Source organism: Spinacia oleracea, chromosome 3 (genome assembly GCF_020520425.1).
Source record: "Spinacia oleracea cultivar Varoflay chromosome 3, BTI_SOV_V1, whole genome shotgun sequence".
NCBI classification, from domain to species: Eukaryota; Viridiplantae; Streptophyta; class Magnoliopsida; order Caryophyllales; family Amaranthaceae; genus Spinacia; species Spinacia oleracea.
The window spans coordinates 29035237-29107325 of record NC_079489.1 but is presented as its reverse complement, the minus strand read 5'-3'; the positions used below and the strand labels follow the sequence as shown (position 1 = coordinate 29107325).

The 72089-nt window shown below is 35.4% G+C and overlaps 1 protein-coding gene across 1 annotated transcript; it reads right to left on the bottom strand.

The window, feature by feature from the left end:
- Nucleotides 1-50157: 50157 nt before the first annotated feature.
- LOC110796468 (ATP sulfurylase 1, chloroplastic) lies at nt 50158-57140 on the bottom strand. The gene is made up of 5 exons (XM_022001529.2): nt 56443-57140; nt 51287-51692; nt 50918-51178; nt 50749-50835; nt 50158-50625 (listed from the first exon to the last, which is right to left on the bottom strand). The coding sequence occupies exons 1-5, from the start codon at nt 56952-56954 to the stop codon at nt 50464-50466; spliced, it is 1428 nt and encodes a 475-aa protein (XP_021857221.1). The 5' UTR covers nt 56955-57140; the 3' UTR covers nt 50158-50463.
- Nucleotides 57141-72089: the final 14949 nt, after the last annotated feature.

Sequence of the window (72089 nt, the reverse complement as noted above, 5' to 3'; positions counted from 1 at the left end):
GAAAATTAAATTCATTTCGTAATTAATTAAAATAATAAATATTCTTAATTAATAAAATACATTTAAATAACGAATTAAATGCGATTTAAATTATAAAAATAATAAAAATGCTTTATAAATATAACAAAATATATTTATAATTACTTAAAAATACGAGGTATTACATGGCATGCTTGCGTTGGCGTTGGGCCTTGTTGCCTTGGCGCTACGCTTTGCTGCCTTGGTCCATTGAGCGATGGGCCATCGTTTTTCGACTCCGGAATTTATTTTCGATCCGAACAATATTTATGTTTCCAATAATATTTTCGATTCCGACAATATTTTCGATTTCGACAATATTTTCGATTCCGGTAATATTTTCGTTTCCGGCAATATTTTCGATTCCGATAATATTTTTATTTCCGATAATATTTTCGACACGAATCATATTTCCGTTCAGGAAATATATTCGACTTTGAAATATTTATATTTCCGTTATGAACCATATTTCCGTTTCCGGTAATATCTTCATTTCTGGAAAATATTCTTTCTTTGCCTTTTGACAGTTTACCAACATCCGACATTTCCGAATATCCATAATTAGAGTATTTACTGAATATAATATTCACCTAAATACTTGATCCGTTCACGTACTATTTATGCAACCCTACGGGTTCAGTCAAGAGTAAGTTATGGCATTAGTGACATTAATTCCACTTGAACTGAAGTGGTCTCTAGCTAGGCATTCAGATCACTTGATCTCACTGAATAATTAACTTTCTTAATTAATACTGAACCGCATTTATTAGACTTAGCATTAAATGCAAACTTGTACCTAGGGCATTATTTTCTTCAGTCTCAGTAATCAAAGTGTTGAAGAAGAGCTTTGATGTCAGTGAAGATATTAAGCAACTTCCACGGTATAGCCCAGAATCCTTTTGTTTCGTTGATGATAAGCAGATTATCCCCTTCAATGAGAAGACTTCTGATATTATGATTTCTAGTTTCTTGAAGTCCTTCATGAATTGTGCAAGCTTCTGCCATGTAAGCTTGAGAGTGACCCATATTCTAGGTGCAAGAAGAGATGGAGTTTCCTTCACAATCTCTAGTTGTTGTTGAGGAAGCTTTACAGGAGTTGTCCAAGTTGAGTTTGAAGGTAGCCATGGGTGGAGGGTACCAACGAACCTGGGTAGGTGATGGAGAAGGTGGTGGAGTGGGGGTGTGTGAAGTGAGAGGAGTACCCTTACGTTGGTAAGAGGCGATAAGCAATCTATATTTCCCTTCATGGAATGTTGCGAAAGCCTTATGGAAAATTCTGAAAGGATTGAAAGAAGCATTATTGAAAGTACAATCATTTTGCTCCTTCCATAAGGACCAAATTGCGAAAATAAATTTAATTAGAGTCGTGGGGTAATTTTTTTTAAGCAAGTTGTAGACACCTACTTTTGTCCCCATTCCAGCAAGGGAAAGGTTCGATGATGAAAGCATAAAAACTCCACTTGACAACGCATCTCCTATAAAATAAACGAATCTCGATTCCCCATTTCATTTTACCCGAAACCTGCTATTTATGGAAACCTGCTAAAAATAGTAATTGCCGTAAAAGGTAGCTTCTAAAAGTGGCAAATCATAAAAGATAGAAACCTGTCAGAATTAGGTGTTGCACTCCAACATAAATCCTAAATGAGATAGAAAACCGCGAGAATCCTATTCCTAATAGGATTCGGAAATGAGAGTTACGTATTAATTAAAATCCTAACGAACCTAGAGTTCGTAACGGGCCCAGACGCATTCCGTCACAAAATTGATACGCGCTAAAAGACTCGAATTAATCTCAAAATCTACGGATTTTAGGAATCCGAATCTGACTAAACAAAACTGCCCAGACCCTGTTTTCAACGCCTGGCTCTGGGCGCCGAAATCTTCGGCGCCCAGGCCTGGGCGCTGAAAATACCTGGGTACGTCTCTTTTCCTAATTCTTTGCGGATTAGAACTCTGCAATTCTATTTTTCCACGAACTCTTCCCTATAAATAGGCCCCTAGTTTCGACGTGAAACAACACACAACAACACATAATATATTCTGAGTATTGACTCTAAACCCCTTAGCCTAAGCCTCTCGCTGCGAAACTGTTCACGCGTTCTGTCGCAATCGATCCATAAATCGAACAGAACGTATCCTGTCCCATAATCGAGATTCGTTAAATAAAAAGGAGAAATAGCAAAGTCAAAGTGGTTAGTTTTCTGAGAACCGTGACGCACCTCTCAAGGGTGCGTCGTAATATGTCCCTTTTCGATGATTTAACTGCTTTCCTCGCCCTTTTTATGAACTGTTAAACTAACCTAATTTGATTGTTCTATCACGCCTAACAAATATAATATTTTTGGGAAATCGGATTATCATGCTAGGTCCCTTAATGCTATTTAAATCAGATAATCACGATCGAATTAGTATTATATATTGCATATTGCTAAAATCAACTCAGATTAGTTTAATAGTTAACGCATGTCCCTTCAATTATTTATGCTGAGCTAGTAAGGATATCCTGCCTCTGGAGTTATCGACGAGCGAATTAATCCTCTCGGTAGTTACAGTCCCCCGAACCCTCAATCTCAACCTTGCGGGTGTATATTGAGAGATCCCCACACCAGGGATCACAAGGGAACCTACGGCCGTCGTGGTCAAACATAATTGCACTCCCTTTATGTCACGATAACCGGGTTTTGTCAGTTTTTCTCATTGTTGTTAAAACCTGAATGGAGACTCCTATATTACTAGTCAATTGGGTGTATACTCACAGGAAATCCAATTACACTTGATTGAATAAAAAGAATCGTCACACCCACGAGGGACAAGGTCACGCATTAGCCTCGCGCTTTTTCGACCCCCTCACAGTGGCGACTCCACTGGGGATAGTGAAGGAAATACTCGTGCTTGTAGGTAATCAAAATAGCCGAAGGGTGAAACGATCCTACCCCGCGTTTATTTCCCCATCAAGTTGGGACGACCTGAAAATCAGCATATTAATGTGAACGGGCAGAACATCATAACGAATCTCGGCTCCCTCGGGAGTTGGGACTAAGGATACCTTTTTTTGCCAACAGGGGGGTGCATACGCCGCGCATGTTTCCCACTCGGTACTTGTGCAGGTAGTACACCTATCCCAAACCCAATCGCTTGCCCATTAGGTCCCTCTCGCCTGCATGCCCCCTTGCCTTGCACTTGCGGGTTAACCTCTTGGGCGAAATTCGTCTGTTGAAGACACTACCTCGACCGGGGCATGTGTTGGATCTACGATAGAAGCGGTACCAAGCCAGGCGTAAATAAACTACCCATAGAAGCCTATCATAAACTACGTGGCATATTTAATTTTCAAATCCATGTTTGTAATGTAGTTATGTGTAGCGAAATATGTGATTGTGTGTGACAAACTATCATAGAAAACCAATGACCTTAAAAATTTCCCAAACATTCATTGACTAATTTGCCAAAGAGTTATACCAAAACACGTGTTCCGCAAACCCGAATGATCGCCACAAAATAAGCGACGCTCGGGATGGCCTGTAACGAATCCCACAAACGCTGTTACGCGTAAAGGACGTTATTAGGCAAGCACGCAAATCGAAGTCGCATAAACAGAAAACAGAAAACGAGAACCAGCCAGGGACGCATTTTCAACGCCCCTGGCTGGGCGCCAAAATTTCTCACGCCCACTGCTGGGCGCTGAAGTTGCTGCTTGGCTTTCTGGTCAGGCGCAGCAGCCTCGGTGCCCAAGCAAAAAAAGAAAATACGTAGCAAAAAATATCCATAAAAAAGGAATTGCTACGAGGGCGTAAGAAAAGCAATCGATTTCAAAAGCGACTCGCGAAAAATTAATAACTCCTTGCGTCGTTGTTAGGCCTCCTACGACGGCAATGCTCGACACTAAAAGTCGACCATGCAAATAATCATGAATGTCACACGGGCAGAGATTTTCAAAAACATAAAGAGTTCAAAGTGCACACATAACAGTCCAAATATACTAGTCCGACTTAAGGGTAGTCATAGAATGCCTAAAAGAAACCGACTCACGAAACAAACTAATGTGTCTCCTACTCCGCAACAATAATGCAGGGCCCCTGAGTGCTTGCCCGTGATAGCCATCAAGAAACGCGATGGAAGAACCATATCCCGAACATCTGTACCTAGAGGTCGCACAAACCCAAGAGATGCATGCTCTGGGACACGACCCTTTACGTTCTCAAAGGCCACTCGCCCCAAAGAACCATGCTATGCAAAAAAACGCTCCCCAACTCACATGCTTTCGGGCTATTGTTTGGGTTAGAAAAGAAAAGAGCGAAGAAAGAAACAGAAATTATGGCACTAGCTCTCCAAGATGAAGTGTTCGATCCTACTAAATTGATAGCTCCGTCACCCTCAAAAGATTACCAAATCCAACGAGGGTGGCGCAAGACTGTTGTTCCTAAGTTTTGGTTGATGACACACACATATTGCAAACTTCCTGATTATGGTTGCTAAATGACTTTGAACAGGTAAATGCCCAAGTTTCTATTAGGATAGGAACTTGAATCAGATGGTGAAGTTCCTGGTGTACACTTGGAAGAGTCACTGGAGTTCCAGAGCTGGAAGTTGTATTTGTTCCAGTTTGAAGTTACAAGAGGAGCAACACAGTTACATAACAAGAGTTCCGAATATTCACAAGAACTATTACAGACTCATGGCAACGAGTTCCTATTTAAACATAAGAGGAACTCATTAATGTTCCTGAGCTGGAACAAGTGAAGCTTCAGAATTGAATGCCTCACCAAAGGAAAGACATATATGTCTAGGTAGTTTATCTTGCTTAGATTATATGTAATATGTTAATATGTTAAGTAGTATATAAGGAACTAGAGGAACTTGGATTACTCGTGTGTTTTTGTCAAAATATCAAGCAACACAGTTTTAAGGAAAATACTTTAAATAAAATATCTTTTCCTGTTTAATAAAAATAAGATTTTCATCACATTCTGTTACTTAAATAAAAACAGTTTTTATCTTCCTAAAACTTCTCCTAAATATTTTGACAAAATAAATAAACATTTTTCAGTGATTGACATAGTCTTAAACACGTCCAGCAGTTGAGGAAGTTGTGTGGGAAGTGGTCTCCCCTTGTTCCTCAAGTCTAGGGACGTGAAAATCAAAGTGTCAGTTGTTGGCAGTTGAGTTTTTGAAGGTAACAAACCCTAAGGACAAAACTCTATATAAGGCCAAGAAGTTTTCTGAAAAAAATACACAAACTTTCTAAGAGTTCTTGCTTTCCTAAAAACGCATTGTCAAAGATTTTTCTAAAAACAGTTTGTGTCCTAGTTAATCCTAAGTTCCTAAGTGACATATATACACCAAAGCATCATTAATATCTAGAGTTATCCAAACACGAATTGTATTTGGTATTAGTAAGGATAGAGTTATCTTGTTGAGACTTAGAGTTTAAGTCTGAGAGAGAGAAGTGAAAGAGCTGTAATCAGAGTAGATTACTGTGAGGAACACAAGTTTGAGAGGAACTTGTGTTGGAGAGATTATTGTAATCGAGGCATTTCTATAATAAAAGAATTCTCTTCTTGATTAGTGTCAAGAAGTTTTCACAATTGTTGTTATTGTCTTCTCTATTCTCAGTTCCTTGATTGTTTCTTAAGTTCCGCAAGAAACTTTATCAAAGTTCTAATTACAATTCACCCCCCCCTCTTGTGCGTGTTCCTATTGGAATAACAGTTGGTATCAGAGCCAGTACTCACTAAAACACAGGAAACCCTGTTTGAGTCAAGTTCCTGAAAGTATGAACTCACAAGAGAAACTGGAAGAAGGTTACTCGACACAAAGGCCACCTATGTTCAATGGCAAGTTCTACTCATACTGGAAGAATAGAATGGAGATATTCATCAAAGCTGAAAATTACCAAGTTTGGCGTGTAATTGAAGTTGGAGACTTCGAGGTAACAAAGACCAATGCTGAACACGAGGTAGTTCCTAAACCAATGTCTGAATTTTCTAAAGAAGACTTTGATAAATATGAGATGAATGCCATGGCTGTCAAAATCTTGCATTGTGGGCTTGGACCTCATGAACACAACAGAGTCATGGGGTGCAAGAACGCAAAACAGATTTGGGAACTACTTCAAGTAACCCACGAAGGAACTAATGAAGTTAAGCGTTCCAAAATTGACCTTTTGATGTCTAAATATGAAAGATTTGAAATGCTTCCAAAAGAAACTATTCAAGAAATGTTCACTAGATTTACTAACATAACCAATGAATTAGTTTCTCTTGGTAGAATCATTCCCACAGATGAACAGGTAAGAAAAATACTAAGAAGCATGCCACAAGATGATCGTTGGAGAACAAAGGTCACTGCACTGTTTGAGACCAAGGACTTTACCAAGTTCAACATTGAACAACTTGCTGGTTCCTTGATGACACACGAATTGCATCTTGGAGCTGCTGTTCCTGAGAGCTCAAGAAGTCGAGGACTTGCTCTAAAGGCTGAGGAACTCGATGAATCTGAACCAGATGAAGAAGAGGCTGCCATGCTGGTCAGAAGAATGAGAAAGCTCTATAGGAACTTCAAACCAGGAAACCAGAAAGGAAGGAACTTTGCCAAGAAAATCACTAGTTCCAAAACTGAGCAAGGTTGCTTCAAATGTGGAGAAACTGATCATCAAATTCGTGAATGCCCTCTGTGGGAGAACGACAAGACCAGAGGAAAAGGGAAGGAACAGGTCAAAGATCGCTTTAACAAGTCTACCTTCAACAGACCAAACTTCAAGAAGGCCATGATAGCTGCATGGGGCGAAGCAACAGACTCAGAAGACGATGAGGAACAACCAAATGAAGAAACTGCAAATCTCTGCCTTATGGCTAGAACAGAAGGAACTGATCAAGTTCCATCAGAAGAAGTAAGTTCCTCCACTCTTCAGTGTCTCTCAAAGTCAAAACTAATTGAACTGTTGCTAGAAACTCTAGATGATTACAAAAAGCTAAGTATATTAAAAGCACAAAGTGATAGAGCCTTGGAACTCAGTAAAGACCACATAAATTATCTGAACAATATTAGATCTGATGTCCAAGGCAGGTTCTTTGAATTACTAGATAGAAATACCTCTATTAATGAGTCATTCGAAAAAATTAGAAATGAAAACATCCTTCTACAAGTTCAACTCAGTCAATATAAGATGTTTAATCTAAGTTTAGATCCTACAAAATCCTTGGAGATCAACATGGGAGTTTTTAACATCGACTTAGAAAATTTAAACAAAGATCTGATCACCACAAAGGAACAAAAAGAGAAACTGGAAAGGGAACTATCCATGGCCAGGGCACAGAGACAACCACCTAAAGTTCCTCCCAAATGGATTGAGAATGCTCAATCTAAGAAAACAGAAGGATTGGGCTTTAACCATAAAACTAGTCATAAGAAAAAGTATGTGGATCTTCCTAGTGTAAAAGTCTGTTTCTCATGTGGAAGTGGAAGTCATATAAGTACTGAGTGTTCCAAGATGAAGGAACAGGATCAAAGAAACATAAATTATGTAAAGCAAAAATGGGTCAAGAAGTCTGAAGTTATAGTTGAAAAGGAACTCGAGGAAACCCGAGTTCCTGTAACTAACCTTTGATCTCTTTACAGATTCTAGTGAAGGGGAACAGCTCGTGGTATCTCGACAGCGGGTGTTCCAAACACATGACAGGAGACAAATCTAAATTCCTCTCACTAGAAGCCTACAATGGAGGAACTGTGACCTTTGGAGACAACATGAAAGGAGAAATTGTTGGAATTGGAAAAGTTGGAAGGTCAAGTTCCTACGCCATTGAAAATGTATTTTTAGTCGAGGGTTTGATGCACAGTCTACTAAGCATCTCTCAATTCTGTGACAAAGGAAACTCTGTAAGTTTTACTTCTGAAAACTGTCAAATCATAAACAATAACACTGGGAAGGTTATTTTGGAAGGAACTCGTAAAGGGAACACATATTCTGTGGATCTCAATACAGTTCCCAGGAACAATCTAACCTGCCTCAGTGCCCTTGAAGAAAATTCCCTACTATGGCACAGGAGGTTTGGACATGCTAGTTTCTCTCTGCTTGACAAACTAAGATCAAAGGAACTGGTTCGAGGACTCCCCTCAATCAAGTTCCTAACTGATAAAGTGTGTGATGCATGTGCAAAAGGCAAGCATGTCCGAAGTTCCTTTAAATCTAAGAAATTGGTAAGCACCACAAAACCATTGGAACTCATCCATATGGACTTATGTGGACCAATGAGAATTCAAAGCAGAAGTGGGAAAAAATATGTATTAGTTATTGTTGATGATTACTCTCGCTTTACTTGGGTCATATTTCTAACAAGCAAGGATGAAACGTTTGATGAGTTTGTTACATTTTCAAAGAAAATTCAGAAAACCACAGGTCATCAACTGATCCATATAAGATCAGATCATGGAACAGAATTTGAAAATTACAAATTCAATGAATACTGCAAGGAACAAGGTATGGACCACAATTTCTCAGCTCCCAGAACTCCACAACAAAATGGAGTTGTTGAGAGGAAAAATAGAACCTTAGAGGACATGGCAAGAACCATGTTAATAGCCAGTTCCCTGCCTAGGAACTTCTGGGCTGAAGCAGTCAATACTGCTTGTTATATTATAAATAGAGTTATGATTCGAGCAATCCTAAACAAAACCCCCTATGAGCTACTAAAAGGTATAAAACCCAACATCTCTTACTTTAGAGCCTTTGGTAGCAAATGTTTTGTCCACAACAATGGAAAAAGGAACTTGGGGAAGTTTGATGAAAGAAGCGATGAGGCAGTGTTCCTAGGATATGCCTTGAATAGCAAGGCTTATAGAGTTTATAACAAAAGATCTATGTGTGTTGAGGAAAGTGTACATATAATATTTGATGAATCTAACAAAACTGATATAGTACAGGAACAAGAATTTTTCGAGATTGGTTTATCTCGTGCTGCAGAAAATGATGAGGAGTTCCAACCAAGCAAACACACAGCCAGAGGAACTGCTCAACAAAATCAAGAAGTTCCCGTACTAGAGGAACAAGCAGAAAACCAAGAAGATCCAGAAACAACACCAGAGGAACCCCACAATGACCAACAGGAAACTCAGGTCATAGAAAGAACTGACGAAAATGCCACAACACCAGTAGCTCAATTTCAACCTAAACCTTGGAAGCATCAAAAGTCCCACCCAATGGAACTCATTGTGAGTGACATCAGAAAAGGAACTCAGACAAGGGCACAACTAAGGAACTTTTGCGCATTCCACGCGTTCCTCTCCATATTTGAGCCAAGAAATCACACTGAGGCTCTGGAGGATGCTGACTGGATCATAGCCATGCAAGAAGAATTAAATGAATTCAAAAGAAACAAGGTATGGCACTTGGAACCCAAACCAAAGCACCAGAAGGTGATAGGGCTGAAATGGGTGTTCCGGAACAAGAAAGATGAACATGCAACAATCATAAGGAACAAAGCAAGGTTAGTGGTCAAAGGTTATAACCAACAGGAAGGTATTGACTTTGAAGAAACATTTGCACCTGTTGCTAGATTAGAAGCCATTAGAATCTTAATTGCTTTTGCTGCTTTCATGGGCTTTAAACTTTATCAAATGGATGTTAAATGTGCTTTCTTAAACGGTTTCTTAGAGGAAGATGTTTATGTGGAACAGCCCCCTGGATTTGAAAATCCCGAATTTCCAAATCATATTTACAAATTAGATAAGGCTCTCTATGGACTAAAACAAGCCCCTAGATCTTGGTACGAGAGATTATCAAAGTTCCTCCTTCAAAATGATTTTAAAAGAGGTAGAATAGACAAAACCTTATTCTTAAAATCTAGAGGAACTGACTTGTTAGTAGTTCAAATTTATGTTGATGATATATTATTTGGAGCAACTAACGAAAATTTGTGCAAGGATTTTGCAAGCTTGATGAGCAGTGAATTTGAAATGAGTATGATGGGGGAACTCAATTTCTTCCTTGGTTTACAAATCAAGCAAACCGAGGAAGGAATCATGATACACCAACAAAAGTATGTGAAGGAACTCCTAAAGAAATTGAGCTAGAATCAGCCAAAGTAAATCACACTCCCATGGGAACTGCTACCAGATTAGACACTGATCCAAATGGGAAAAGTGTGAATCAAACGAAATACAGAGGTATGATTGGATCACTATTGTATTTAACAGCCAGTAGACCTGACATTTCTTTTAGTGTAGGACTATGTGCAAGATTTCAATCAAATCCAAAGGAGTCCCATCTAACTGCGGTGAAAAGAATACTAAGATATCTCAAAGGAACTGATGACCTATGCCTATACTATCCAAGAAGTGGATCTTTCGAGCTAAGAGGATATGCGGATGCTGATTATGCAGGTGACTTAGTGAATAGAAAAAGCACATCAGGTATGGTACAGTTCCTAGGTCCATGCATGGTTTCTTGGGGTTCCAAGAAACAGAACACTGTTGCTCTATCCACAGCTGAAGCTGAGTATGTAGCTGCTGCAGCTTGTTGCTCACAAATTCTATGGATAAAACAACAGCTAAGAGATTTTGGTATTATCTATGATTGTGTTCCTATCTATTGTGATAACACTAGTGCTATTTGTATTTCAAAAGATCCGGTTCATCATTCCCGGGTCAAACACATCCACATTAGACACCATTTCCTTAAAGATAATGTTGAGAAAGGTTTGATCAAATTAGATTTTTGCCAAGCTGATCACCAAATTGCTGATATTTTAACTAAGCCTTTGAACAGAGAGAAACATGAGAAAATGATAATGGAACTCGGAATGATCAAGCTAAGGTAATTGCTAAATTGAAGTTCCTCTAAGGCAAAAGCAAAAATCATGGTACATATAGACTATTACAAACACAAAATCTTGTGTGCAAACACAGTTGAAGCTTACCATCGTGGCAAATTCACTCACACTCCAAATGAGCAAGGTAAGCAGTTCCTTTCAAACTAGTTAAGTCAGAGATACGAAATTAAGCAAGTCAAAGTCAAACACAATTTTTTTTCTACATTTTCCTTTTATTTTTATTTACTATTTTTTAAAATTCAAAACCGAATACCCATATTCAAAGAATGTTTGGAACGGTTCCATTGGCAATAAATAGGAGAAACTCTTCCCTTTCCACATTCAATCATTGCAACCCCCTTTCTCTCTCTCCCACACGCCTTCTCCACTGACATCACCTCTCCTTTCACCTATAAAAACCTTCACCATGGTTCTCACAAGCAACAACACTGATCTCACTTCCCTCAAACGAAAGAGAAACCCTTCATCTCCAGTTCCCATGGATACCTCACCCATTCAATCGCCAATTCCTCTTCGATCCCACAATCCAATGCTCGCAATCACTCAGGGGGAACAAACCGACACTGACATCGAAATGAAATCCCCAATCTCAAACCCTAGATCCTCCACAAGAAAATCCAAAAAACGACGAGTGGAAGCTTCTGGTGAAAACATCGAGGAAACAGAGGAGAATGCTCAAACTCAGGGGGAAGCAAAAGGGTCCAAGAAACTCACTGCAAAGGAAAACAACCTGGTCGAGGGGTTCGCAATCAACTCAACATGGTGTGAAGCCACGAAGTTTAAAGAGTTGATGGAAATCCTTGAACAACAAAAATGGGTAAGTCTGTTGAGTACCTATGCCAAATCCCCCTTAATTCCTGAAGCTATGAAAGAATTCTGCAAGAACTTTGCATGTGTTGATAACGTATGTTCAAGTAAAGTGAATGGAACTCGCATCGAATTTGATGCCTCTTATCTGGAACAGATGTTTGGTACACCCAATAGGGGTTTTGATATGTGGCTCAAAGGTCAAATCACAGTGACCATAGATAATGTAGATGAGAAAGATATAGTTGGTTCCATTGGAGGAGATTCTAAAGTATCCACCTCCACCTCACACAACTGCTTTTCACCTCTTCAAAAATTACTGTTTAATATTGTGTGGAGAGGTGTAGTTCCTCGAACTCAGAAAAGGAACATAGCAAGTCTGTTTGATGCATGTCTCATGTATTGTCTTGAAAGGAAAATTCCCATAAACTTTCCTGCAATCATGATCAAACACTTATCCACCTGTATCCCCAAATTCAAAATTCCATACTCCTCCCTTCTTACAGAAATCTTCAAAAGCTTCTCAGTTGACCTTAGCCCATACTTTGTGATTCCCTTAAAATCCACCCAAATCCTTCAACTTGAAATGCTCCATCTATTAAATCTTAAAGTGGTTCAGGGTAAAGTCATTAGGGCTGGAAAGGAAGAGAAACAAGATGAGGAAGATCAGGAAGGAACTGTAGTTAAAGAAGAAGTGGAGGAGGAGGAGGAACTCGAACAAATAGAGGTCCCTTTATCTCGAGGGAACAGGAAGAGTGTAGGATCCCAAGGAAAAAGAAAGAGCTTGAGGGTGGCAATGAAGGAGAACAAGAAAAGAGGGCCTGTCTTCATGGAAATAAATGAGGAAGGGGATGTCAAGGAGATGCCCATAGAGGAGGATGCTGTTCCACTGAATCAAGAGGAACTGCCTGAAACTGTTGGGCCAAGAAAAAGGACACCCAGATCCTCCAAAAAGTCCAAAGCTCGTCGTGTTCCATCTGAACAGGAACATGTTCAAGATCATGGGGGTGCCTGGAACACAAAGGATGATCAGATATTGGAGCTGAAGGCAACAGTTGCTCGTCTGGTGGAACTGCAGGAGGGAACAGATCACAGGATTAGCTCAATGCAGGCCCACATAGGTGCATTGGTTACCAGTGTCAAGACTCTCCAAACCACTCTTCACCACTACTCAGAACAAGCCAATGCAACTCGTGCCACAATCCTCACCAAGATCAACAATCTGGAATCTTTTGAGGAGACTGTGATAGAAGAAACTGCTGGTTCTGGTTCCCCATCCCAAGCCTAATCACCCTATCCCATGTTTCTTTTATCTTTTGCCATGGAACAATCTTTTTAATTTGCTTTTGGTTTGTATAATTTTCAAACTTGGGTATTTGTTCCATCTTATTTTGACTTGCTTGGTTACACCTATCCGTGCTTTCTAGTTTTGATCATTACTGCTTGCTTTCAATTTATTGTATGAGTTGGTTTAATACTTTGAGGCTAGCTTAACTTGCCAAACGTTGATCGTGGGGCACTGTGTTTGGAATGGCTATATTTCGTGCTATGCTTTTTGTTGATGTCAACAGGGGGAAGTCAAGGGTGCAAACTTCCAAGGCACACTCAATCCCAGTTCCTGCATCAATCTCTCTGAATCTCTCTGTAAGTTTATTTTTCTTTCTTTCTTTCTTCTCTTTAATCTTTCTCTTTTGTTTTTCAATTTTTATGTTCTGTTTCACAATAGTCTGTATAAGTTCCTGTTTGTACTTACTCTCTTTGTAAAAAGTTTGCAAGTGTTGTCATCACCAAAAAGGGGGAATATTGTTGTTCCTAAGTTTTGGTTGATGACACACACATATTGCAAACTTCCTGATTATGGTTGCTAAATGACTTTGAACAGGTAAATGCCCAAGTTTCTATTAGGATAGGAACTTGAATCAGATGGTGAAGTTCCTGGTGTACACTTGGAACAGTCACTGGAGTTCCAGAGCTGGAAGTTGTATTTGTTTCAGTTTGAAGTTACAAGAGGAGCAACACAGTTACATAACAAGAGTTCCGAATATTCACAAGAACTATTACAGACTCATGGCAACGAGTTCCTATTTAAACATAAGAGGAACTCATTAATGTTCCTGAGCTGGAACAAGTGAAGCTTCAGAATTGAATGCCTCACCAAAGGAAAGACATATATGTCTAGGTAGTTTATCTTGCTTAGATTATATGTAATATGTTAATATGTTAAGTAGTATATAAGGAACTAGAGGAACTTGGATTACTCGTGTGTTTTTGTCAAAATATCAAGCAACACAGTTTTAAGGAAAATACTTTAAATAAAATATCTTTTCCTGTTTAATAAAAATAAGATTTTCATCACATTCTGTTACTTAAATAAAAACAGTTTTTATCTTCCTAAAACTTCTCCTAAATATTTTGACAAAATAAATAAACATTTTTCAGTGATTGACATAGTCTTAAACACGTCCAGCAGTTGAGGAAGTTGTGTGGGAAGTGGTCTCCCCTTGTTCCTCAAGTCTAGGGACGTGAAAATCAAAGTGTCAGTTGTTGGCAGTTGAGTTTTTGAAGGGAACAAACCCTAAGGACAAAACTCTATATAAGGCCAAGAAGTTTTCTGAAAAAAATACACAAACTTTCTAAGAGTTCTTGCTTTCCTAAAAACGCATTGTCAAAGATTTTTCTAAAAACAGTTTGTGTCCTAGTTAATCCTAAGTTCCTAAGTGACATATATACACCAAAGCATCATTAATATCTAGAGTTATCCAAACACGAATTGTATTTGGTATTAGTAAGGATAGAGTTATCTTGTTGAGACTTAGAGTTTAAGTCTGAGAGAGAGAAGTGAAAGAGCTGTAATCAGAGTAGATTACTGTGAGGAACACAAGTTTGAGAGGAACTTGTGTTGGAGAGATTATTGTAATCGAGGCATTACTATAATAAAATAATTCTCTTCTTGATTAGTGTCAAGAAGTTTTCACAATTGTTGTTATTGTCTTCTCTATTCTCAGTTCCTTGATTGTTTCTTAAGTTCCGCAAGAAACTTTATCAAAGTTCTAATTACAATTCACCCCCCCCCTCTTGTGCGTGTTCCTACTGGAATAACAAAGACCTTCAAATGGACTAATGCTCGTGGCACAAAGTTCAAGATATCTGCGGGAGAGGGTCCGATGTACGAAGAATTAGAGTCTGAATCTGAGTCTGACTCCGAGTCCGAACCCAGCAAAATTGTAACCCCTCCCAAAAATATTTTAGACCCGGAAATCTCTACTCCGGGAGATCTTTTTGATGTAATGCTTCACGACTTTAATAAGATAAACAAAACTTTTGAGTATGTGCCGCTTAAAAATCAGAGTAATAATGCAGAATGTCTCGCCACTAATGAGCACGAAAAAGAGCCAGAAGAGGAATATACCGAACTAATAAAAGCTGTAAATGAACAAGAACTCAAAACTCCTATAATTGAGGACACAGAATCGGTAAATATTGGAACAGAAGAAAACCCTAAAATTATTAAAATTGGCCTCACCTTAACTCCCACTGAAAAGGCCGATCTAATCTCCACTTTGCGGGAATTCAAGGGTGTCTTTGCTTGGTCCTACAAAGACATGCCGGGAATAGATCGAGAAATCGCTGAGCATAAAATTCCGCTAGATCCCAAAATGACGCCAGTAAAACAAAAGCTCCGGCGGCTCAAACCAGAGATAGCCTTGAAAATAAAAGAAGAAGTCACTAAACAATTAGATGCCGGCTTTATAAAAGTCTCCAACTACCCAGAATGGGTGGCCAATATTGTCCCCGTAGCTAAAAAAGATGGACGAGTGCGAATGTGCGTAGACTTTCGAGACCTCAACAAAGCCAGTCCTAAAGATGACTTCCCCCTACCTCACATTGACATACTAGTAGACAATACCGCAGAACACGCGCTCCTCTCCTTTATGGACGGGTACGCCGGATATAACCAAATACTAATGGCAGAAGAAGACATGGAAAAAACAACTTTCATTACCCCTTGGGGAACATATTGTTACACTGTAATGCCTTTTGGTTTGAAAAACGCGGGGGCCACCTATCAAAGAACAGCCACCACGTTACTCCATGACATGATACATAAAGAAATCGAGGTCTACGTGGACGACATGATCGTCAAATCTAAAGACCGGCGCGGTCACCTCCCGGCACTTAAAAAATTCTTCACTCGAATCTTGAAATATAACATGAGACTAAATCCACAAAAATGTGTGTTCGGGGTAACCTCGGGAAAATTGCTAGGATATGTTGTTAGTACGCGAGGAATCGAGATTGACCCATCTAAGATCAAAGCCATTACCGAAATGCCCCCACCAAAAACTGAAAAACAGAAAAGGGGCTTCCTAGGAAAGCTGCAATACATTAGTAGGTTCATTTCCAAGCTTACTATGACTTGTGAGCCAATATTCAAAAAATTAAGAAAAGAGGAAAAGGCCGAATGGGATGAACAATGCCAAACTGCCTTCGATAAAATCAAAGAATACCTAAGCAAGCCACCCGTCCTCTCCCCACCTTTGCCTGGAATCCCTTTACGCCTATACCTAACCGTCACAGATACTGCAGCAGGAGCTATGCTCTCACAGTGTGTACATGGGTCCGAGCGAGCCATTTACTACTTGAGCAAGAAGTTCATACAGTACGAGACGAGATACACAAAACTTGAGAAAACCTGTCTCGCCCTCGTCTGGGCATCCAAAAAACTCAGGCATTACCTATTGGCCCACACTGTTCATATAGTGTCACAACTAGATCCCTTAAAATACGTGTTCGAAAAGCCCGCCCTGAGTGGTCTCCTGTCCAGGTGGCTAGTCATGCTCTCAGAATTCCACCTAAAATTCATGCCGGAAAAAACAATCAAAGGAAGAGCGGTAGCCGAATTCCTGGCCGAACATGCCACGAATGAGGAAACCCCGGAAGCTTACCTCCTCCCCGACGAGGAACTTCTGATGATACAAGACGACTATTGGACACTATACTTCGATGGCGCGACCAACCAAAAAGGATGCGGCGTCGGAGTTCTCCTAGTCAGTCCCGAAGGAGCCCATATACCAATTTCCGTCAAACTTGACTTCGAGGCCACAAACAATGCCGCCGAATACGAAGCCAACATAGTTGGGCTAGAGGCCGCAGTTAGCCTCGGAGTCAAATACCTACAAGTCTTCGGGGATTCTTCCCTAATAATCAACCATATATCCAAAAGATGGAAGGTCTGAAGCACTAGTCTCTCAAAATATCAAGCTCACTTGGACCAAATAGTCGAGCAATTTGAAAAAATCGAGTATACGTACTTGCCAAGAGACGACAACCAATTCGCGGATGCACTAGCAAAGCTAGCTTCAATGCTCAACATCCCGAATGAATGGGACGGAATGACCCTTCGGGTCGAGCGAAGGAAAGAGCCGGCTTATTGTTGTGCCATAGACTCCGAACCTGAAAACACCGAGGAAGAACCATGGTACACGGACATCCTTCGTTACAAAACAAGTGGGGAATTCCCCCCAAACACTTCCCCGCGAGCACAAAAGGCCCTGCGCCTCCTCGCTTCACAATATAGCATAATTCTGGGAGAACTGTACAAATACACGCCGAATAAAATCAAGTTACTTTGTGTCCATCAAAACCAATTCCAAAGACTAATGGAAGAATACCATAACGGCGTGTGCGGACCCCATATGAATGGAAAATGCTATCCCGAAAAATATCCCGCTCAGGGTACTATTGGACCACTATGGAAACCGATTGCCATCACTTTGTAAAAACTTGCCCAAAATGCCAAATCTTCAGTAACCTTAATCATTTACCTCCCTCAGAACTATACACCTTCACTTCTCCATGGCCCTTTTCCACCTGGGGTATTGATATAATCGGCAAGGTAACACCAACAGGCGTAGGGGGACACGAGTACGTTTTAGTTGCAATTGATTACTTCACTAAATGGGTAGAGGCAGTCTCCTATGCAAAGTTAACAGCCAAACATGTCGCCCGATTCCTAGAAAAGAACATATTATGTCGATACGGGGTTCCACATGAAATCATAAGTGACCAAGGTTCCCACTTCAGGGCCGAAGTCCAAGACCTGCTCAAAAAATATCATGTCAAACACCATAAATCCTCTCCCTACAGGCCGCAAATGAACGGCGCGGTAGAGGCGGCCAACAAAAATATTAAAGTCATAATCGAAAAAATGGCCGAAAATTATAAGGATTGGCCCAACAAATTACACTTCGCATTATGGGGCTATCGAACCTCAATCCGCACCTCCATTGGAGTAACACCCTACTCCTTGGTATACGGAATGGAAGCAGTCCAACCGGTCGAGTTGGAGATTCCCTCCCTCCGGATCGTCCTAGAAAGCAAGCTACCCGAAGCTGATTGGGTTCAAGCTAGGTACGACGAACTCGTCCTTTTAGACGAACGGAGGTTGAGAGCTCTACATCACGTGCAAGTGTATCAAAAGCGCATCGCAAGGCAATTCAACAAAAGAGTCAAACCTCGAAACATCAAAGAAGGCGATTTTGTATTAAAAGAAGTCCGCGCACCTACTACGGACCCTCGAGGAAAATTCCGGCCTAACTGGACAGGACCATATTTTGTAAAGACCATCCTACCTGGCGGAGCAGTCCAACTAGCCGACATAGATGGAGCGGAAATCGCTAACCTCACGAACTTAGACCAATTGAAAAAGTACTATATTTAATAAAATTCAGTCCGGAGTTGAGGCATCTAATAAAACACATTAAAACTCATAAGCAAACATTCCGCGCATTACTCTAAACAAACGGCATAAAACTCGATAAAGTAGAAAAAGCGAAGGACAAAACTTCAACGCCCAGTACTGGGCGCTGTTATTTCTAACGCCCAGGCCTGGGCGCCGATATTTCCTTCGCCCTAAATCGGGTGTTGTTCTCTCTTGCCACCTACCCTCCCGCTTCTACAAAGTGTTCGTACTCCTTTTTCTAACCCTCAAAAGAACCACGAACACTTGGGGGGAAGCAGACGAGTAATGAACACCCTTTCAAAAAAGTTTTTTTCAAAAAGCTAGAACTACGCGCGACCTGATTCTGGCAAGATACGTAGGCAATCCTTCTCAAGGATTCGGTCCAATAATTATAAAATAATAAAGTCATGCAACGCATCAAGAAGAAAAGATATCGCAAAGGGCACTCTACCCTAACCCATGCACGGGCAAGACCAAATAAAATGAACAAGCCACAAGAGTTTCCAGGAAAAAGCCCAACAAAGGAGTATGACACGAGTCGGCAAAAAACAAAAATAGTGAACATGCATATGTAATACCCCAAGTAGTCGGTTAGTCTAAAAATATATGTGCACTCTTATATGAACTCATTATTTTTACGAAAGTCTTTTCCTTTTAAAAATCCGTCGTTGGTTTAGGAAGCTAATATTGCTATAATATGTTAAAACAAAGCCCACGGAAGGCTCAAAACATTCTTGCACCAAAAATCGCAAAATATATATATATACATGCGGGACACAAGAATGAATATGTATAAAATAGGAGGTAAGCCTAAGACTCGTCATCGGCTCCATGTCTCCAAGCCTCGCCGGTCCATCCACTCCACTCCCCATGGTATGAGGGACCCCAGCCAGAGTCACCCCAAAAATGGGGTTGCGACTGCAACTCGGGGCTAGGCTCTTGGGCCACCGACACGGAACGCCGCCTACGCTCCGGCTCGGACCTCTCCCCGGAAGAACTCACCCCCGCGTCAGAACGGCGATGCTGTAGGGGCGAGTGTTGTGCTCTCTCTCTCTCGCGACGACCGTGTCCCCCGCCCGAGGGACCCGCGTCGTCGGCCCCAGCACGCCCAGTAGCCGTCTGCAAAAAGGGACAAAAAATAGAGTGAATAACCGAAAGCCAAACCAAAGGTACAGATCAAAAGAAAAAAAGAGAGGGCACATTACTCGAGTAGAGTGGGGGCTCCTGCAAGAAAGTGCAGACCGAGCTCGAACCAACGCGGACTTCAACCGGTTGATCACCCCCACCATCGCATTGGCCGTACGGGCCGGAACCTAAAACAAGAATGTCAGTAAAAGAAGAAAGAAAAAATATAAAGAAGAGTACACAAATAAAAGGTGCATACCGCCTCTACTCCCTCAGGGAGCGGAGCATGGAAAACCCGGTCTTCCGGGAAAGTCTCCACAATCTCGGATCCACTCTCTCCGGTATACGAGATCCGAGCATCGGGAAGCACCCATCCCCCCAACAAAGGGTCAGGACCCTCCTGCACAAAACACCGTAGGCATAAACACATGGGCACGAACATGAAAACACTAAAATCAATACAAAGAGAGGAGGCAACTTACAGCGCCAGGCTCCGGGAGACGAAGAGAATCCTGGATAAACTGGTAATAGCTAGTTCCCTCTATCACCAACTCTGTCGCCGGCACACCAGTCCTCGAGTGGACCCTCCACGACTCGCCTATCGAGCGAGTAGACAGCATGGTCGCAGGCGGAGGCCTGGGCACCGAAAAAACCCCGACCGTCTGCATACAGGGTCCCGGCGGCCAACGAACAAGACCCGCATCTGGCTCAGGGCATAACTCTCCCTGACCGAAGCATGGGTACCCCTAAAAGAGAGCCATGGGGTACAAAACGCAGTCAGATCTCGCACATAAAAAGAATGACGAAATACGAGATAGAGGATAAGATTCTGTACATGCTCAGGGTTCCCGTCCCGGATAAGATCCCACACGGTATCGGGCGGCGGACACACTGTCAGCTTCTTCTTCCAACCCCAACGGCGACCGGCAGGGAACTCCAAAGGCCTCTGCCCCTTTCGGGGAGCCAGCCAGGGTAAGTGCTCAAAGGCCCACAGCTGCAAAAGAAAAGGATAATAAAGCGTTAAAAAAAAAAGCCGGGTAAAAGCGAGAAAAACAAAAGAAAGTCTAGGCACATACCTCGATCAAACGCGGCACTCCCGCTAATGTAATCACAAAGTGACGTATACTCGGGTCCGAGACGCGCACCAAAAAACTCATCTGGCCGACAAGCGTCGCATAGCCCAAATCACCCCAGCGATAGTCACCCAGTGTAGACACGTCCTCCACCATGCCTATCCACCTCGGGTCAAAGGTGTCAGTCGGACCCGATAGAAAAGTGGAAGTAATAAAATGGAGGTAGAACAGCCGAGCCTGTCTCGAAGGCGACTCCTCTACCCCGTGCTCCAAAGCCCACATCAGGTCAGCGAAAGGTATCCCACGGGGCTGGTACGAAGGTAACCTACTACCCATCCACGAGCCCAGGAGCCTGGTACCCTCAGCAACAGTCGGCGATGGGCCGTCCGACCTCAGACGAACTGGGTTCCCTGTAAAGGTCAAACCCGTCAAAGCTGTGTAGTCCTCAGGAGTGATCGTCATCTCGCCCCAAGGAAAATGGAAGGTGTTGGTGGTATCCCACCACCACCTCATGAAGGACCGCAGAAAGGACAGGGAGATGTTGATCCGCAATATCTCCCAGAAGGTTTCAACCACCGGAAACAGTGAGCTTGCCCTCACCAAGGCCTGGGCGTCCGAGCTCAGATAGCTAAAAACGGTCTCACTCGTCGCGGCGCCATAGCCGCGAACCGTAGTCTCTCTCCTCGCGTGAAGGCGGGAAGTCACATGGTGCTCTAGGTCGTAGTGTAGATCACGACCATCGTAAAGCTCAGGGCCCACCCATAGGGGACCCGGGCCAGTCGACTGACGCGTCATGCCACGCACCTCGTGGCCACCAGGAGGGGGTAACGACTCGTCAGACATGCTGATCAACAATACAACAAGGCATTATACCTTTGACAAAATCGGCACTCATACCGATCCCTAAAAAGAGTGCATTTCACTCATGAAATGGAGTCATACAATTTTTGTTCCCTAAAAAACATGATACTAAGTTCATACTTAGCAAAATTCCCTAAGTAAAAATTAACTCCAGCAAAATCAAAATTCTCCCATAATTTGTCATTCATGAATTATGAGGAACGCAAGCAATATACCAAGAACACCTACATTATAAGAAAATACTAGATTCATAGGTATACTTGGGGGCTAGCATAAAAATGCCCAAATTCAACAAAAATCAACATACTTGCAAAATTAACATGCACAAACTAATTAACATGTTATGTGAAACATTTCCAACTATCTAATTGGAGAAAAGGGGCACAAAATCAAAAACCCCCAAATCAATTTCATGCACGAAAATACTTGACAAAAATACTGAAATTTACAGAAAAGCTCAAAATTATTGAAAATTACTTACATTGGGAAGATTGGGAAGTAATTTGGAGTAGAATTCGTGAAGGAAAGTGAAGAAAACGAGCAAAAATCAGTAGAGAGAAGTGAAGAAGTTTGAGCGAAAATGGTGGAAATGGGAAAGGAAGGGGACGGTCCGCGAATTTAAAGACCAGTCCCCCTTTCGCATTTTCAACGCCCAGCTCTGGGCGTTAGAAATTCTCGCGCCCAGGCCTGGGCGCTGAAAATGCTTCCCAGACAGCGAATATTCGCTGTCGGGCACGCGTACTCCCCTATTTTGTGTAAAGATATCCGTTATCTTATTTCTATCCCAAAAAAGAAAAAAATGGTATTTTGAAAAGAAAAAAAATAATAATAAATAAAAAGTAATAAAATAAAATATCGTTAAACAAAAATATACACAATGTGGACCCACTTATAGGACACATCTAATCAGGAAATATTACGACCCACCAACAGGTTGTAATCACAAAAGCCCTTCTACATAGGCAAAATAAGAAATTCAAAATGGGCTCGCCCACCCTCAGCGGGCGGGGTCTGCGTCACTAGCCGCGCAGGTCCTCAGTTTTTCGAAGAATAAAAGTCTTCAAATTTAAAATAGGCTCGCCATCTTCAGCCGGCGGGGTCTACGGCGCAAAACACTTAGGTCCTTATTTTCAAAAAATAAAACAAAATTTCAAACAGATTCGTCCACTTCTATCGGACGGGGGGGTCCACCCTCAGCGGACAGGCTCGCCATCTTCAGCCGGCGGGGTCTACATCACAAACCGCGTAGGTCCTTATTTTCAAAAAACAGATTCGTCCACTTCTATCGGACGGGGGGTCCACCCTCAGAGGAAAGGCTCGCCATCTTCAGCCGGCGGGGTCTACGTTACAAACCGCGTAGGTCCTTATTTTCAAAAAACAGATTCGTCCACTTCTATCAGACGGGGGGTCCACCCTTAGAGGACAGGCTCGCCCACCTTCAGTGGGCGGGGTCTGCGTCACTAACAGCGCAGGTCCTTAGTCGCTGCAGCGATAACTTTTATTGGTTTTCCCTCTTTCCAAAAATTAAAGGATTGGTTTGTTGGATTTTCCTTCGTTTTACATCCTATAAAAACAAGGGGGTTTTCTCGTTTAGCTAGCCCTGAAAATGAGAATCTTTAAAAACGTTTTACCTCGTGATTGGGCTTGGCCAGGCCCAATTACACTTTACAGCTTTAATTTCGAAAACATCTGTAGTTACTCCCAATGACGAAGTGAGGGAGTTTCTACGCATCTTTAGATCCTTCCAATGACAAAGTGAGGAAGTTTCTATACTATCAGTTGACAAATCCCAATGACACGTGAGGGATATGTCGACACTTCAAGTGATGACCCTTAAGTCAAATGTTATCACTCGGGGGCTCGTGAGACCCTCGCAAAACAGGTCACATACACCATGGCTTGTGTGACGCACTCCGTCTAATACTTTGACCATCGTCTTACTCCAAGACTCAGTCAAAGTGGGGGGCTAACTGTAGACACCTACTTTTGTCCCCATTCCCGCAAGGGAAAGGTTCGATGATGAAAGCATAAAAACTCCACTTGACAACGCATCTCCTATAAAATAAACGAATCTCGATTCCCCATTTCATTTTACCCGAAACCTGCTATTTATGGAAACCTGCTAAAAATAGTAACTGCCGTAAAAGGTAGCTTCTAAAAGTGGCAAATCATAAAAGATAGAAACCTGTCAGAATTAGGTGTTGCACTCCAACATAAATCCTAAATGAGATAGAAAACCGCGAGAATCCTATTCCTAATAGGATTCGGAAATAAGAGTTACGTATTAATTAAAATCCTAACGAACCTAGAGTTCGTAATGGGCCCAGACGCATTCCGTCACAAAATTGATACGCGCTAAAAGACTCGAATTAATCTCAAAATCTACGGATTTTAGGAATCCGAATCTGACTAAACAAAACTGCCCAGACCCTATTTTCAACGCCTGGCTCTGGGCGCCGAAATCTTCGGCGCCCAGGCCTGGGCGCTGAAAATACCTGGGTACGTCTCTTTTCCTAATTCTTTGCGGATTAGAACTCTGCAATTCTATTTTTCCACGAACTCTTCCCTATAAATAGGCCCCTAGTTTCGACGTGAAACAACACACAACAACACATAATATATTCTGAGTATTGACTCTAAACCCCTTAGCCTAAGCCTCTCGCTGCGAAACTGTTCACACGTTCTGTCGCAATCGATCCATAAATCGAACAGAACGTATCCTGTCCCATAATCGAGATTCGTTAAATAAAAAGGAGAAATAGCAAAGTCAAAGTGGTTAGTTTTCTGAGAACCGTGACGCACCTCTCAAGGGTGCGTCGTAATATGTCCCTTTTCGATGATTTAACTGCTTTCCTCGCCCTTTTTATGAACTGTTAAACTAACCTAATTTGATTGTTCTATCACGCCTAACAAATATAATATTTTTGGGAAATCGGATTATCATGCTAGGTCCCTTAATGCTATTTAAATCAGATAATCACGATCGAATTAGTATTATATGTTGCATATTGCTAAAATCAACTCAGATTAGTTTAATAGTTAACGCATGTCCCTTCAATTATTTATGCTGAGCTAGTAAGGATATCCTGCCTCTGGAGTTATCGACGAGCGAATTACTCCTCTCGGTAGTTACAGTCCCCCGAACCCTCAATCTCTACCTTGCGGGTGTATATTGAGAGATCCCCACACCAGGGATCACAAGGGAACCTACGGCCGTCGTGGTCAAACATAATTGCACTCCCTTTATGTCACGATAACCGGGTTTTGTCAGTTTTTCTCATTGTTGTTAAAAACTGAATGGCGACTCCTATATTACTAGTCAATTGGGTGTATACTCACAGGAAATCCGATTACACTTGATTGAATAAAAAGAATCGTCACACCCACGAGGGACAAGGTCACGCATTAGCCTCGCGCTTTTTCGACCCCCTCACAGTGGCGACTCCACTGGGGATAGTGAAGGAAATACTCGTGCTTGTAGGTAATCAAAATATCCGAAGGGTGAAACGATCCTACCCCGCGTTTATTTCCCCATCAAGTTGGGACGACCTGAAAATCAGCATATTAATGTGAACGGGCAGAACATCATAACGAATCTCGGCTCCCTCGGGAGTTGGGACTAAGGATACCTTTTTTCGCCAACAGGGGGGTGCATACGCCGCGCATGTTTCCCACTCGGTACTTGTGCAGGTAGTACACCTATCCCGAACCCAATCGCTCGCCCATTAGGTCCCTCTCGCCTGCATGCCCCCTTGGCTTGCACTTGCGGGTTGGCCACTTGGGCGAAATTCGTCTGTTGAAGACACTACCTCGACCGGGGCATGTGTTGGATCTACGATAGAAGCGGTACCAAGCCAGGCGTAAATAAACTACCCATAGAAGCCTATCATAAACTACGTGGCATATTTAATTTTCAAATCCATGTTTGTAATGTAGTTATGTGTAGCGAAATATGTGATTGTGTGTGACAAACTATCCTAGAAAACCAATTACCTTAAAAATTGCCCAAACATTCATAGACTAATTTGCCAAAGAGTTATACCAAAACACGTGTTCCGCAAACCCGAATGACCGCCACAAAATAAGCGACGCTCGGGATGGCCTGTAACGAATCCCACAAACGCTGTTACGCGTAAAGGACGTTATTAGGCAAGCACGCAAATCGAAGTCGCATAAACAGAAAACAGAAAACGAGAACCAGTTGATGGTTTGAAAGACATCATAGTTAGTTACAGGAAATTCCAACCAAATTTTGTGATTTGGAGTTCCTAGAATTTATGAGAGATTTGACATTGTATAAAAAGGTGGTTTAGTGTACCATCTTCGGAGAAATTTGGTTATTTCTGTCTGTTTCTCTTCAATTATGTTTTTTTTTGCGTTAGATCTCAATAAAACTACATATTTTCAGTGTAGTAAGTGCCTCTGTTGTGGATTTGATTCTAGTTAAGGTTTGTGTGTTTAATTTAGTTTATGTTGTTTCTTTGGTAAAGATTTATGTCGGATCGAAGAGGAGGTCAATCTTCCGACTACAATCAGACGAAAATCATATTTTTCACGGCTACAACATATCTATAGACCCCATCGTCGAAGAAGGCTGTAAATCGCAGCGATATAAAAGAGGGTATACAGAATGTTTAATATACTATGATCGTAAATATTGTGAAAGGAAGTTTTTATTTGATTCGATTGTTTTATATTTGTTAGATTCAAAGCTTTTTTATATAGATTTCGTATGACTTTTATCAATGAATTGATTTTATTATAAAAAAAATTTGAAGTATCACATAAAGGGCAGACATCAACATGGAGAATACTTCGTTTATGAAGGATATATGTCACGGGCCGGTAAACGTTTATGGAAAATTTGCCATAAAAAGATTAATAGTTTATAGGAACGTCAAGTTTCCATATCCAATGAAAATCCCATTTTTTTTTATTAAAGAGGTAATTCGTGTGCCAACCAAGTGGCTATACAGTGAATTCTCCATAGGACGTAATACCCCATATTGGAGAATCATCAATCTCAATTAAAGGAATTGGATGTTTGAATTTTTTAGGGCTATGTGAATAGGCACATGATCCTTGAGTCTAGGGATATCCCATTGCTTTGAGGGTAAGATAAAATGAGCGACTGTAAGATCAATGTAAGCTATGTCATAAGAAAAATTACAAGTATTTAGGAGATTATCCTGGATTGTTGAGTTATGTAGCCAGAAATTGATTGATTTATTAACGATTTTTTACCTGATCCCCTTTCTCAGGATTTCACGTTGGTTAAGGATGTTATGGTTTAAGAGTCTTTTTGCTTGGGTGTGCAAGTGAAGAAGGAGGTATGTTGGATGTATTTTTTTCTGATGAGAGAGACCTAAAAACTTTGTATCCATTAAGATTTTTCCAGCCTAATTTGGCTAAGAAATCTCTATTGAGGGGTCGGGTTTTTCTAAATCCTAGCCATCCCAAACTTTGGTTGACAAATCTTATCCCAAGCAATAAGGGGTGAGGAAGAGGAATGTGGTGTTTGTTTCTAGAAGAAATTTCTATGGATTGAGTCTAGTTGTGAACAAGTATTTTTGGGCAGTAAAAAGGAGGATCATACATATGATGGTAGATATTCAAGGTTTCTTTGAACGTTATTGGCTCTACCATCTTTAGAAAGAAAATTTGCATGCCACAAATTTACCACGTTTCATTTTTTGCATGATATTGTTGTAATCCATTTTAGTGCTTGTAAGATGAGAAAAAAGCCCCTAGATATCTACTTAGAGACATAGATTTAGTCATTGTGAGGATATTTAATAGAGTATCTTTTCTAGAGTTCTGAACTTGTTTTGAAAAAATAATTGTCGATTTGTGGAAATTGACTAGTTGACCAGAGAGGTTGCAAAATTCGTTAATAGTGTTTCTTAGGATATTGCAACTTGAATAAGATGTTTTACAAAAAACCAAACTATTGTTTGTGAGCAGGCACTGGATTTTGATAGTACGTGGGGCTAGGCTAAATCTAAGGCCATTTTTAGGGTTACTACTCTTAATATAGAGCATAATAATGAAAACGCCCATGCATATGAGGAAGCGGTATGGGGAAAGGGGGTCCCCTTTCCTAATCCCCCAAGTAGGGGAGAAGTGATATGTTTTAGTGCCATTGATTTTGAGTGAGTAGGAAAATGTTGTCACACAAGCTTTTACCCACTATATCCATATATGGGGAAAGCCAAAATTTCATTCTACTCTATCATAGACTTTCTCCATATCTAATTTTAAAGCACACCGGCCTATTTTATAATGTGATTTTTGGAAAGTGTTTAAAATTTCCTGAACTATTAGTATACTGTAGGGATAGATCTATCTGGAGTGAAGGCGTTTTGTTAAAGGCTGATATGATTCTGGATTAAGGGACTAAGTCTCTATACCAACAACTTAGATATTGCTTTATGTAAATATTTTATTACAGAGACTAAAAGGTCTAAAATGATTTGGGTTTTCTGGGTTTTCATTTTTTGGAATAAGAGCCACAATTGTGTGGTTAAGAGCTTTAGGAGTCTTACCGTGGAAGAAGATGTTTTTAACCGCATTTGTAACTTATTGTCTAACTATTGGGTAGTTGGCTTGGAAGAACATTAGACCAAAGTTATCTACAGGTGATTTTAAAGGGTTCAAATATCTTTGATTTTGTTGTCCGTGAAAAGGACAGTTAGATCAGCTTGTTCTTCCGTGGTGAAGAAAGAAAGGACAAATGAGAGATCCAAATTCCTATTTTGCTGGACCGAAGTGGAAAAAATGTTCTTTAAAAGTCGTAATTAGAGTGTTGGAGATCATGCTGGGGCTGGTTTCCCAAATGGCAACAACATTTTTCCTAAATCGATTCGTTACTACGTTTCAGACTAGTCAGGACGGACGCATGGGAAACCGACCCCAACATGATCTCCAACACTCTAACTTGTAGATCTTTCAATATGCAAGTTTCCGAATGAGAGACTCCTTTTTCCAAAGTCCCGTTGATTATGAGTCTTTTACTTGAATATCCTCTCAATACCCTTCACTTTCTCATAAACCTCATTACTAGTAAACGACCTTTGAGTTATTTTCTCTTCCCCTTCCCCATCAAATGCCTTCTTCTTCTTACGGTAAGGGTGATCGCGTCTAAGGAGCCTTCGTGTGCGCATGAAAACGTGCTTGTGACACTGAGGCAGGTATGTGGATTGCATGTCATCGATACAAATCGGACATGCTTTGATTCCTTTGTTCTTATAACCAAATAAGTTTTTGTATGCCGGAAAATCATTGATGGTGCAGATTAGAATCGCACGCAATGTGAACATCTCGTTATCATGCCGGAAAACTATTCAATTCACATAGACTTCCCAAACATACCCTACAGACAGGGTAGAATAAACAGTGCAACGAGGCATGAATACTTGGCTCAAAGTATGCTAGATATTACGTACAATAGCATAATAACCATCCCTTGCATGTGAAACAACCATACATGCATAATAATACTTGAACAACATGCTTGACATTAAATTTAACGATTATAAATAGTCACAACATGCTTGTTCACATAGAATTCATAAATTCAATATTAATCCATAACAAGTTTGTTCACAACATCAAACATGAATCTAATAATAATCTAATTCACATGATTCACAATAATAAAGTATCACAAAAGTCCTCATGTAAACGGTGGTCACCCTAGACATGTACGTACCTCGAATATCTAAATACGGGGCCACTTTGCGAATCACCACTCAATATTAGAAATCACCTCCTATCATTAAAATAATGAAAAACAATTATTATTCATGCTCACTAAATTTCCAGAAACTTTTATAAATTCTAAAACCCTTAAATTAGTTAGAAATTAATTGTTCATTAGCGAAATAATAGTCTCAATTGAAAAACTAAAGTCCTAGTATGAAAACATTAATTTTTCACCTTTAAAATCATCAAAATCGGCACTTTTAAACCTTAAAATAATTCTGAAAATTATATTTGATTTCCAAAATTTAAACTAACATTAAATTATGTAAAACAATCCATCATTAAATTGGGATTAAAACGCTAACCCTAATTAGTCATAAAAATCAATTTAAACCTTTAAAAATTGACACTTTATTAAATAAACCAATCTGAACATTATAGTACTTCAATATAAAATATTCCTCAACCATCTAAACACATAAATCCTCAAATTCGGTGTTCATAACCAATCCCAGCAGTTTAATAAAACATAAATCAATACTACCAATATAATTTAAAATACGGAATTAAAATAGAATTGGAAAGGAAGAAGAGAATTATACCAAACCGGCCTATAGAACGGTACAATTACGATTTGAATGTGATTGGGCGCAAAAGATCAAAAATATACGGAGTATAACACGCAACAACACACGATTTGGTGTGTGTGTGTGTGTGTGTGTGTGTATGTGTGTGTGTGTGTGTGTGCGTGCGACGCAAGCAACGAAGGCATGGGAAGCACGAGCTCGACAGCGAGCAAGAGGGAGAGAACGGAGTGTGCGTATGGGCTGGAATCGAGAGCAACAAGCAACAACACAGCAGCAACATGCACTCGACGAGAGGCGCGAGTGTTGTGCGACAGAAGCGAGGGAGCGAGAGAGGGTGAGGGGTGTGCGGGTGCGTGTTATGCGAGAGGCAGTAGTAGCGATGAGAGGAGGGGGGAGAGGGGCTGCGGTGCACGAAGGCATGAGGGCACGAGGCAACAACGAGCAAGGAGTGCTCGGCTGCTGTGCGGGCAAGGAGACGAGAGAGGGGGGCGAGAGAAAGAGAGAACCGGGTGCAAGGGAGGAGGAAAGAGAAAATTAATGAGGGAAGTAGGGATCAATTAATGAAGTAAGGTATATTTATAGGCTTCCCCAATCCCTAATGGGCTAGGCTTAGGAATTAAACATTGGGCTTTGCAAATTAGATGGTTGGGTTTGAATTGGAAATTGAGATTAGAAATCTCAGTTGGGCTTAGAATTAGTTCAAACCATTTAAAAATCAACCCAATAAATTCCCGACTTCGAATAATAAATTCATTTCGTAATTAATTAATGTAATAAATATTTTAATTAAATAAAAATACATTTAAATAATATATTTAAATGCGATTTAAATTCTAAAAATCATAAAAATGCTTTATAAATATAATAAAATATATTTATAAATACAGAAAATACGAGGTATTACACAAATCTTTTTCAAATCCTCAACCGTGGTTCAAGATAAACATGTATGTTATTTCCCGCTTGTTTTGGCCCCGAGAATAGAAGCGACGACATTATATATTTCAGTTTCGTGCACAACCAAGGAGGCATGTTATAGATAACTAGAAGTATCGGCCATGTACTATGTTGACAGCTAAGAGTGTCAAATGGGTTCATCCCATCTGTACATAGTCCAAGCCTCAAATTTCGATATTCGTCAATGTCTTATGTAACCCATTGATGCTCCTCCAATCAAAAGAATCATCCGGATGGTTAAGAAAAACCATCTTTTCTTCTTCCATCTCCATGTCACCTCAAATTCTTTGCATCTTTCTTCAATGAAAACAAGCGCTTGAATCTCGGTATTATTGGAAGATACCACAATACCTTAGTCGGGGGCCCTTTCTTGCTCCCAACCCCTTTGCGCTATTTATTTCGAGCAAGAAAGGACTTCCCGCACCGTGGACACTCGTCCAAATTGGCATATTTATTTCGATGTAGCACACAAGCATTCGGACAATCATGTATCTTCTTGTACTCTAAAACAAAGGGACACATGAGTTTCTTAGCATAGTAGTATGACTTGGGAATTGCAATCTCATCCGGGAACATACCTTGTAAAGCATCCAACAAGTTGTCGAAACTAATGTCGGTCCTATTGCCCACCGACTTAATGTTATTCAGTGTTAACGTGTCATTCAGTTTGGTGAACTTCGTACAACTGGGATACAACAGCGTTTTAGCAGCCTCAGACAAAAACTCAAATTCATGAGGTTGTTTTCCATACTCGCTCTCGTCCCCTTGCAACATCTCATCCAGACGATCTATATCCTCATCAACATCCTCTTTATCATAATAATCATTATCTTCATTCTCACACTCATCTCCCACACTTGCATGAATCTCGTCTTCTTGTTCACACACATTCACACTTGAATTTCCTCTGTATTTTCTCTCTTAACCATGCCAAACTCATACGGAGTACATGTTATTGAGGCCTAAACCCACGACGAGATATATGATCCCTAAGCAGCTGAGTACAACTAACCTTGTACAAATTGCCACAATCAACTCAAGGAAAATAAAACACATACATTCCTCTACTAACTTTATATTTTACCACAGACTTACAAAATTCATCAACCCCAGTGACAAACTCCCATGTGCCACGTTCACCATACATCAAAGTATGGTTTTTCTCCATCTAAAAGACCTCTAATTCAACATAAACAATAATAATCTTGTGTTACTTATTCAAGCATATACTCATGAAAGTTGATTTATTGGATGAATATAATGCATGCTTTTCAAAGTTCCTTATCACTCCAACCTAACTCGTCCTTACACTTCTAATCCCACTAGTGAATGTATGTCAACTTTTTAATTATATGGAAAATTCGGCAGCATTTCCCTATATTTCTCCTACGTACACGATGTTGGAATTGACTTATATGCATATGTACTCGGAGAACAATGTAGGGAAATTACGAGACAAGATTTTCCATACAATCAAAAAGAAGACATACATTCACCGACCATTTAAGTGAGATTATACGTCTAAGAACAGTCCCAACCGGGGACTATTCAAAACTTACTCCTAATGAGTAAGTATTGAGCATGTATCTAGGCATATATGATGATGATGATGATGATGATGATGATGTTGATGATGATGATGCATTAACTTTTATTATATATAACATCTTAATTAGATCATTTCCATCTAATCTAAATAATTAACAATACCACATATATTCAAATATTGTACCTAGACTAAATAGTAAGATAAAGAATTAATTGTTAGAAATACATACCAATATCAACCAGGGCTATTAATTTTGACAGTTACACTCCTCACTAGCTCTAAGTTGATTCGCATCGCTACAAAAGGTATTTAGGACAAAATCAAACATAAATATTAGCACATTAATTAACTAATTCTTTGTTTACTATATCAAGTCACAAATTTCTACTGCAATCTAAACAATAATTTAATTCCAACTACAATCTAAACAAAGAATTTAGTGCAACCTAAACAAAGAATTTACTGCAAACAATTGTAAACAAGAATTTTCTACTTCAAACAATTGAAACAAGAATTTACTTCCAACTGCAATCCAAACAAATAACTTACTGCAATCACTTCCAACGGACCTTTCATCACAAAATCATTAACACTTCCAGCAGACCTTCATTCACAAAACAATCACTTCTAAATTTATAATGTAGTCACGACAACTACAATTCACAAAATAATTAACAAGCTAGAGATAGTAAGAGTAATTGTACCCTCAAGCAACTAAGACTAATACGACACTAAGTATTAGGAAATATAAAGATACCTAAACCTATGTAAACACCCTTAAGGAATACACCCCTAACATATTTAATTGTATTAACAATCACTTCTAAGTTTCTATTGCAGTCACGACAACTATAATTCACAAAATAATTAACAATTGCAAAATTATTAACAAAATTGCAAAATTTATTAATAAAACTAATCGATGGTTAACAAAATTAAATGGTGGTTAATTTACTCATTGGTACTTTTGAGTGTTAATTAACAAATTTGTAGAAAATATTAACAAAATTGCATAAATAACCTACGGTGTCCAGCAAGAGGAGGGCCCGCGCCAGCGGCGGTACGCGCAAGAGAGGAGAGGAGACGAGGCGGGTCAGCGCAGGAGAGGAGCTTCTAGCAGTAGGCGAGTCAGCTTCCAGAAACGCATGAGAGTCATGCAGGGGGGGAGAAACGCAGTTAGGGGGGATATGGCAGCCACGACATGGTGGTGCTTTTGGGGTGGGCGGTGTTGAAGAAGAAATGGTGGTGTTGGGGCAGCAAGCAGAGGAAGCAAGCGAGAACGAAGTAAGTAGAGGAAGCAACGAGAAACAAAAAAAGCGAGGAATGAAATTTGGTTTTGGAGGAAATTTTTTTTCATTTCCAAATTAATATAAGTGAAGTAGTGAAAAGGGAGGTCTAAGTGCTTGGGGTGAATAGTAATCCCCGAGCACTTGTGAAATTTGCAAGCTTGTGCTTGGATGAATAGAACACCCTAAGCACTTATTAAAAAAAAAAAAATAGGTTCAATCAAGTGCTTGGGGTTTCTCTAAAACTCAAGCACTTGGCTCAAAGCACTTGAGATTTTTTAAACTACTCTATTTACTTGCTTCATCAGTACGAATTGGACTGACGAAACCGTGACTAACTGGAACGACTGGCCTGTTAAGAGGAGTGTATGGAGAATAGTTTCAAGAAGAGTCAGGGCGCATTAGGGCATTTGGAAACGCTGCTTGTGGCGCCTGGTTGGCTAAAGGAACCGCCATCAACTGGGGGGGGTGCTCCTGGCGCCGAAGTGACCAGGTTGACAACAGGTTGGACGACTTGCTGAGAGAAGAGTTGGTCCCATGAAATTTGAGTCACTAGCGCTGATCCTTGTGCCGGAAGTGTAACGGGCAGAGGCATCGACATGGTTACCATTGGGGGTGGCAACGGATGAGATGGCGAAATAGAGGCGGGAGTCGACACCATGGTGGATGTCGTCATGCCGACCTGAGGTGGGGCGACTCGGGCAGCTGTCGTGGCGACGACTGTCGCCGATGTACCTGCAGAGGATGGTCGAATTGGAGGTGGTGGAAGCCAACTCGGGTTAGAGCGGGGCGGATTTGGTAGCGGATCGAACTCGCGGATCTGTTCGAGGACATGGCCCCCAGGCTCGCCAAAAGGTACATGGAGGGGATGGTCTGGAGCGGCGTCAAGATCCAAGCGGCGGTTTGGCCCGGAGGTGTCTCGCCGGTACTGGAACCTGGATCCGGTGGCGATGGAGGCGGTGGACCTGACTTGAGAGTGCAATGCTTCATTTTCCTTTTGGAGGATGTTGATGCGCTGCTCCATGGCTTCGAAGCGACGAGTAATGTCGTCGGATGAGCTAGTATTTCCGACCATGGTGATTGGGATGGTATTATCAAGCTGTTTTTGATTGTCCGCCCCACGGTGGGCGCCAAATTGTTTTGGGAAAATTCGACTTATTGACGAGCTTGCCTTGATGAAGGTGCTAACAATCGATCGAGCTAGATAATTGAAAATGGTGAGATCAAGTTGTAATAGCATGGAATGATCGTAGGTTTACTGCTTAGAAATCGTGTGTGTAAAAATAGACAAGACTAAGCCATTTTATAGGCATTTACAATAAAAGTGTAACGTTTGTGCTTAATTGCACATAATTAGACAATAAATGCGTAATGAAGGCCGGCTTCATCAAGGGCTTGCAACGGCTGTTTTGATCCCAGCAGTTGAGAGTAAGTTCGAACGGTGCCACCTCGTGCCTTGCTGGCAGCCACGTATGCAATGCTTGCCACGTTTGCCTACGTCACCAAGAGGGTATTTTCCCCCCTAACAAAGGTGTACATGATGTTCGATATAATATGACTGTAGCTATGGTGAAAGGAATTTTTTATTTAATTTGATTTTATGTATTTGTTAGATTCAAATATTTATGTAGATGATATGACTTTTCGTCAATGAATTAATTCAATTATTTAAAGAAAAAAAGTTGAGAAGAAGATATCTTTATTACTTCTTCTTTGGTACGTACGTGTCATTTTCCAATGAAGCTCTTTTTATCTATATAACTAGTGTGTGGCCCGGGGCTTGTCCCGGGTTTTGACTTTTATTCGGATTTATTTGTTGTAAATATGTGTCCATGTAGATTATGGGTCGTCTTAGACTTATGGGGTTACAAACAAGATTAGCTGCCAATTAACAACCTTCCCAAGCTGAAATTCCACACTCTATTACCCCGAGTGCATGTAATATGTTCTATAATTATTCAACCACTTACTCGTTATTACGTTCTATTACCCTGAGTTTTTTTTTTTTTTTTTGAGGCTTAATCTAGAAAAGTAATAACTGTACATTATAAATTGAATAATCATTCACTTTTTTTGCATTCACTTCTATTCAATTTGTTATTTATTGTAAAAAGATCATAAATGTTTATATAGAATATATAACATAAGTTGTAGTTGGTTAAATTTTTATATAGAATATATAACATAATCGATCCTTATTGCTTACATGTTTTTTGGTTGTCAATGACATGTCATGATGCTGATTAGCGGTGACGTGGCGTAATAAGGAGAGGTATACGTGACACGTATACGTTCTTAAGAACGCCTTTTAATATATTAGTATAGATATATTAGTATAGATTATTTTAGTTTCTTTTGTCCTTCAAGTGTTTTTTTTTAACGTAAAAGGGACGATTATATTAATAGATTAGAAGGGAATTGTTACAAATTAAAGAAACCCCTGGTAGAGGTAAAACATACGTTATGAACCTAACAATCTCGGTCCAAAAGAAAACCATCCAACAATCCCGGCCCAAAAGAAACCAGTGCTTCAAGTGTATACTGCATAATATATGCATAATTTGTACTTCCTTCGTTTCTTAAGATATATATTTTTGACTTTTCACCAATTTATTTATTAACTTTGACCAAACTTATTACTGATATGTAAAGATAAATTTTGTTTATCGAATTATTATTGGGTTAATCTCAATATATATTTTCAAAATATCTTATTTTCATTAACATGTTAAGTAAAAATATTGAAGTCAAAGTTAATATATAAATAAGGATAAATTATTTTTACCAACTAAAAAATTAAAATTTGTATTTTAATACCACCTAAAAAAATAATTAAAACTTATTTTTTACCACCTGAAAACAGAAAAATAGATTAAACGGTTATGTTAGGCCCACTAATTCAATTTTCCTCCAATTTTTACACCCTACTGCGATTTCCTATCTTTCACCATCCTCTCTTTATTTGCCATTGAGTATTGTCAACTTGTCAATTAATGGGAGGAAAAAATATGTAAGTTCATGGAAAAGAAGAAAGCATGATTGGGAAGACAAATTAGTTAAATACATGAAATCGTGGAAGAAGAGAAAATACCAGGAAATATTATCGTTATTGTGCTCCCCATTTTATCTATTTTTCCATTTTAGGTGGTAAAAGATAAGTTTTAATTTTTTCTTTTAAGCAGTAAAATACAAGTTTAATTTTTTTTAGATGGTAAAAAGCAATGTTTCCTATAAATAATATAGAAAATCAAAATGATGCATGTATTGTGAAAAGAAGAAAGTACAAAATAATTTTATTTATAGTATTTTTCGAAAACAAATGTGAGTAAGGTGGGAAGCTTAATGCGTGTATCTTTAAATAAAAAAATATAAACTTTAGGTTTATAATTGGTGCAGGTCGCACATTTCAGTGGAAATTTATGTAGGAAACAACAAAGAAAGCAAAGTATAACAATTCGGTGCATTCAGGCATCATTCACGCCAACAAGTTTACAGCAGTAACAGCACCACAATTCGCTTACAATAATTGCGACTCACTTTTGCAATAATTACTTGTTGAAATTATTAGATTAAGGTCTGGTTTAACAATATGTATTATTAGATTAAGGTCTGGTTTAACAATATGTTGTTGTGTTGGCCTTTTACTTGTATGTTGTGGCGTATTCAAGATATTGAAATAGGGTAGATATTTTTCAACATATACGAAGTATTTAACTAATCTTATATGCACGTACGTGATGCCATGGGCGGACCTACGAAAACCCGGAGGGGTCCAAAGGGACCCCATTATTTTTGAAAAAAAATTGTAAAATTAATATTAGGATAATTAATTGCACTTAAAATAGTTAACTTATGTGTAATTAACGTACATTGATGACAATGAAATACACTTGTAGCATAATGGTTACTTGAATACTATGTTACACATGTTGCTACTTGTTAGGGTTCAAATCCTCTTAAAAGGATATTAAATGTGTTTTTTTTCTCCTTTTTTTTCTTTTTTTTGTCTTTTACTTGTCCTTCTTAGATCTTCTAAATTCTTCATGTTTATTTTTATTTTTCTTTTTCCCTTTGCAAGTCGTTTTTCCTTCATTGTTTTTTTATATATATTTTTCCTATAATGGTTCATGATTTTGCTATTACAAAAACACAAAAAAATAGTAATGTATTTTTATACTCCACTTTTATAGACTTATAGTCTTATAGTTGTATGTTTTTTAGACTTATAGGGTTAATTAATTTAATCTTATATAATAGTGTAATTCTCCATAAGCGTTAAAAATGATGTTCCTAGTGGCAATTATTGCAATAAAAGTAATCTCCGTCATGAAAAACTCGTTTTATCAATTGTAAATTGAAATCGCGCTAAGTTATTGTTGCAATTTGGATTAGGTGTTGAGTTTTATTGTTATGAAAACCCAAAATTAAAGTTCATAAATCCTTCATATATTTTACTATGACGTTCTTAATATTTCGACTACTTACCAATCCAATTTAACCCCCTAAAAGAAGCAAATACGAGAAATTAGAAAGTAAAAAATCATAATTTTTTTGGACCCCCATTTATAAATTCCTGGGTCCGCCCCTGCGTGATGCGTATGAATATAAGAAACAGATTTGTGTTATTACATTTAAACCTGAAATAACATGTAAAAACTATAATATAAATGCGATGCGTGCGAATAGAAGAAACTGATAAGTTAGATAGAGCCGAACGCATATAAACAGATTGATTAAAAAGGTAAAAATTTGTTTAAGGGGCTAGATTGATTAAAATGCTTCTTTGAGTTTTTTCTATTGGGTAAGTTGTCATCATATTCTCTATTTTATAAGTGTGGGGGGTATTTTAGTAATTCAAGGGGGCACCACAAATAGATTTACTAAAATGACCCCATCTCTCCACTTATATAATAGAGATAAGAAATATAGAGTAGAATAAAATTACTTTTTTAAAAAAATATCATGCAAAAAATAGTGTCCATAAAAGCATAAAATATCTAATCAATAATTATATATTTTTTGGGATTTAATACTTTAAAAACACACCACTTTTGTATTTACCTTATGAAAATTCTATTTAAATTACTACTTCATCCGTATTTATTTAAAAAATACATTTATCTTTTCCGGTCGTATTTATTTAAGAGATACCCTTGTCATTTTTAGTAACTTATCAACCCCACCATCTAATTAAATAATATATCTAGTATATCCTATGTCCCAACACCTTATTAAACAAATAATTTCATAACTACACCCCACCCCCCACCCCTCTAAAATGACATGGTCCCCACTTGTTTTACTTATTAAAATATCTACTCAAACCCACTTGTTTTGTTACTTTATTTCATTCAATTCTTATTCTTAATACCCGTGTCCGGTCAAGTGTGTCCCTTAAATAAACACGGAGGGAGTACCTTAAAGTTCCATTTAAAAAAAAAATATTACCACTTTACAGTTTCTCATTTTAAATTGAAATTTCTCTTTCGTTTCTTAATCATTTTAAGTGATTCAAAACTCATTCTTCTCATTTATGTGCAAGGATTTTATAGGGATCTTGCTTTTAACATTTTGTAAAAGGTAAACCGAATTAAATATTATTTGTGAAATTTTAAAATATTTATGAATTATCAAACGAATTGTTTTGAGATGTCATTCTCAATAAAATCCCTATAGAAAAAGGAAAATGAAATTTTGTGAAACATTACCTTTAAGTTTGGTGGTTTTGTGAATTGTTACCTTTTAAAAACTTTTTAAAATTTTACTACCTTATAAGTTGGGTTTGTTTGACTAACACTACCATTTGACGTTTTCCGTTAATGTTTTCCGTCGTGTATTTCTTCTATTCTTTTAAATAGTTGCGTTCCTTTGCCGTTTTGTTCATTTGCCATATTAAATAATCGTTGTAGTGGGTTCAAAGACGAAAAACATTAACGAAAAATGTCAAATGGTGGTGTAAATCAAACAAACCAAACTTATAAGGTATTAAAATATAATTTTCTTTTTATAAGGTAGCAATTCACAAAACCATCAAACTTAAAGGTAGTGTTTCACCAAATTTCCAAAGGAAATAATGAACTTTGAATCAATTTAAACGATTAAGAAACGAAAGAGATATCTTAATTTTGAAATGAGAAAACTGTAAAGTAGTAGTAAATAAAAAAAATTGGAAGTTTAACGTAGTAATTTAAAATAAAAATTTCATATGGTAATAAATAAAAAAAGTGGTGTATTTTCAAAGTAGCAAATACCAAAAATTTCCCAATAATTATATTGAAAAAAGTATTTGCCTTGTACTTTGCAATACAATTATGAGTTTTAGAAAAATATATAATAAAAAGTATTTGCCTTGTACTTTGCAGGCCTTGAACCCACGACCTCCCATTAAAAACTTGAAATTTAAATCACTAGTTTGATGTATTTTATTAACTGTTTTATTTCATGTTCTTTCTTTTTTCAATCTTTTATTTTTGAACTTGTCTACCCTCCATGCAACATAGATCTGCCCCTCTTGCATGTTACCGAAATAACTTGGTAATCTATTCTAAGGTCGCTTAAACCTTTAAGGGTGCGTTCTGTTCAACTTATTTGACCTGAACTTATCTGAACTTATCTGATCTTCTCTAAACTTATCTGAACTTATCTGAACTTATCTAATCTGAACTTATTGGAACTTATTGAAACTTATTGGAACTTATCTGAACTTATTGAAACTTATTGGAACTTCTTGATACTTATAATTAATAAATGATAAATAATAATTAATACTCCCTCCGTTTCTTTTTGTTGTATCCGTTTCTATTTTAGCGTTTCATATTGTTGTATCCATTTAGAATCTATTCTATTTTTGGGCATACATTTTATCCTAAAATACCCTTACATTTCTATCTAATTACCATAATACCTAAAGATTCTACCCATATTTCCACCTAATTTTCCCCACCCATAATATTTAATTCTCTTCCCTTCCCCATATACCCACTCTCTCACCTCCTTTATCACCCATCATTATCACTCCTCTCTCTTACCTTATTTCTTTATTATTTTCTCACTCCTTTATTTATTATAATCTCTTACACCCAATCATTTCTCTTACACCCAATCATTACACTTATACCCATACAAACCAATATTCCAATTTTTTTAAAAACCACACCAGATTCCAAATGGATACATCAAAAAGAAATGGAGGGAGTAATTAATACTACGTAATTAATAATTAATAATTAATTAATAATTAATAATCAATAATCAATAATCAATAATTAATAATTAATAATTAATAATTAATAATTAATAATTAATATTAATAATTAATAATTAAATATTTAATAATTATAATTAATAATTAATAATTAATATAATTAATGATTAGAATAATTAATATTAATGATTAATAATTAATAATTAATAATTAATGATTAATAATTAATAATTAATAATTAATAATTAATAATTAATAATTAATAATTAATAATTAATAATTAATAATTATAATTAATAATTAATAATTAATAATTAATAATTAATAATTAATAATTAATAATTAATAATTAATAATTAATAATTAATATTAATAATAATAATTAATAATTAATGATTAATAATTAATAATTATATTAATAAGCATAATTACTGATTATAACTTAATAATTAAGAATTATAATTAATGATTAATAATTAATATTTAATAATTAAATAATTATAATTAATAATATAATAATAATTAATAATTAATAATAATAATTAATAATTCATAATAATAATAATAATTAATAATTAATAATTAATAATTAATAATTAATAATTAATAATTAATAATTAATATTAATAATTAATAATTAATATTAATAATTAATAATTAATAATTAATAATTAATAATTAATAATTAATAATTAATAATAATAATTAATAATTAATAATTAATAATTAATAATTAATAATTAATAATTAATAATTAATAATTAATAATTAATAATTAATAATTAATAATTAATAATTAATAATTAATAATTAATAATTAATAATTAATAATTAATAATTAATAATAATAATAATTAATAATTAATAATTAATAATTAATAATTAATAATTAATTAATAATTAATAATTAATAATTAATAATTAATAATTAATAATTAATAATTAATAATTAATAATAATTAATAATTAATATTATAATTAATAATTAATAATTAATATTAATAATTAATAATTAATAATTAATAATTAATAATTAATAATTAATAATTAATAATTAATAATTAATAATTAATAATTAATAATTAATAATTAATAATTAATAATTAATAATTAATAATTAATAATTAATAATTAATAATTAATAATTAATAATTAATAATTAATAATTAATAATTAATAATTAATAATTAATAATTAATAGTTAATAGTTAATAATTAATAATTAATAATTAATAATTAATAATTAATAATTAATAATTAATAATTAATAATTAATAATTAATAATTAATAATTAATAATTAATAATTAATAATTAATAACTAATAACTAATAATTAATAATGAATAATGAATAATTAATAATTAATAAATAATAAATAATAAATAATAATTAATAATTAATAATTAATAATTAATAATTAATAATTAATAAATAATAAATAATACTCCCTCCATTTCTTTTTGATGTATCCATTTGGAATCTGGTGTGGTTTTTAAGAAATTTGGAATATTGGTTTGTATGGGTATACGTGTAATGATTGGGTGTAAGAGAAATGATTGGGTGTAAGAGATTATAATAAATAAAGGAGTGAGAAAATAATAAAGAAATAAGGTAAGAGAGATGAGTGATAATGATGGGTGATAAAGGAGGTGAGAGAGTGGGTATATGGGGAAGGGAAAAGAATTAAATATTATGGGTGGGGAAAATTAGGTGGGAATATGGGTAGAATCTTTAGGTATTTTGGTAATTAGATAGAAATGTAAGAGTATTTTAGGATAAAATGTATGTCCAAAAATAGAATAGATTCTAAATGGATACAACAATATGAAATGCTTAAAATGGAAACGGATACAACAAAAAGAAACGGAAGGAGTAATAATTAATAATTAAAAATTAAAAATTAAAAATTAGAAATTAAAAATTAAAAATTAAAAATTAAAAACTAAAAACTAAAAACTAAAAACTAAAAACTAAAAACTAAAAACTAAAAACTAAAAACTAAAAACTAAAAAACTAAAAACTAAAAAACTAAAAATTAAAAGTTAAAAATTAATAATTAATAATTAATAATTAATAATTAATAATTAATAATTAATAATTAATAATTAATAATTAATAATTAATAATTAATAATTAATAATTAATAATTAATAATTAATAATTAATAATTAATAATTAATAATTAATAATTAATAATTAATAATTAATAATTAATAATTAATAATTAATAATTAATAATTAATAATTAATAATTAATAATTAATAATAATTAATAATTAATAATTAATAATTAATAATTAATAATTAATAATTAATAATTAATAATTAATAATTAATAATTAATAATTAATAATTAATAATTAATAATTAATAATTAATAATTAATAATTAATAATTAATAATTAATAATTAATAATTAATAATTAATAATTAATAATTAATAATTAATAACTAATAACTAATAATTAATAATTAATAAGTAATAATTAATAATTAATAATTAATAAATAATAATAAATAATAAATAATAAATAATAAATAATAAATAATAAATAATAATATTATTATTAATATTGGAACTTATTGAAACTTATTGAAACTTATCTGAACTTTTAATATTGGAACTTATTGAAACTTATTGAAACTTATCTGAACTTATCTGAACTTATCTGAACTTATTAGAACTTTTTGGAACTTATCTGAACTTATTGGAACTTATTGAAACTTATTGGAACTTATCTGAACTTATCTAAACTTATCTGAACTTATTGGAACTGAAACTTATTTTTTAAAGGTGAACAGAACGCACCCTAAGGCTATGATATATTCACCTTATTTTCACTCATTCGAGGAAAAATAAGTTTAGATAAGTTCAGTTAGATTCAGATATGTTCGGTTAAATTCATATAAGTTAAGATAATATAAGTTCATGAAAAATAAGGGTTATCGAAGTACAATTTATAACTAAATTAAGTCATGACACTTTTTAATAAGTTCAGTTAAGTTCAGATAAGATAAGTTTAGGAAAAATGAGTGAAAGTGGGTGAATAGAATGCACCCTAAAAGCTTAGAGGTACTATAAACAACTTATTTTTTCATTTTGGCTTAAAAACCATCTTTTACATAAATTTTAGACAAATTTTCTAAAAAGGACCTTTTATATCGTCAATTTTGCGAGAAATGACCTTTTATAAAAAAAATTGTGAAAGCACACCTTAATGTTTTTTTTTTTTGCGAAAGACAAACAAATGGTAGTTTCCATCATTGACTTGCACGTGTTGTGCTCGCGTACCTTAATCTCTGCCACGTAGTCCCTCGCCCACACGACAAGTCTCTATTATGTCGGGGAGGAGACACTCGTATGGTGGTTGTCGAATGTACCTCCACCCTTCCTGAACTCACCGCCTGCCTCTCCAAAATCATCCTCAACGGCCACCCTTTTACACTGAAATACCAGTTTCCTAATGAATTTGGGGTTGAATAATGATAATAATTATGGCAATATTTGTGAGAGTAGTAGTAATTTGAAGGAGATGGAAATGATTGGTTATGGAAGAGAGGGTAATAATAATATTGTGAGGAAATAGAGATGTCTGGGATTCCTACAGTAAGAGGTCAGGGAGTGGGGGGAGGTGATGGGGAGTTTGCGAATCGGGTGTTTTCAGACGATGAGAGATCAGGCCATGGTGGTAGAAAGCAACAATAGTAGCAGCAACAGCAAATCGGGTGAGGTTAGAAAACTTAACGTGCAAGTCAATGACGGAAACACTAAGACAATGCCGGAAACTACCATTTGTTTGTCTTTCACAAAAAAAAAAATTACATTAAGGTGTGTCTTCACAGAAAAAAAAAATAACATTAAGGTGTGTCATTACAAAAAAATTTACATTAAGGTGTGCCTTCACAAAAAAAATGATAAAAGTCTTTTCTCGCAAAATGTGGGTTATAAAAGGTCTTTTTTGACAAATTTGCCTAAATTTTATTGTTTTGCCAAATAGAAAACTAAAAGCGAATCAGCCAATGAAAAACCATTTACCAAAATCCGCCCAAGAGACGATGTTTCTCCAGTAGCTAGGTTGGTGCCCGGTGAACCTATTATCCGTCCATTTTAAAGTTCTTAGGCAGCAAATTTATCAAAAACTACCTTATAAATCATGTTTTTATAAAAAAAAACTACCTTATAAAGAGAATGGTGTGATTAACTAGTTTATACCTTTTCCCGAATCATAACGTTCACTTTACCATAAGCATCTCGTGTGCCATTTAATTACCCGCTAGATTAGATTCCGTACATGCACGGATAATTTTTTTATAAAATATTTATTTAACTGATATATTTTTCCTCATAAAGAAAATGCATAATTAATAATTTTTGAACATACTCATTTAATCGTTTAATATGCAATTTTCATCCTATATATACGTATTACATATTTTATACTTCACTTAATAGGGGCTAATTTTTCCATTTGATAAAATATTACCAAAATCATTTTAAGCAAATTATTATTAAGTGGTATCTATTAAATTTCGTATTTTATTTATTATTTATTACTATATACTAAAAGAGACACCAGGAATGACACGTGTCATTTCCTGGTGCGATTTTTTCCCGCCAAAATATATTTTTATTTTTTTACTTTAAAATAAATAAATTATTTTTTACTTTAAAATAAATAAATTACATTACATTATTTTAGGAAACTAAGATAAAAATATATTTTAATTACCATAGATGTGTACTGCATAATATATTATTGGAGGAAAGCTAAATCAATATTATTTATTCCTTTATGATATAATTTTATTTATGTATTATTATAACTTTTAAATCTGATAAGAAATATAAAAATATTGATAAATGAACTTCTAATGTTAGTCTACTATTAATAATATAATACATGGTAACTGGTAAGTAAGAATGTTAATTAAAATAATAATACATGGTAATTTTATTTATCAAGATTTTACTCAATTCAAAATATGTTGTATTTGACTAACTCAGCTCGGTTATGCTCGGGTCTTTTCGAAAATTAGTCTTGAGTCATTCGGGTTTGGTTAACGTTGTTAGATCGTTCTACATACGAATAAACGACTATAATTTTTAACTTTGTATAGTAATATCGAAATTTAGTTCATTTGAATATTTTTTTTTACACAACTTTGAATTTATACTTTTTCATATATCCTTTTTACTCTCACGTTTTCCTAATATCACAAGTCTTTTAGTTACTATTAAAATAATAAATTGTTTTAGTAGTAGTCGTGCGTTGCACGAGCCCTAAACTAGTATTCCAATATTTTTTTGCCATAACTTCGTATAAAAAAGGATAGAAAATAAAAAAAGAAACAAAGTTAACATTTTTAGAAAACGTTTTTGGCAGGAAAATTTTGCACCAGTGAGTGACATGTGTCACTCCCGGTGTCTGTTAGTGTAATGTATTACGTAATAGATTTTCCGTGAGATGCCACATGTAATACACCTAGTACAGTCAACCTCAAAATTTAGAATCAATTTTCATACTTCAACAAAAAAAATGTAATATCTTACAGCATACAATTTTATAACGTAACTAATTACGACATCTATTACTATATACTAAAAGAGACACCAGAAATGACACGTGTCAATTCCTGGTGCGATTTTTTCCCGCCAAAAAAATTCTTTTTTTTTTCTTTTGTTCTTTCTTAACTTCGTTTTAATATAATCTCCAAAGATTGCTTTAATATATTTCTGCAATAATCTATTAGTATCTTTGTTTCCCTTAAATAACTAATCTATTACTAAAGAAATAAAACGGTTTCCTGCTGGAATATAACGTATATTTAAAAATAAAACGGTTTCCTAAATTAACATTTGGAGAATATATTAAAGCAAAGTCATATATAGTAATAGATAAAAAAATTATCCCCTAAATAATGTTTGACCTTAAATTCTGGAGAATATATTAAAACAAAGTCGTACTTTCTTAAAATGGGCATTTCGGATTGATGAAATCGTTGTACGACCTTACATAAATAGATTTCTTACAATAAGTACACTTGATAACATTTGACCTTGATTTCTGGTCGTACTTTCAGAGATAATAGCAATCTTTGGAGCTAGAATATATATTTAAGTACGGTCGTACTTTCCTTAAAATGGTCAACTTAGATTGATGAAATTGCTGAAATTACGAGCTTACATAAATATGGTCAGAATTTCAGCGATTTCTTTGGAGAATATATTAAGCAAGGTTCATCCCGAAAAAGGAAAAACGATAATAGAATAATAATATACAGTGCACATTATGAAAATTAGATATTACAAAATTATACACATAAAAAATACAAGGAATCTTGAAAAATCCATCCGAAAATTATGACACGTGCGTCACTTTCAGCTACATTCTTCTAAAAAACGCCTATAAAAAAATATTTGACATCTTTAGATTATTGAATAAAATATTTGAGAATATTCCATGCAGTATAAAAACCATGAAGGTGTACCATTAAAAAAACCCACGAGTTCACTGATAATATTATTCTTAAAATTACTCGAATACATGCGTCTCAAGCAATAAATCAACTCATTTGTTTACTGATGTCAACTCAAGCGTTCCGAACCCGCCCCAGGTGAAAAATCGGATACTTTTCACTATCATTATCAAAATTAATAGAAATTTTCTGAAACTTTGAGAAGGAGACTTGGAAAAGGAACAAAAACCAGGCAATAATAAGTGGCCTTTAAAGTTGCGATTAGGTGTTTGGTTTGACATTTAAGATGGATATATTTTTGAGAAACTTCTGTGAATATGATTAGAAGCTATGGTGATTGCGTTGGTAGGAGAAGATGAATGGGGTGGCGATGGTTGGAGAACGTGATTATTGATGGCGGTGGAAACTGGAAAGTTTCCCACTCATTTTTATTATTCATTTTTTTTGTTTTAGATATTAGCCCGTAGTTCCTTAGTTCCTTATTCCTAACCAACTTAATTACTACTTAATTCCTTACATATTTGTTTTTATTTTAATTGTTATTTTTATTCATAGATCTTACATTTTTATTTTTTAAACGAGTACAACTCTTAATTACCATTGGTCAGATGAAACTAACTAATCACAATTCTATGTTTTAGTTATTTTTAAGGATTATTCTCTTGTGGACATGGTCTACAATAATATTAGCGTGGACCCAAAATCAATAATTTACTCTAGCACTATTTTTACAATGCATGGACCTTTGTTGTTTATACATTGACTTTAATAAATTAAATACCAAATTTCTTAGATATATTAACCATCTTTTGAATCATAGTAGCCCTATGTTTTTAAAAGTGAATGGTGACTTAATCACATTATTCAAGTACAACACGTATTAACAACACCTGCTAAAATTGTTAGTACTATTTGACAAAACTGGAATTATAAGGTACTAGCTCACAAAGTGAGACAAAAAGAAGATATTTTTTGACAATTTTGCCTAATCCTAATAAACATGCCAAAATAAATTAAGAACAAGTTGTTGACCATCTTTAGACACGGTCCACAATAAATTTAGTTTGGACCAATTCCATTTAAGAATTGGTGTATTTTTAATACTAAGTTATTTACATATTTTTATTAAATATTAAAAAAGATTATATAGACTTATAATCAATATTAATGTTATAATTCCCGTGGTCATGGAGAACGGCGGGATATAAAAAAAACTATTATTAATTTATAATCTCCTTACATTTTGATGCAGATAACTAACTAAGCTTCATTCATTCTCTCATAATTAGCGAGATTATGGGCTTAAATAACTTGGTGCCTTTCAAGCTTATTACATATAACTACAAGATACGACCAAACATGTTCACCTATTTCAAAATAATATCCGCTATTTACTTTTTAATGATCTATTAATACAAAAATACTTTCTTCCACTTCTTCCACTTTAGCTATTTTATAAAGTTTAGTGGTACGAAAAAATTAATTGTTATTTTTAAGGAGTACCTTCTAAATTATTTTGGATTACCGTGCGTGGCACGGGTCCTAAACTAGTTTTTTTTATAAGATAGTTTTTGACAAATTGGCCAAATTTTTATTTCATACTTCGTAGCTTACCATTTAAAGTCATGTAAATACGAAGTATTCAGGGAGGCAGAAAGTAACTATTTGGAAGTGGATTTTGTTTGCTTTAACAATTGTTTGTTGCATTGTCAAAATTATTAATCTACTTAATTAAGGAATTATTATTTTGTAATAATTCATTCACACTGGCCACCCGGAAGTCTACAATGTCAAGGTGACATGCGAACCGAGCCGAATTCTAATAGACTCAGCTTTGTTTGGTTACTTTTTTTCGAGTTCAAACTTGAGCTCGAACATACCTCGTAAAATTCTTTATCGAGTCAGATTTGATAAGAATTCTTCGAGTTCGAACCGATCGAGTTTCGAGCTTGTTCGAGCCTTGATTCGATAATTGATAAACCATATTCTACAACCAGGTACAATAATTTCTTAATCTTACATTATAATAGTATTTTCTTGGACAAGTTATGTAAAATATTATCCCTTATTTATAATTTAATTGATAGTTTGGACAATGGTATTAAACGATATATAAAAATCTCATAAATATGCATTATTATTCTTAAATTAACCAGCTAGCGAGCTTTCGAGCCGAACACCATTGAGTTTGAGTTTGGTTCGTTTAATAATCGATCCATAATTTAAGCTCAAGATTGGTTCATTTAGAAAACGAATCGAGTTCGAGCCGAACATTTATCGATATTAGTAGTGTTACTTTTTTTCTTCAAAATTATTTTGTAATTGGCATAGGATATATAAGTAATTTATTTTATACTCTATTTTTATAGACTATAGTTACATGTTTTTTTGAACTTTTAAGAGGCCTAATTATATAATAGTATAATGCCCCATCATTGAAAATGATATTCCTATTTTTTTTCTTAGTGTCGTTTTGTGCAATTCTTTCAACGACAATTGTAATAAAAAATCTCCTTCTAAGTATGAACACTTGTCGTATACACTCTTTTTTTTCCTATTTTATTTGAAATCGTTAACCCTGTAATTTGGATGTGTTGAGTTTTCTTGTTATGAAACCCAAAAATTAAAGTTCCTAAATCCTCCACATATTTTATTATAGCGTTTATAATATTTTAACTACTTACCTTTCAACTTTAACTCCCTAAAATGAGCAAATACGAGAAACTAAAAAACAAATTATAAATTTTTTTTGACCCCCATTTATAAATTCTTACGTAATACACTGCTGAAAACTAGTATCAGGCGTTGCACAGCGTAGGCGGTCAGAATACGTTTTAAAGTGATTAGGTCCACATTTAGGTAATTCTAAGCTTAATATTAGGTTACTGGTGCCAAGATTTGAAGCCATATCAACCCTGGGTTTCACAGCATCAAACATACAAAGTGATAGTTCACCACATTTCATACAATCTTATTTTACAGAGATAGTTTGTGAAAGCCTTCAAATCATGACAGGGAACGACTGACTGTTCCTCCTGAAACACTTCCATAGACTTTGGGTAGGGAGCAAATGCTCGAAACCCTACACTGTCTGGTACCTTTTAGAGGGCCGGTTTGGACCAGAGAGATTCAGAAACATACAAATTTACAAAGTTTCTGAGACAAATATCCACAGGAGATAGGAAATCATAAAGAGTTTCTCCCAAAGGGTAGAGGTTTCGAAATCGAACCAATGAAAACTCATCAAACAGCTAAAGCAGCAGTAGCAGTAGCAGTAGCAGCTTGAGGAATCTTGCCATTGTCAGAGGAAGCAACACTGTCGTAGTATTCCACTAACACCTTCCATCCACTGGGGCACATAAATCCATCTGGGGGATTTTCATTGTTCTTTGCAAGAGTTCGCATCTGTAGTTAAAACAATCTTGATCAATTCACACTTGTTTTTCAAACTGACAAGATAGTAAGTATTACATATGCTAATATGCTATGTTAGAATTGTAGATAGGATAACTGATAAGTGATCAATACCTTGGTGCCTGATATGAACTGAAAATCTCGAGGCCTTGAAGGATCAAAGAATGCCATTTTACCTTGAGTCTTATCATAGGCGGCAACCTGATCCAGTATTTAGGAACAATAATAATAAGATTAAACCATAAGAATGACAAAAAGGAAACATAAGCTCAAACTTTCAAACCTTGAATGGAAGGATGTTGAGCCGTTCAAGTCCAGGAGCCATTCCGAGCACTTTTTTACCATGGTCAGCATCGTAAAGATCTCTTTTCTCAAGAGGATGACCCATGCCAGCAGGGTCACGTCCTACAATGTAGAAATTTGCCCCAGCATTAATACGAGCCTTTGCATGCCATTGTACTTCAGTTGGACCAGCATAGTGCATTGGGGAAGGAAATATCGAAACCACTGTCGTCTCTGGGTCTAACACACCATCTTCAAGCACCTGATATTTTATTTTATTTTATTTTATTGCAAATACAAAATTACAATTAGGGATAATCAACCAGGCTTAAACCATGGATTGACAAAAGGAAAGGATGAATTGAGAAACCTTTTCATGTTGCTTCATACGCCAATGTAGAGGAACATCATCCGCCTTGGTGAAGCCTCCAAGTGGATTAAGCAAAAGGATAGGATTCTTATACCCCATATCAAGAAGCCTACGACGTGTGTCAGTCATTAGTAGAGCATGGCCATTGTGCACTGGATTCCTAAGTTGGAAAGCAAAGACTGCATCAGCATCACGCTTGAGGAATTCTTCACGAAGCTGAGAGGGGGATAGCCGGAATCTATCAAGACCATCATTGTACTTAATAGGTTCTAGAACTTGTAAATCACCTCCAATCAACCAGTCTCCAGCATTGGCTATTGTTTCCTCCACGTAAGGAAGACCAGGAGCAGTCGTACCCCATGTTCTTGCTACACGCTCTTCTTTGTTGTGCTTGTATATCTGAATGCTGGATCACAATTAAATTAAAGATGATGATAAGTTTCTTTTACCAATTTATATGTAAACATAACAAGTAAAAATATTCAGAGCTACACCAAGGTGAATCATCATATCGATGCATATTTCAGAAGTCAAACATGAAACATCCCTTCCAGAATCTCACACACACATGTAATTGTACACACGAACACACCACTGAATTTCATCATGTGAAAATATATTGAATATTCATAACAAAACTGATAATACATCAATGCATCCCTTTACCAATGATGTCTTGGCCTAGTGGTAAAGACTGAGGGCCTGTGTACAATAGGTCTCAGGTTCGAATCCCCCCGCCCCCATTTGTAATTTATATTTTGCCTTTGTGGCTCATTCGCACCAAAAAAAATCAATGCATCCTTTAGTCTAGAGAGGTTCCTTGAGCAGTTCCATGGCTAGGAATTCAACCCATTTGTGTCACTTTCGTTGGTTTATGTGTGTATAGTACTATAGATTGGTGCTACAACTACCTAACTTTAGAGCAGTGGCGGAGCCACGGTGCCCTCAGTGGGGTCCTTGACCCCACTTGAATTTTTTTTTTTTTTATAGTTAAAATTTCAATTTTTTTTAAAAAAATAAATAATTTTAGTGAAAGTTTCATCAATTTTTAAATAGTGACCCCACTATCTCAAAATTCTGGATCCGCTACTGCTTTAGAGTGGGTCATTTCAGTGTTTATTCCGGAGGCTATAAGGCTTTGAATAGAAAATAATGATGCCCTAAAAAGTTGGAATTATTCAAAGTAAATACCAGAAAAGAGGGGGCTATCCATATTAAGCTTCCCAATTTGCATGCATCTGTCATGTTTTTAGTCCACACCAGTGACATTTTACAAAATTACAAATAAAATTACTCCTCAAACTCTATTTTTTGTTTATCAATATAGGATATACTTTATTTGTTGGGGATCGATTTCATTTCCAAATCGCGCCAAGGCTTGAGAAACGACGATTTTATCCATTTTTTGGGGATTACAGAGTGCTCGTTCTAACAATAGTTAACAATTACTTCATTTCTTTTTAGAGTTCTCAAATCATTGTCAAGCTTAAATGCTAATAGTGACAAGAAAGAAGATTTGATACGCCACTAAAACTAAATAGCTAGTGATTAAAATTCATGAATTGGTGTGAAACATCTTTATAATGTTTCATGTGATTTCCCTTCCATTCAAATGAAAAAATATTTTCTGGTACAAGTTATTGGAAAATTGTTTTACATCATTTGTCATACCAAATAACGGAAAATGACAAAAATAGTAAAATTATTTTTCAGCAAAACATTTTACACCAAATCAATCGATCCCTTTTCGGGTGTTTTGAGTGTTCATATGGCCTAACTAACACCCCACTTCATTTTACTAATTTTTTGGGGAAAATCTATTACGGAGTACATTATACTAACTGCTATTCCTGGTGCAAAATTTTCCCGCCAAAAAAATCTTTCCTAAAAAACATATCTACTTTATTTGTTTTTTTATATTTTCTCTAATTTTGTATAAACTGCTATGTATGTATGAGAAAAAATATAAGATTATAGAATATTACAATATTATTCCCTCCATCCCTTAATATTCGGCGCGGTTTGACCGACACAGAGTTTTAGGCAATTTAATTGATTTATTAATTTATTAGATTATAGTTGATTAGTGGCCTATTATTATATAGTAAGTGGAAAATGTGTCAAATAAAGGGGCGGAGGTGGGGTAGGTTTTGAAATTTTTAATGTTTTTTAGGAAATAGGAAAATAAATTGATTCATGGTTAAGCGAGAAAAATACTCCCTCCGTCTCTTTTTGTTCTTTACGTTTTCCTTTTTGGGTATTTCAAAATGTTCTTTACATTTCCTTTTATATAATCACATAAATGACTTAGTATTCTATCAAAATTTGTGTCCAATTATTATTTTAACCAATTAAATTCATTGGATCATTTATTCTCTCACACTTTTCCATTGGGACATTAAATTTTTCTCATTTCCCAATATCATAATTTTGATAAAGGTGAAAACATTATAAATAAACGTAATTTATCTTGTTTAAATAACCAAAATTGAAAATCTCGATACAAATTAATTAATCGTTAAAAAGCGTGAAAAATGACAAACGTAAAAAACAAAAAGAGACGGAGGGAGTAATATAATATTAGTAAAAGTATGTCATTTATGAAAACGGGGCGAGTATTAAGAAACGACTTTAAAAGGAAAGCGGGGCGAGTACTAAGTGACGGATTAAGTAGATGATTTTGGTAATATTTTAGTTAAATTGACGTTATCAATTATAGAAAAAATATTTAGTCAATATTTGGTCAAATTAACATTCTCTGCATATCAAATATTTTGGTCCTTATCATATTCAACGTATAAAATATATAATACGTAGCAGGGGGAAATTTCAAATTAACTAATAAAATGAGTATGTTCAAGATTTATTAGTTACGCATTAACTCTAAGGGAATAAATATTCCAATTAAATATTTCATCAAAAAGATTCAAATAATAATTTTCGAATATTTGTGCGTGCACGAGACCAGTCTAGTTAACACTAAACAAGTTCAATTGAGTCGTGTTCAAAGAAACAAAACCAAGTTTGGATAACACAACTTCAGTAAAAAGAATAAGCACCTATAAGATAAGTTCAATAAATTGTCTTTTCCGAACGAACTTTTAAAGGCAATATAAGTTACAAATGGAGTAGAGAGGATTTAAACTAGTAACCTATTATATACAAGTATACAACTATACAAGTGTTCAGTTTTTACTGTTAAGCCAAAACATCATTGGTTAGGTTCAATAAACAGAGATAAGTTCAAATAAGAGATACTAAGTTCAAGTAAGTTCAGTACTCCCTCCATTCCTTTTTGTTGTTCCCATTTCCTTTTTTGGCGTTTCTTTTTGTTGTTCCCCTACTGAATCTTTACTATTTTTGGCCATAGTTTTTTTACCAATTTACCCTAAGATTCCCCACTATTTACCAAAAAACCTTAAGATTCTACTCTTATTCACACCTAAATTTCACCACTTTTCTTATTTTATTCTTAAATCTTCCCCATTTCCCCACCCATTTGAACCGTCCCTATCATGAATTCATGACAAAATTCATTTCTCTCTCTCTCTTCATTTCTCTCCTTCCTCCTCTCATTTTGCTCTATCTCTCTCTCTCCTCCAAAACCTCTGCAACTCTCAAGAACCCCAAATTGTTCTTCATTTTCCATACTTGCTCTCACGTTTTTCTCTCTCTCTCTCTCCTCTAAAATCTCTGATTTCTTAAAACTCTAAGATTCTCTCTCCTCCACAATATCTCTGTTCTTAAGATCTGGAGGTGAAATTTTAGATCGCCACCACCACCACACCTCCGCCACCACCACCCGCCAGAAAAAGCTGTAGAATGCGTATTATGGCTTTAGATGGTGAAATTCGACCATGAAAACTCTAGATCTAGAGTTTTCATGGTCGAATTTGGCCTCTAAATCCTCAAAATCGTGATATTGAGATCACGTTGGTTTGAATTTATTTTTGCCTTATTTCGAATTTTTTAGGTTGATGTTTGTCGATTTTTTTACGAATTTCTGGGTTATTTTTTGTTGAAATTTTGGGTTGATTTTGGTATGGTTTTTTGGTTGATTTTTGTCGATTTATTTTCGTTGATATTGGTCGAATTTTGGGTTGAATTTTGTTATTTTTTTGGGTTGATTGTGGTCGAATTTTTGGGTTGATTTTTATCGATTTTCTGGGTTGATTTTTGTTTGAATTTTTTGGGTTGATTTTGGTCGAATTTCTTGTCGAATTTTTGAGTTGATTTGGTTGATTTTTTGCCTTGATCTTGGTCGAATTTTTTGGTTATATTTGGTCGAATCTTGGGTTGATTTTTTCCGAATTTTTGGTTGATTTTTTGTCGATTTTTTGGTTTGAATTTTCTGGGTTTGTCCATGTGACAGAAATTGTAACTCAATTTATTCAATACTTTAATAAATATCTACTTTTTCCCCAATTAATTTAATACTTTCTCTCTTTACTTTATTCTTTTTCTTACACACAATCATTATTCTTACACCCAATCATTACTCATATCCGATACAACCCAAGATTCAGTTTTCTTAAAATACCCCCAACATTCCTTATGGGTACAACAAAAAGGAATGGAGGGAGTAGAAGTTAATTAAGTTCTAACAGGATAAAGCGTATGATAAATTAAATCTAAACCAGATAAGTTTAGGATAAACTAAGTCTAGGTTCAATTCACATGTACGACTACTATAAATAAGAGTTATTTATGTTCAATCCACATGAACGACTCTAAGAGAGAGAGTGATAGATAGCTCAGTTGGTTAGACCTTCCATCTCGGTTCCAGATGACCTGGGATCGATTCTCATCCCCACCCTTATGAATCATTTGCACCCAAAAAAAACATGAACGATTCTAAGACAACTCTAAATTCTAATAGTAAGTCCAAAAAAAACATTACTTTAAAATTAAAACAACATGTTATCCGGGAATTTTCGCTCTCAAACTAAAATTTCCAAAAATCCAAACCAATCCAAACATGTGAATAAATTTATAGGAGACAACCTAATTTATTTCGAATTTAACAAAATAACTTCATATTTTAAGATAGAACTTAAAACCCAAATAAAAAAGTTTTTTTAAAAAAAAAAAAAACAGAAACGAGAAACGAACGAGTAAAATAAAAGAAAGAAACAAATAAATAAAAGGGAACATACTCAGAGAGGATAGCGACCGGGTGATCATCATCCGGGTCAAACAGGGCAACCCGGTCAGAGTCGCCAATCCGATTCTTCACCAAATCATTAATGGCGAGAACGATCGGCACCGACATGTTGACAAACGAACCGTCATCGAGTCGGAGCGAATTGAAATGAAGCGTTTGGAGGAACTCATTTTCTTTCATGAAACCAGAAAGTGGGCTAGCCCACCCTTCACTAAGAACATGAACCCATTGTAGATCGATCTTAGAAAGCTTGATCCTCGGTAAATCGAGAGCTTCCTTCATTTTCTCTCTCTTGATTGAATCATCCACAACCAAGTCCACCAACCTTCCGCCGTCGGGAGAAATCAGCTGCGATGAGACTCGCATCGGGTTTCGACCACAGCGATTCGGACTTCGAGTCGGGAATGAGACATTGAATGATGGGGTGAACTGGGTTTTGGATGGTTTTGGGAAAGAGAGGGTTGGGTTTGGGGTTTTGGTGAAAATAGCCGCCATGGAAGCCATTATTGATTTTTCTGTAAAAGCTGTTTTTTTTTTGTTTTATGTTATTCAAGTTAGGCCTGGCTTTTTGCCCAAGCCTCAGGTGCTCAAATGACAAAGATTCGAGGCTTTATATACAACTGCTCCTCTTCTCTACAGTAATAAACTTGCCGTATTTATGTACTGCCGTCAAATTGTTCAAGATACGAAACACCAAGGAAAGTGATGGGAAAACACACATTTTCATATAGCCATCTTTTATTCTTTTCACTTTATTTCAAGAAAAAATAAGTTCAAATAAATACAACAAAAATTTATCAAATAAAACCCCATAAACTTTCCTCTCTATGGGCTATGACCTCAAATTTATGCTATATCAACTTACATGTCATATTTTTAAAAGAAAACATACAGTATTTCTTCAGTCATGAATTTCACAAGTTAAACCCATAATCCACGTAACACTCGGGGCATAGTCCAGACACAAAAAACTAGTTCAACTTCTAAATACAGATCAACACCCACCCTAAAACTTCCCGCAATTACTACCTGTATACGGAGTTTTTTTGTTTGATGAGATGCTAATTAATTACTACAAAATCGTGCGCATGAATACAAGTTACTCATATTCATAATCATAGTAATTGTAAAGTTATTAAAAATGAAATATAATAAGATAAAATAAGAGGATAAGTCAAAACAAAAAAAAATATACTACGTGCTTCATTAGGCTGAGGTTATCATTAATGGGCAAATAAAATTCACAAAATCTAACGCGGGTTTTTTTTTTCAAGAGTATTGAAGGCGTCCACGTAAAAATATCCCGTCACAAATTCATTATTAATACTAGATTAGATTTCGTGTACGCACGGATTATGATAATTTATTTTTACAAAATACGGAATATTTAACTAAATATCCTCAAACTAATGCATAATTATAAAAGCAATTAAACATATTCATTTATATTTAATCATCTAATATGCATATTATATACTCCATCCGTTCCATAATGTTCCTCACTTTTCCATTATGCGCGGTCTCCAATGCACTACTTTAACCATTAATAATTTTATTTTCGTATTAGTAAAAATTATAAAAAATTGATATTTAGAAAATTGATATTGAAACGAATCCAATGATATCCCATAAGTAAACATTTATACTCTTAATCATACTATTAATTACGGTCAAAGTTTTTAAACTTTGACCATATAAATAGTAAACATGAGGAACATTATGGAACAGAGGGAGTATGTGTAATATGCTACGTTGACCGACATATCGAGTGAATATAATTTCCATTATTAATGTACCGATTTGACTAAAATATTATTAAAAAAAAATATTTAGCAAAATTATTATTACGTGGTATCTATTATTTCCATAAATTATAAACTAATATTTTTTTCATACATAGATAATTATAAAAAGGTAGAGAATAAAATAAGATAAAATAAGATTTATATTTTAGGAAAACATTTTAGGCGGAAAAATTTTACACCAGGAAGTGACATGTGTCATTCTTGGTGTCTGTTTTAGTATAGAGTAATAGATATTTTAAATTAATTTAAAAAAAGATAAAGGAGTTCATGCTAAGATATAACAGATATGTTTAATCTAAAGATAATCTTAGTGTCTCAAGATAAGATTAAGATACATACTATGTATTTATCATATATTAAAAAAAAAATGAAAACTAGAAAAAATTGACAAAAATAATCTCAACTTTCCCCCATCTTCTTAAAATCATCTCAACTTTGAATTATTCCAAAATAATCCCAACTTTTGAGGGGACTTTCTCAAAATAAGTCAACTATCTTTTTTCTTGCCTACACTATCCATTTTAGGTTTGTAATATGTTGAAAATTAATAGTTTAGATTATTTTGAGAAGGTACCCCTAAAGTTGGGATTATTCTAAAGTAATTCAAAGTTGTGATCTTTTTGAGAAGACTGGTGAAAGTTGAGATTATTAATGTCAATTATTTCAAAATAAAAAAATAATTTTAAGAAGAATTCAATTAGCACTGAACTACGTAGTAGTATAATTTATATATATATATAGTTAGACCATGCATAGAAATCAAATTAGCTAGGATCCTTGTCAAACGATATGAATGTATACGGAGAGGATCATGAGTGCTAAAGTTAAAGTTATACTCCATGTGAATTATAGATAATACGTTATTTGCCGAAATTCCAGAGATATCATATTTAGTAATTCGGATATTTTAACAAAAACCCGTGCACCGCACGGACTTCAAAACTATTTTTATTTAAAGTTTGTGTTGTTGGAGTTGTTCCTCCAATATTATGCTTCAAAAGAAGGTAATAAAAAAACACTTGCTACGTTAATACTAAAACACTTGCTACGTAGTTTATATATACCTCTACTCAATAATGATTTGTTAGAAGACAAGATAGTTGGGTCTAGTAACCACACACGCGCTTGGCCAAGTTTGGGCGAAGGCGTGTTGCGCGGGCCGCACGACGTGGGTGTGGGTGGTGCCCTTTTTACTACCCGTTATAATTTTTGTCATTTAATTAGTGTGTGATTTACGTAATAGCTAATTGATTGCTTTGACGACTTTGTTTCCGTCAAAGATATTTTCCATTATTTCTTGCTTCGGTTACGAAGGCAATCAAGGACTTATAGATTGCTTTTGTTTTTTGGCTAGCCTTTTTTACCTATATAGTCTAACATTCGCATCCAGAAAAGAGACAGACAAAAAAGATTGCTTCTTAATCTTCTACAAAAATGAAAACACAAAATCATCATTGCTCTCAAAGATTACTTCTTATTTTTTAAGAGTGTTATCAATTTGATTCTTTGTCGTATACTGAAGGGTTGGAGTCGTGTATCCATGGGGTTGGTTGCTACGAGTCCGCATGTACTTAGAGAGTTAGAGGGAAAAAAATCGAATTTATGGCAGTGATTATTGTCACGCCACAACATTGTTACAGATAAGCTCATTCTAATTCCTCTTGTTATTAGTCATAATTCCTACAAGTGTACAATAAACATTGTAAGGCGGGGGTAAAGTTAAATCAACATGAGTAAAAGTTACCATGGTATAATGTAAAAGTTATTTATATTTTATTGTGATAAAAATTTTCTCTTTAATAAATAATTATCCCTCCAAAATTACTAATAATGTACATATAAAGGTAACCATATAACCCTTTTAAAATATTTATCTATTAATTTTTTGTAATATAAAAAGGTAATAAAAGAATGTTAAAAGTTATTAAAAGTAGATAAAAATTACTCTAATATACAATAAATTTATTTTATATCAGCTTTGTGCAAGGCCTTTTAAATAAAATTGAATGGAGTCGAGAGATAAATGGTACTCCCTATTTCCCAAAATGTTCTTTATGTTTGGTATTTTACACGCGATTTAATGACTAATTAATGTGCATTGAGATTTCTCTATTTTTTTTATTTATACAGGACAAATTACGTTTATTTATTATGTTTTCACTTTTATCAAAAATCTGACATTGAAAAATGGAAAATTTTAATTTAACAATAGGAAAGTACGAGAGATTAAATATCTCAATGAATTTAATTAATTAAAATAATCCTTAACACAAATTTTAATAGAATGTTAAAGTATTTATGTAGAACATTTTGAGGCAACCCAAAATGAAATACGTAAAGAATATTTTAGAAGGGATAAAATATATGATTGTATGAGTCGGACCAGCCGATAATCCGAAATTGGAACGTTTCGGAAAACAAAGTTTCTTTTTACCAAAAAGAAAGTTGGTCACGTGTGATATAGTATGACATATTGAATGAGAGAGGGGGGCAAATAGTAATGAACCTGGATTCTATTTTATCTTAAAGGAAAGTTTGGTGGGAAGACAGATTGGAATGAATCTAGACTTGTTTCATGAAGTTGTACAAACTTCAACCATTCAACCTACTTCTTTATCATTAAATTAAGTATAATGGTCCACAATTAAGTTAATAAAAAGTAAGTAATTATATAAGACTCCTTTCAAATAACCCGCTATTGAGTCAAAGAGCCAAATTTGGATTTGATTTGTACTTTTTCTTCCATTCTCCATCATCCGTCAAAATAATTTCATTTATTATACCTCTCCGTTTTTTAATACTCGCAATACTTCTTATTTTTAGTGGTTATAAATATTACTTCCTCCATTTCTAAATAGTTGCAACATACACTTTTTCACATACTTTAAGAAAAAAGAATTAAACTTTTTTATTTTGAGGGTATTAATGGAAAGTTCTATTATTTTATTAGGTGGGTAAGCAATTGAGAGTTATTTTATAGATGTCATTGCATATAAAATAGTTTACCAATTATAGTATGTTGCAAGTATTGTGATGTTTCCGTTTTAGGGAAGTGTTGCAAGTAAAAAGAAATGGAGGAAGTACAATATTTCATACTAGATTTTAGCCCGTGCGATGCACGGATTCTATTAAATTGTTATGTATATACCAATTTTATATACTTCGTATTAGATTAAATTAGTTTTTGATTTTGTATTAAATTTCATTTTAGATTTAAAAAATAATAATTTATGAGAGTGTTTGTTTTTGGATGAGATTGTATATGCATAATATTATTAATTAATTAATTAAAATATCTACGTGGCATTTAATTATTTATCTATTATTATAGTGTTTGATTTTAGATGGAGTTGTATATATTAGTAATTAATTAATTAAAATATCTACGTGGCACCTATTTAATTATCTACATGGCAATCGATTTTTTTAATTCAAAAATAAATTAGAAATCTTATTTTTCATTGGCCGAAACCATTAGTAATCCTAGGTGGCGCTCTAATATTTCAGCAAATATGCCTCCTTTATATATATATATATATATATATATATATATATATATATATTAGATTAAAGCACGAGAGCATTAAGGCCCTGTCTAGTTCACCTTATTTCATGACCTTATTACTTATTTCATATTTTAATCAAACCAGATCAGAAAACATAAGTTCAGTTTAGATCAGATGATTATTGTTATTATTATTTTTATTATTATTTTTATTATTATTTTATTATCAAAGTCAAAAATATATTAAACAAACTCGAACCATTACAAAAAATTAGTGGGAAAACGAGATACTATATGGGCTCCCACTCCTTTATCAATGAAAAATCTGATCCTAGTGAATATATGAGTAGCAGCTCGCACTCCAATATCTTGGGCCTTGGAGAACTTCTGTATCCGTTTAAGTAGCGCAATATCATCCTTCTCTAATTCCCCAATGAAGAAAAAGAGAAAGGTAAGAATCCATACCCGATTGTCGCGCACTTAGCCTGAATCCGAACCGATAATAATAATAATAATAATAATAACAATAATAATAATAATAATAATAATAATAATAATAATAATAATAATAATAATAATAATTGATTTGTGCACATCATGTGCAAATCAGAAATGATATGTACAAATCATGTGCAGATCATAATTAATTTGTAAAGATCATGTCCAGATCAGAACAAATTTTCATTGATCATGTCTAGAGTATCGATATATGCAGAATAAAACCGATCTATATTGATCATGTCCAAAGTATCGATATGTCCAGATCATAACCTATCTATATTGATCTTGTCCATAGTATCGATATGTCCAGATCAGGGCCGGTATGATCAGACTACCGATATGTCCAGATCATGTCCAGATCATAACTAATATGTACAGTGAAGGAAATAATGCCCTTGGTCCAAGTATGCATTCTATGTTAAGTCTAATAAATGCGGTTCAGTATTAATTAACAAGTTAATAATTCAGTGAGATCAAGTGAGCTGAATGCCTAGCTAGAGGCCGCTTCAGTTCAAGTGGAATTAATGATATTAATCCACAGCTTACTCTTGACTGAACCCGTAGGGTCACACAAATAGTACGTAAACGGATCAAGTATTTAATAGCATTAAATACTCCATCTATGAATATTCGGAACCGACGGATCTTGGTTTCAGTGGGAGCTAAGATCGTCACAGGCAAGAAATGAATACTCCGGAAACGATGATATTGCCGGAAACGGAAATATGGATCGTATCGGAAATATAAATATTATCCAAGTCGTAGATGTTGCCGGAAACGGAAACATGGTACGTATCGGAAAATATTATCGGAAATGGAAATATTGCCAGAATCGGAAATATTGCCGGAAACGGAAATATTGTCAGAATCGGAAATATTACCGGAATCGGAAAATAATTCCGGAAACGGAAATATTAAATATTTGTTCGAAACGGAAATTAATTCCGGAATCGGAAATATTAAATATTGTTCGTATCGGAAATGAATTCCGGAATCGGAAATTTAATCGGAAGCGCATCGTACGAATAAGCATCGGACGAGGCCTGCCGGACGAGGCCCAGCACGAAGCCAGGCCATCGCCCAGCAAGCCAAGCGCGCCACACAAACAGCAAGGCCAGGCCCAGCAGGCTGCGCGCAGCGCGCAGCGCGCACAGCGCGCACAGCACGCGCAGCGCACAGCGCGCGCAGCGCGCAGCGCGCGCGGGCGCTGAGTGGGCTGCTGCTCGTGCGCACGCATGAGGCCCATCGTGGCTGTCGTGCGTATGTGTGCAAGTGTTTGTGTTCGTGCACGTTTCCTAAAACATGCAGAGTTCGGTTAATGATTAAATTCCTAATTCTATTTGATAAATTAATTAAATTAGAGTTCTTGTAGGATTCTAGGTTTGATTAATTTGTATCTGAATAGGATTTCGATTCCCTTTCCATACCGCTATAAATATGAGGCTAGGGCTCACAATTTATAAAACAAGTTTCAAAGTATTCAAAGTGAGTTTTTTGAGAGAAAATTCAAACACACATCTTGCTCAAATTGCCGAAATTTTCTAGTACCTTAAGGGCGATTCTAGTTGGTCAATCTTAAGGCGGATCCGGACGTGCTGTGGACTATCTACGGAGGGACGACACTTGGAGTCCTAAAAGACTTGTTCTTGTTCGGTTCGAGCGCAGCTAGGGAAGGCACGCAACAAAGAGTATGCATCTAATCTATGCTAAATGATTATGTGTAAATAATATGTTTTCCTGGGTTTATGGTTTTTTCCGCATGATTTATGAATTGTCATATGTATCATAACCTAACAGTGGTATCACGAGCCCCTTATTATTTTCATAATCTAAATTGCATGAACATGGTTAAATATTACAAATTTGCAAGAATTAAAAGGGGTGATTAATTTTCGTAATTGTTAATTAATTGCAAATTGCGTTTATTTAATTATACGTACGCAGTTTTTCGGCAGTTTCTTCGTTACTCATCCAAATCGAGTGATTTTTGTGTCAATTCCGCATGTAAAAGGCATTCTAAAATTTTGACAAAATTAGTATTTTTCTGCCGAACCCAGAATTCTCAAATTCGAAGCCTAACTATGACTTTTCGAAGGTTTTAGTTTTTCGAATGCAAAATTTCGTAAATTTAAGATGTTAAATTAAATATTTGCGATTCTTGTTGATAAATCTTGAATTTTTGATTGACCTACTGCATATGTTTAACAAGTTTGAATGCCTAGTCTTGTTAATTATGCAATCTAATTTGTAATTATGATTAATTTGTTGAAAATTAGAATAATTTAGAATTAATTTGATTTTCATAATTAATTGTAATTTAATTAGAAACCTATGATTAAAAACCACCATAAAAATTGTAAATTTACGATAAATTTTAAATTTTTATGACCTAGACTTGAATCCATAACAATCGGAAATCAATTGGATAATAAATTTTCGATTTTTTCGCCCTAAAATTATGAAATTAATATTATTTATTAATTTGTCATTAATTTTAAATATAAATTTTAAATTTTTATGCGATTCGTTCATAAAACTTGCACGCACGAAGCAATGGACGCTTCGTGTTACCCTTAAGGGGTGTTGTATAATGCGGGCATGCGACGACGAGCAAGGGAGCTCGTCGCCCGTGCGGCACGAATGCAATGAGCAAGGGCGTAGTGCACGAGCACAAGGCAGCAGCCCTGCCTTGTGTCGTGTGCCACGAGCAATGAACGAATGGGCATGGGCGAAGGGCGAGCCAAGGCAGTCGCGTGTGGGCAGCAAGCGAGCTGCGCCACAACGCGCGCTGCCTCGCACAAGAGCGCGCAGCCTGGCGCGCAGCGAGCGCAAGCTCGCGTGCCACGAGCGCTGCGCCCAGCATTACTCGCGCGCACAGCGCGCGATGTCGCCCGCCCAGCGAGCGATGGCTCGCGCGCACAGCGAGCGATGTCGCGCGCCCAGCGAGCGATGTCGCGCGCCCAGCGAGCGATGGCTCGCGCGCCCAGCGAGCGATGGCTCGCGCGCCCAGCGAGCGATGTCGAGCGATAGCTCGCGTGCGATGAGCGCTGGCGCGCGCAGCGAGCACCAATGCGTGCGGAGGCTTGCGATAGGAAAGCAGCAGCTATGCGACGAGCGCATGGGCTGCGCGCACATGGCCAGCAATGGCTGTGTGCGTACGGCCCATGGGCGTGCAACGCGTAGGGTGTTTGCGTTACGATTAGATCGTTTTGAATGTTTAATTTGAAAATTTCAGTTCACGTAATTTTAATTAATTTTAAAATTAATAATTTAAATTATTTTCTTGGATTTTAATTTTGAATATTATAATTATAATAAATGTTATTTATTCTAATTATTTTACTAAAATTAAAATCATGAATTAATTTAAATGCGACTGAAATTAAATTAAACTTTTTGGATTCAATTATAAATTTATATGAGCTTTAAATTTTAATTAAATTTGTATGTTTCCGGTTGGACTAGAAATACATTTTTATGTTTAAAATTGGTAAAGCATATGAATTTATTGGTTTAAGTGGGAGCGCTTTTAGTCATAAACTCTTGATTAGGTCTACAAATCCTTAAGGTTAAAACAACTTGATTAGAATTAATAAGGACTGAATAATTGGTAGATTATTGGTGCCCTTGATTAATTGCTGCAAATGTTTACGTGATGCATAATGTGTTTTACTAACCAGCTATGTGGGCCATTCATGATAATGAATGGGTGAATGGTATATATTGTATATGTACTGTTTTGCAGGTTATGAAGTGACTAGTATGGCCCAAATAGGATAGAAAATATGGTCTGCGTACCATTAATTTGAATGTAATTGGTCTAAAGTACCAAAGTTATTTTTCAATTCAAATATGGTCTGCGAACCATCAAATAGTTGTAATTAGTTATAGCTTATCCTATTTGAAGAAAATGGTGCCTCCCACGGAGATTTTCAAGACGGACTTTGAAGTCAAAGCTTCAAGATGAAGTCGGGCCATACTAGATCACAAATATCTTATGCATGTTTTAAGTTATTTATTGTTTTAAATATGTCTTAAAATGCATGAGATCAAAAGCTTGATTATGTTGCATGATTAAGGATTTTAGTTCACTTAAAATCTAACCAACATAGTAAGAGCCTTAAGTTCCAAACTTAAAAATTGAGTTAAAAGGTGCCATGCCAAAATATACACTTGCTTGGATATCCTTTACATCAATCTAGTAATAGTTTTCGCTCAGCGAGGTGTTACTTATTGGTCCTAAAGGGGCAAGGTACACAAATAATTGTGAGTACATGTTAGTTTTGGTGAAACTCAACGATATAAGTAAGGAGTCCTTTTATGTCGTGGCAAATTCGATAGGTTTACCTAATAAGTTCTTAGACGTACCTATCAACCAAGAATAGTTTCTAGACTATTAGCAAAAGGCTTTTGCTTACCTAAGATGTTTTAGGATTAAGTCGACAAACTGTGCTTAGTTCTTCAATGATTTTAGGGTCTTGGAATCATTTTATTCACACCTGCCGGAACAATAAAATCGAATAAAATGCTAATAACTTGTTTGAATTGCATGGTTGCTTTAATTTCAAGTTATTATTCATGATAAATGTTTAGACTTTGCATGCTTCAATGTATGTTTTAATTATTGTTTATAATTAAATATCTTGCACTGCAATAAATCCTTTTAGAAAGGTAACAGTAAATTTCCTCGATTGGTAGTGAATCCAAGAACGATTCACGGAAATGAGAGAAAATGAGCAATTTAAAATGTACGTTTCTTATATCGACTTTTATGGTTGTTTTCGAGAATCAAAATCGAATGGCAAACCGATTGGTGCTTGTGAATTCAAAATACAATGTAGTTTTGAGATCATAAAGCATTGAGTTTAATACGCTCAGCTTTACCAATGGTTAACAACCTAATATCTTTGTCCATTTAATTCTCGAATGAGTCTAGTCCCTAGACATTCGAATAGATCGATGCTTAGAGAAATTTAGAAGCTTCTGGTAAGATCATCTAGTTGAAACAAAATATTCAACATAAATTAAAATGGTAAAGAACCTTGTTGGTGACATTGGACATGTCTAACAAAGTATAAAAGTCAACACTAAAGAATTCAATTCTTAAGACTATAAGAAAAGGTACAAGAAATAGGAAAACGAGGAACAAATGAAAGGAATTTACGATTTCGTTTCTACCTATAAATTTATGTTTAAAGAGAAGTGACCTAGCAATCAAACTTCCTTGGTATCATATACCGCTTGAGGTTCTTACTTCGGTAAAAACTCAAACAATGGAAGCTAGGATACACTAATGACCTACAAGTGAGAAATGAAGCATGGCAATGCTACATTAGTTGTAGGGTCATCTAGTTTGTTTTAAGTCCTTTCAAAGGCTGGAACTAAATGGCTATTTTGTTCCATAATCAGCATACCTAAATTTCTGCTTCAAACACAGAAAGACTCACATTCAAGAAAAACAAAAGCAATGTTTGTTTGTTTATTTGAATGAAATGGTCAATTACAGGTTGAGTCAATATGCTTGATTAAAACAAACAACTCTTTAAAGAACTTTACTAGGTTCAAATCAACTTCTTGATTTGAGTTCCACTAATCTTTGGCATTGTTGCTTAGACCATATCAACAAGTTAACATTCATAAGCTCTATTTTGATGGACCTTTTGAAAGTTGGTTGATTTCTAGATCAAATTAAGACAAGCTAGTCTTACTTGTTGAAAGTAACAAAGAATATGAACTATTGTTAGAACGCCTAGATAATAGAGTTCAAAGCTAAAGAAAGGTTTTATGACTTTATTATTTCACATGGATTTGAGTGAATATAGGTTTATTTACTCAAATGTGATATAAGTTGAATCTGTTTGGCTAGTTCAAAGATTCAGAAGTATAAAATCCACTCGGCAAGAAATCATAAAGATCTAGGTTAGATCATGTTGATGATTACTTGAGACCAAATATGATCATCAATGATTGTGTGTTGTAATTTCACAATCTAGCTCCATAAGATATGGCATATCTACGTTGGAATGATCGAAGTCAATTAGTACTTGATTCGATCAATGATGAATCATAAAGACTTTTCCTATAATTTCTAAAACAAAATGCTCAACTACCACCAAACTAAACCAAATTCGTCAAAGCTATTGAAAAGTAATTTCAGGATATCTTTTCAATTATATATATCTAAAGAGTTGCTAAACTCAGTGGGAGCTTAGTGTTTGTTATTCAACAAACTAAAGCCCAAGTCTAGATATATGTTTCATTGTGATTTATTCAAATGAGACACAAGGGTATTGTTTCTACCACAAATTTTTGAGAACATAATGTTTGTTTGCTCGAAATAATGTCCTTTTGGAGATTCGTTTCCAAAATGACAAGTGGGAGAAAATAGACCTCGAAAGTTTTCGAGGCGAACAACAAACATAAAACGGACATTCCGGAGGCTTTTCGAAGTGCTTCAGAAAATCCGAACTTATTCTTTAAGACTTTAGAAGTGGCTTTAAAGAATAGACATCTCTTAGAAGACTTTACAAGTGCTTCAAGGAGAACAGAATATTCAAAGGACTTTAAGTGGCTATTGATATTCTAATGTTTGATGTTCTATACCCAAGTAGGCATAGAATTCAAGTCACTGAAACTATGAGATTCTTCTATTACATAGTAAAGAAACATAGAGATCAGGTCAATGAAACTATGAGATTCTTCTATTAAATAGTGAAGAAACCTACAACTTGCAGTCAAACTATTATCATGTAGATTAATGAGTTTGTGACTTGTAAGAAAGCTATGACGAAACCTAGATTCCCTAAAATGGTTAGAGGCCATATATAGACTCAAATGTTTTAAATGGTTAGAGGCCATAAACCATACTCAATGTTTTGATGACAAAATTGAAATTTTGTTGATTTGCAAGAATAAGTTTCACACCTATTGGTTGCAAGTTTGTTTTAAGGATAAAAACCATCAAACAAGAATTGTGTTCACACACAAAGCTAGATTAGTTGCTAAAGGTTACAAGCAAATTCATGGCATGGATTGTGTTGAAACCTCATGCATAATCGTAATGCTCAAGTCTATAATTCAAGCAATGATTGCATATTGGTACATATAGCAATTGGATGACAAAACGTATTCCTCAATCAAATGTTGGAATAAACTATGTACATGGTATGTCATAGGATTTGTGGATCCAAATAAATGCTTGAAAAGGAAAGCTAGCTTATGAAATCTAAAGTACAGATTTAAGCAAGCAATTGGGAATTAGAAATGTATTTTAGTGAAGCTAATAAGTATTTTAGTTTCATAAAATGTACATGATTCTTATAGATATATAAGAAGTTTAGTGGGAGTACATAAAAACTTATTTGGTCCTATGTGTATCACACACATATCTCTCTATTGTGAAATAACATTCAAATGCTAAATACTTAGATTTGAGATTATTCATCAATGACGGACCAAGGCGAAACTTAGTACATACTGGGTATTAAGATCTATTCACAAAGATCTTATGATATTGGATTAAGTAAATGGCATTTACTAAATCAAACACGAAAGTCTCCATTGGAGATATTCGACCCATGTGAATAAATCTAAGTAAAGGATGTTTGAACGATGTATAAGCATTTACTAAGTTAAACATCAAAGAGTCTAAATGAGATTCTTAACCTATATTATATGTCAAAGAATTTAGCTGAATTTAGTATCTACTGAAACTAGATAAGCTAAAGTTACATGAATAGAATTCAATTGGGAATTATTCTGCAAAAGAATTTATCATGTATGATATAATATGAGGATCGCCAAAAACGTATCGTATGACTTTAGCCATGACGAACATATACCAATCTCTATTGATCTAAGTAAAGATCAACTAGATTGAGATCAAGAATACTTATGGTACTTGAAAAGGTACATAGGAATAGTTCTTGATTCAAGGAAATAAAGATATGCTAAATATTGATGCTACACGCATAAAACACTAGCAAAGGATCAAGCAAGACCCTTTGGAGTTAACCATTGATAAGGACGAGCAATAGAGCATCGTGTTTTGAAAATGGCAACATGGGTTGGAGACCATGAGTTGTTGCGTGGGAAATTAAAATAATAATTTCTATGTTCTAAGATACAGTTGGAGAGTCTTCCACATATCTATGAACTGCTTGGATAGGTAAATCCAAACAAAGCATCACTAGCAACCTAAATAGTTGAAGTAAAAGTACTTATTGCCTAAAAAGCAATAAAACAGGGTTGTTTATGTTAAAGAGTTCTTCACTGAACTTGGGTAGATCACCTATCTGCTGGCTTGATGGTTCTTCATTGAAAAATGCGTAGAACCACTCTTGAAGCAAGAAAAACGTCTGCTAACTTGATGGCCCTTCATTGCAAAATGAGTAAAACCACCATCGAAGTAAGAAAGACTAGATCACATAATAAACAAACTCGAAAAGATCTTATCATCATATCTCGAAGAACATTTGATGAAAAGGATGTTAAGATTGGCAAAGCATGATAACTAAACCTATGCAACAAGTAAGAAACAACACTCACATTGTAGCACTGGAAATCAAGCATAGCTTTGAAATCCATGAACTGTTTTAAAGATGGGTTTGAGGCCCATGGTTATAAAACATTGGGGTTGAACATTTATCATATATGAAATGTGTTTTCATATTCCATTTAATCTTGGTTTAGTATTAAATGATGAGTCCCTTCAATTTGACAATATATTCAAGATAGACTGTCAGGACCAGTCCTGTGACTAAGAAATGTCTATCAAGTGAACTTGAATGTCAAAAGTTGAAAATGGTCCCTAATCGGAGTTTTCTGTAAAATTGGACGCATAGAAAACGTTAGACGATTAGAATGCAAGATGACTAGTAGTTCTGTTTCTTGAACTATGTGGACATGGCAATGTCATAATCATTTGCATAGATACTTACTTTGGGAAGACTAGTATCGGACAAGACCTATGAAACTTTACTGTAAGAGATGAAAATCTGTCATAAGTAAATTTCATTAAATTATTAGACACTAAAATCCTCAATACCTGAGTGATTTGAGATTACTTGTTTGAGAACTGGTTGCTTTGACGTTGACCAACCGTCGCACCGTAAAAGGAGGCTATAAAGGCAACGCTCAGGTAATCACCTATCAAACGAAGTCTAATCTCAAGATCGCAAGATTGGGATTGTCCTCCCATAAATCGGGATGAGATGCTTAAAAGTTGTACAAGGCCACTCGGAGAGCTAGAAACTGTGAAATGCATGGCCGTGCTCGGATGAATCATAGGCTATGATTATCTGTTTATTTGATCAGTTGAACTCTGAAACCGAGGAACACCTCTGGACATAATAAGGATGACAACTCTTACCTTATGTTCAAGAGCAAGCATCGAGCGACAAAGGAATTAGGAAATGCACACTTGTCCCTAAGGACAAGTGGGAGACTGAAGGAAATAATGCCCTTGGTCCAAGTATGCATTCTATGTTAAGTCTAATAAATGCAGTTCAGTATTAATTAACAAGTTAATAATTCAGTGAGATCAAGTGAGCTGAATGCCTAGCTAGAGGCCGCTTCAGTTCAAGTGGAATTAATGATATTAATCCACAGCTTACTCTTGACTGAACCCGTAGGGTCACACAAATAGTACGTAAACGGATCAAGTATTTAATAGCATTAAATACTCCATCTATGAATATTCGGAACCGACGGATCTTGGTTTCAGTGGGAGCTAAGATCGTCACAGGCAAGAAATGAATACTCCGGAAACGATGATATTGCCGGAAACGGAAATATGGATCGTATCGGAAATATAAATATTATCCAAGT

Excerpts from the sequence above, each read along its gene's own strand:
- LOC110796468 (XM_022001529.2), bottom strand. The coding sequence starts at position 56,954 with ATGGCTTCCATGGCGGCTATTTTCACCAAAACCCCAAACCCAACCCTC. Across the intron at positions 51,693-56,442 it reads CCGGTCGCTATCCTCTCTGA|CATTCAGATATACAAGCACA; the intron begins GTATGTTCCCTT and ends ATTGTGATCCAG. Across the intron at positions 50,626-50,748 it reads AGTTCATATCAGGCACCAAG|ATGCGAACTCTTGCAAAGAA; the intron begins GTATTGATCACT and ends TTTTAACTACAG.